Source organism: Hemicordylus capensis, chromosome 1, assembly GCF_027244095.1.
Source record: "Hemicordylus capensis ecotype Gifberg chromosome 1, rHemCap1.1.pri, whole genome shotgun sequence".
NCBI lineage: Eukaryota > Metazoa > Chordata > Lepidosauria > Squamata > Cordylidae > Hemicordylus > Hemicordylus capensis.
In genome coordinates this window covers 106,350,679-106,411,626 of record NC_069657.1, presented here as the reverse complement: position 1 = coordinate 106,411,626, position 60,948 = coordinate 106,350,679, and the positions used below count along the sequence as shown (strand labels likewise).

General features: G+C 41.9%; 1 protein-coding gene across 4 annotated transcripts; it reads left to right on the top strand.

The window, feature by feature from the left end:
• Window positions 1-1,421: 1,421 nt before the first annotated feature.
• On the top strand, window positions 1,422-44,134 carry CCDC34 (coiled-coil domain containing 34). Of its 4 annotated transcripts, XM_053286069.1 has the most exons (8): window positions 1,654-1,916; window positions 2,184-2,419; window positions 13,154-13,283; window positions 14,667-14,783; window positions 31,153-31,311; window positions 34,757-34,898; window positions 40,930-41,020; window positions 43,998-44,134. In XM_053286069.1, exons 2-8 carry the CDS (start codon window positions 2,199-2,201, stop codon window positions 44,059-44,061), a joined length of 924 nt encoding a protein of 307 aa, XP_053142044.1. In that variant the 5' UTR covers window positions 1,654-1,916; window positions 2,184-2,198; the 3' UTR covers window positions 44,062-44,134. The 4 variants fall into 4 exon arrangements, with proteins under 4 accessions (XP_053142042.1, XP_053142044.1, XP_053142041.1 ...); XM_053286067.1 differs by lacking the exons at window positions 1,654-1,916; window positions 43,998-44,134 and adding an exon at window positions 1,422-1,596 and having other exon boundaries at window positions 40,930-41,764; XM_053286066.1 differs by lacking the exon at window positions 43,998-44,134 and having other exon boundaries at window positions 40,930-41,764.
• Window positions 44,135-60,948: the final 16,814 nt, after the last annotated feature.

The following is a 60,948-nucleotide window of genomic DNA, read 5'->3' as shown; positions in this document are numbered from 1 at the left end:
ACAAAAAAGTTGTATAAAGATTTATCTTGCTTGGACCCAGCAAAGTTTAAAACTATTGCAGAGAAGGGCCTTGAAGATGAAGCATTGGAAGGTATTATTAAGCTGTCTCTACAAATCAGCAAAGATCAAGTAATATTGGAATTGTTTTCTTTTGCTTCGAACTTTGATGTATTAAAGCTATTGCTTAATTATGGTGAGAATATGGATTCCAGTTGCAACAAGTGTAAAATTTGTAGCACTTGCCCATCGTGTGTACTAAAAATTCTGGCATCCAACAGACTTCATGACAAGGCATATGATAACCTTTATGAACTTTATAAAGTCATCTGCACACTATCAGTTACTCAAGTCCAACGTGAGAGGACATTTTCAAAGCTAAAGATCATAAAGACAAGGCTAAGAAATTCACTGTCTGAGGAGAACTTGGAATCATACATCTTGCTATCCATTGAAAAGGAATTGTTAGATGGATTGGTTGCAGAAGCAATTATTGACAGATTCGCACAATCATCTAGTGAACTCAAACGATTGCTCTTAATATAGTGGACTGCATGAAATATGCTTTTGAACTACCTGTTAATGTGTAAAATGTTCAGTACAAGCAAACAAGGATATTTAGAAAAATCCACCATTTATTTTTTAAAAATAAAAAAATAAAAATTCAATTATAACAATCTGTACTGTATACTGCCAGTAATATGTACAATATATGTACACTGTAATTACTAAAAAATATACATTTATTTTACAAAAAATTTAATTGTACCTTTTCCCCACTTATTTATTTCTGAAAATTTTATTTATTTATTATAAAAAGTAAATGATAGCCTTATAGTTGTGGGTGGCCCCCCTTTGTCTCCTGGCAACCAATATTTTTAGACCCAGTCTTCCACTGCTTGAGAAGTCCATAATGCTGGGAAAAGTTGAAGGAAAGAGGATGAGCAGCAGCAAGGTGGATGGACTTGATTCTGACAGCAATGAATGCACCACTGAGAGACCTTAAAGGCCAAATTGAAGACAGATCATCCTGGAGAGAATCTATCTATGGGTCGCTAAGAATCGACACCAACTTGATGGCACTCACTCAATCAATCAGATCAAATCAATGCTTCATAAAACATTGTCCTCTAAATAGCCTATGATATCCATTGTTTACATTGGGCAACTAGCACTGAAGCAAATTCGACCGATTTAATTCGGGGGATCAGTTCAGTTGTGTTGCTTACAGATCTTTAGAAAGTGCCATCCCCCCCCCCACCCCCGTTGACCTGTGTGGGGTTGGGAGGCCTGCTGTGGTGCTACATGTACAAAACGAGATGACGGCGCAAAAGCTACGGGAAGCGACTCCTGAAGTCCTGGAAGTCAGATCGTGGTCTTAACTGAAGGGAGAGCTGGCTGTGACTAATTGCTGTCTTTGTGTGGCAGTTTGCACTTTGCACATGCTCGAACTCGTTTCCCCCCACCTTCCACCTCGCCTTACACGATCGGCTTCTTGGGTTGAGCCCTGAGTGTCTTCGCTTCAGCCCTACGGGGCGAGGGTTTTCCACTGCAGAATAAAGAAATGTCTGAAATGACGGAGGCGGCGCCATTGTTGAGGTAATTCAATCAGAGACAACAAGGGACGGCGGGGAGGAGAGGGTTTTAAAAACAAACGGGAAAGGGCTGAGAGAAGCCTAAGCCTACGAAGCCGTGTGGGAGCACGAGGCAGAGAGGAAGCCGGGAGAAGGAGCCTCCTCGCTCGCCCTCTCTGCAGGCAGGGCGGGCAGAGAGCCGCCAAAAGCGGGCCGCGGGAGAGCTAGGCCGGAGGCGTCCCCGTTGCCATGGCGGCAGTTGCGGAGTGATTGGTGGAGTCGGCTGTGCCGCAGGGACGGCTGGGAGGAAGGCAGGCGCTGCGAGTTTCAAAGCAGCGGCCTCAGGTAGAACGGCTTCTCCTTACTTTGAAGCCGTTGCGGGGACAGCCTGGGGTTGAGGCTCAGCGGGGGCGTGGCGGGGGTCGTGCTGGGAAGGGCTTGGGCTTGGCCGGGCCAGCGGAGCGGCTGCGGGAAGCCGAGAGCGAGGTCGTAAGCGGGAGGCGTCTTTTGCCTTGGGGGGGGGGGGTTGGGGGGGCGAGCAGGGCACTACCTGCAAAGAAGGGAGAGGCGGCAAAGGTGGCTGGCTGCTCATTCTCCTGTTCCTCTTCGCAGGTCTCTGTCGCCACCATGCCCACTTCCGTGCCCCCAAGGAGCAGGCGGGTGGCAGCCTATTCCACTCCACCCTCCCCTGCTAGCTCTGACGATGAGGGGGCCGGGAAATCCACTTCTTCCTTGACCTCCCCAAGTTTCCATCAAAGTTTCCCAAGTTTCCACCGCATGGAGCAAGAGGAAGATGCATCATCGTCTAGCAGGGGATCAGGCATCCCTCAAAGGATTAAACACCATAGGTAACGTGCTGCACAGCTCTTCCTTCCTTCTCCAGCTGCTGTTAGTTAAACTAATGCTGTTGAGTTGCCTCTTTGGAGTTATGTAGGACAGAGGGCCTTCTCAAACTTTAGCGTTTCCCTCCACCTTCATGTGCGGCCTGATAGGTGCCAACCTGCCACAGAGGTACCAAAAACAATTCAAGCAACAAGAATTTGTGACAGGGCTAGACAGGAAATAGAGGGTCTATTGACCTGTCTTATGGAGATGGTCAGCAGGAACTGACAAAGGTTGTCCTACTGAACTCGGTAAGTGCTTGGTAGCCAATCCAATGGTCTCCAGGACCCTGCTTGTTTTTACTCAGAAGTAAGCCTCACAGTGTTTAATGGACTTACTTCTAAGTAACCATACATAGACTGCAACTGGTAAGGATTGTAGCTACTTCTTTATTCTGCTGGGAAACCCTAATGAAACAGGGCTTAAGTTAAGACATCCAAGGTTCAGCCCAAGAAGCTGATCTTAGTAGTAAGGGTCAGGTTTGGCATATGTGATATGAGCCCACTAACAGAGAAAAGTGACAACACTTCGCTTTGAATCGGAGGAGAAAGCTGGTACTCATTTTGGCAGCAGGTGGTGGAGCCAAAACACAGCAGCCAGTCCTATCCTTCATCTCCAGCTTGGAACTGGAGAAGATGGGATGGAATCTTCCACACAACTGTGTGGAGCGAATACCTACCCCTTCTTTAGTTCAAGATTAGAGCTTTGTCAGGATTCTTCTTGCCATGCTCACCAGAGAGTAATGAAGCACTCATGACAATTAAGAAAAAAATGACAGATTATGAAACCCTGGGATTTGGGTCTCCCATTTTACCTGCCTTTTCTGTGATGCCTGTTTACTGTCTCAACATGCTAAAGGCAAAGCCCCACCAAGCTTCTGTGAGCTGTGTATGAACTAGAGTAGCATTACCTAATACTTAGACTTGACTTTACCTGAAGCACACTTGACAAAACAGTTGCAGCCACTGATCTACACATGGATTTCTGTACACATGCTTTCTCTATGTAGCAGACACTATGTTTGATCTAATAGTAGCACTAGCACAGATACCCATAGGTATCTTTAAGCCCTTCTTATAAGTTTCCCAGTAACTTATTTATTTATTTATCAAATTTGTACACCGCCCCCAACTTTTGTCTCTGGGCAGTTTACAATAATATACAAGAAGTTAGAACATACATAAAACTTAAAAACAATTTAAACAATTTAAAAAGTCAAAATAGATTAAAACCTAAACATTTTAAAAGCCGAAAAAGCTTGGGTGAAGAAGTGGGTTTTCAAATGCTTTTTGAAAATTGCAAGAGATGGGGAGGATCGTATTTCGATAGGGAGCACATTCCACAATCGTGGGGCACCAACCAAGCTGGCCCATCCCCGTGTGGCCGCCAGCCAAGCTGGCAGCAACTGGAGATGAACCTCTCCCATTGGCCTCGATAGGTGGTGGGACTCATAATCTCATACCTTACAGAGTGCCGCCTTCTGTATGATCCCCATCACACGTTGAGGTCATCTGGAGAGGCCTGTCTCTAGTTACCACCGGTACGTCTGGTGGCAACTCGGCACCGGGCTTTTTCTGTACCTACTCTTGGCCTTTGGAATGTACTCCCCGCAGATATCCGCAGTTTAGGCTTGCTTTCGGCTTTTAAGAGAGCCCTAAAAACTTATTTGTTTGGCCTGGCCTTCCAAGGTTAAAGTATTTTAATTGGTTTTAAACGGTTTTGAATTGTGTTTGAATTGTGTTTATATTGTTTTTATCACTGTGTCTTAAATGGTGTGTATTTTATGTCTTTTTAAATTTGTTGTACACTGCCCAGAACCATTGGATGGGGCAGTTTATAAATGTAATAAGTAATAAATAAATAATGGAGAAGATGTTCTCTTAAATGCCCAGGGCCCAAGCCATTTAGGGCTTTATAGGTTATAACTAACACTTTGTATTTTGCCCAGAAACTTATTGACAGCCAGTGTAGCTCTGTCAGCAAAGGAGTGATGTGGTCTCTCCAAGATGACCCAGAGACCAACCTGGCCGCTGCATTCTGTACTAACTGAAGTTTCCAGACTACATACAAAGGCAGCCCCACATAGAGCACATTGCAGAAGTCAAGTCTGGAGGTTACCAGCAAATGTACCACTGTTTTGAGGTCGCTCATCTCAAGCAACGGATGCAGCTGGCATATCAGCCAAAGCTGATAGAAAGCCCCTCTGGCTACCGCCTCAACCTGAGATACCAGGGAGAGGTGTGGATCCAGAATTATTCCCAGACTGCGAACCTGTTCCTTTGGGGAAGTGTAACCCCATCTAGAACAGGTAGATCAAAGTCATTTCTGGAGTCTTGACCCTGCACAATAAGTACCTCCATGTTATCTGGATTCAGTCTCAGTTTATTCTCCCTCATCCAGCCCATTATTCCTTCCTGGCAAGCGTTTAGAGAGGTTTTGCCATCTCCTTATGTTGACATGGAGAAGTAGATCTGGGTGTCATCAGCATACTGATCACACCCCACACCAAATCCCCTGATGATCTCTCCCAGCGTTTTCATGTAGATGTTAAAGAGCATTGGAGACAGTACGGAAAAAACTTCAGGTTTTTTCCACTTAAAATTTAAAATTTTAAATATTTGTGATATTTTCTAATATGTAGGGTTATGGGTTTTTTGTTGTTTTTTAAAAACACCCTGATAATATTAATTCTCAGCTGAGCATCAGTGATATTTGCGAGCCAGTGTGGTGTAGTGATTAGAGTGCTGGACTAGGACCGGGGAGACCCAAGTTCAAATCCCCATTCAGCCATGATACTAGCTGGGTGACTCTGGGCCAGTCACTTCTCTCTCAGCCTAGCCTACTTCACAGGGTTGTTGTGAAAGAGAAACTTAAGTATGTAGTACACTGCTCTAGGCTCCTTGGAGGAAGAGTGAGATATAAATGTAATAATAATAATAATATTTGTTCATGACTGCATTTGTACAGCTCTATGGTCCAAGTACAATAGTGATACATGTGATTACTTAAAATGTATTTTCAATTTCTCAGGTATTTTTGAAATACTGGTTCAGTAAGCATCATGTCTTCAATGAATAAAATCAATATCTTGCCAGTTAGACCTCAGTTTAGTAGTTTCTCTAACTGGCCATTTATTTCATAAATAAACACTGACTGTAAGAATAAATTCTTAAGATGTGGCTCTTTAAGAAGGGAAATCCCATAAAACTGCTTACAGGGAAACCTTACTATCCGCAAATCCAACATCCACAATTTCATGGATCTGTGGTCAGGTAACTGACACCCGACCTCGGCATATGTGGTGGGGAAGATTTTTAAAGGGTTAGTTTTACGTATCAATGGAGTTGGGGTAGCCGGAAATGACCTCCCGAGGTCATTTCTGACCACCATTTTGACAAAATGAGCCATTTTGTGGCTCATTTTAAAAGAAAATATTTTGTATCTGAATTTTTTTGTGGGGAAATGGAGCAATTGGGATCGGGGGGATGAGGCATTTCTGGACAGCTGGAGCACAGTAGGACACCTTATTGTGCTATTTTTGGCCCTTTGCCTATTTTCTAGCCTCCAGGAACCTAACACACACACACATACCCTTCGCATTGACTTTAATGGCCCATTGTCTGCAGTTCGATTATCTGTGGTTGTAGGATCGAACGGAACCTCCACGGGTAACAGGGTTCACTGTTATGAAAGTTACTAGGGTTCACCTGTACACTGGCTGTTAAAAAAAAAAAAAGTCTAGTAACTTTCATTTACTACTTTATGTTGAAACTCTACCAAGCAAAGCAACTTCATGAGCCCACGGCCTGCTTTGCTATGTCACAAAGCCCCTGGCCAATAAGTCATAACTCAAAAAGACATAACTGAGCTCTGTGTGTGTGTGTGTGTGTGTGTGTGTGTGTGTGTGTGTGTGTGTAGGTTTCCATATAAGATTGAATTTATTTCTTAAATCATTATAGCTGGAACTGAAATTCAGGCTAACATTGCACATGCCAAATTGCACACTTGCAACAGAGGAAGGGTTATTCTCACCAATCCTTCTGTGCCCCCACCCACCAAATATGTCCCTGAGAGCCCTGCAGGCCTCAAGAACATAATTTTGGAAGCCACAGAGGGAAGGAGGGAGTTTGGCAAAAATTGCCCTTCTTCCGTTGTTGATATACAATGTTGTTCAGCATACATGGATGTTGGCCATAGATGGCAATACTGTACTCAGAGTTTTTGTTTTTGTTTTAACTTTTTTCTCTTTCCCCTGGCAAAAATTGTCAGTCATGGTTTAATGAATATGCTACAATCCTGGAGTATATTCTCCTTGTCTTCTGATTGTCTTTTCTGGCAGTGCCTCCCACTATAACTAATTGGTTCAAGCTGGCAGATGGCTTTTTAGGACTAAGTTATATGTTAACAAGTAGTCACATATATTAATATGTAGTCATAGGAATCTTTTCTTGAACATCAGCTTCCAGACATCAGCTTCTGGCACTGTCAGTTTCAGAATAATGTTTTTTGAGGGGGAAGAGACTGTTTGACCCTTTCTCTTCCATCTGTTTTTCTGTTTAACATCTCCCCCTCTCTTGCTGATTTTCATTCCATAAAGGAAGGTACCTGAAAGAAGGAATTTTCAACATAAAGGGTGTTTTGTTGTGTATGACTGCTTTTTGCCAAATGGCTCCAAGGTAGTGTGCAGTATAAAATGCATAAGCAAAAAACAAACACAATGAATATTTATATACTGCTTTTCATCAGAAGTTTCCAAAGCAGTTGATATAGATATAAATTAATCAAAACAGCATTCACTGTTCAACACCTGGACAAAGACAAAATGACAGCAGATCCCTTATGAGCTGAGGGACCAAATCACCTCCCTCGTACCTGAAAGCTTGCCTGGAAAGACGATTCTTCAGGTGCCTGTGAAGTTTAGTGCAATTTAACAAGCTCCATCAGAGGGCATTCCACAATCTGGAGGCAATAGTGGAGGGAACCTTGTCCTACATGCATGACAACTGGGCTTCCTCTGGTATCAGCATGCACAGTAGTCCCCCCCCCCCCCCGCCTCTTGAATTTGTAAGACATTCAAATAGTCCTTCAGATCTCTAGAAACCATTTAGGTCTTTTAAAATTAACAACCAGCACCTTGAATTGGATCCAAAAACAGATTGACAACCAGTGCAGCCTTTTAAGTATAGGGATGGTATGATCAGCCTGGGTAGCCCCTGGTAGCAACCTGGCCACTACACTTTCAATGTACAGCCATATATAAAGCACACTGCATTAATCCAGATACTTTGTGATCAAAGCATGGCTAACAGCCAGATCTGTCTTCTCAAGGAAAGGGCATAGCTGGTTAAGTGTTAAGCATATGACTAAAGGTTTAAGTGACCCCTTTCTCACATAACCTCATTCCACTATTGCTAATTTCAGTGTGGAGGCTGCTTTTTATTTAAAATACAAAAAGTTGGATGGAAGATTGCACATGGTGTTGTGCTTGGACTGTATACTTATAGAAGTATTGAAAGTTCTTTGTCAGCTGCTGCTAAGCAGACAGAGGAGGGTGTGCATGTTCAAAAGGTCTTGAAACATGGCCAGCTAGTAAAAATGCATCTTGACATAGTTGAATTATATTTTAATTGCTTTAGTTATATGATAATAACTTCCTGAAAAGGACTAGAAAATATTCTAAATTCTTAGGCAACAGCATGCAACAGACTTGAATAGAGCTGGCAGGTGTGGGGGTTCATGTTGTTATCACTAGACAACCAAACAACTGTCATTTTCTAGAAAGGAATTGCATATGTAGTTCCTAAGTGATAGGATTCCACTGTAGCCCTTAGTACAATTATATCTATTGGCTTTTACAAGCTACCACCACACTTGATGAACTGATCTGTCTTGTATTCTGCTTTTGATAGAGTAAGCTGGAATGGGTTCAGAGAAGGGCAACAAACATGGTCAGAGGTCTGGAAACCAAGTCCGGTGAGGAATGGTTGAAAGAGCTGGGTATGTTTAATCTGGAGAAAAGAGGACTAAGGGGAGATACAGCTGCCTTCAAATATATGAAGAACTGTCACATAGGAGATGGGGCAGACTTGTTCTCTGTTGCCACTCTGGGCAGGACTAGAACCAATGGGTTGAAATTGCAAAGATGCAGATTTAAGCTAGACATTAGGAGGAGTATCCAAACTGGTAAGAACTGCTCAACAGTGGAATAGTCTGCCTCATGCATCAGTTGCTGGGTTACACCATTTCTTACTGCAGTTGGTGGTCAGATGTCTGGATGCCACCTCAACATTAAAAGCCCACCCCCCTGCAACACACCCACACACACCCAGGGAAAAGGCTAGCCTACAGCCTTCTGAAATGGTACAACCCAGAAGTAGAGTCTGCCTCATGCAATGGTAGGTTTGCCTTCACTGAAGGTTTTCCTACAGTGTCTGGACAGCCATCTGTCAACAGTGCTGTAGCAATTTCCTGCACTGAGCAAGGGGTGAACTAGGAGAACCTCCAAGGTCCTGTCCAACTTGAGAATTCTATGATGGTATGGCTGTTATCTAGATCATTCATTAGGGACATGGACAGTGAGGCTATTACTGACACGTCCACTTAAGAATATAACATAAGAACAACCCTGCTGGATCAGGCACATCTAGTCCAGCATCCTGTTTCACACAGTGGCCCACCAGATGCGAGCCCATAGGCAAGAGGTATGTGCTTACCCTCTCTCCTGCTGTTGCTCCCCTGCAACTGGTATTGAGAGACATCATGCCTCTGCTGGAGATGGCCCACAGCCACCAGATTAGTAGCCACTGATAGACCTGTCCACCATGAATCTGTCTTAGCCCCATTTAAAGCCATTCAAGCTGGTGGCCATCACCACATTGTATGGCAAGGAATTCCATAGATTAATTATGTGCGGTGTGAAAAAGTACTTCCTCTTGTCGGTCCTAAATTTCCCAACCTTCAGTTTCATGGGGTGACCCCTGGTTTTAGTGTTGTGAGTGAGGGAGAAAAATTTCTCTTTCTACCCTCTCCACTCCATGCATAATTTTCTACATATTGATCATATCTCCCCTTAGTTGCCTCTTTTCCAAGGTAAAGAGTCCCAGATCTAGCCTAGCCTCATTGGGAAGGTGCTCCAGGCCCCTGATCATTTTAGTTGCCACCTTCTGCACCTTTTCCCATTCTACAGTATCCTTCCTAAGACATGGTGACCAAAGCTGTGCGCAGTACTCCAGATGTGGCCACACCGTAGATTTGTATAAGAGCATTATAATATTAGCATTTTTATTTTCAGTCACCTTCCTAATTATTCCTAGCATGGAATTAACCTTTTTCACAGCTGCTACGCACTGAGATGACACTTTCAATGAGCTGTCCACCACAACCCCAGGATCTCTCTCCTGGTCAGTCACCGAAAGCTAGATCCCATCAGCATATATGTGAAGTTGGTGTTCTTTGCCTCTTTATATTGATGAATTCCAAAAGTGTAGGCATGTATTAAGTGCAGCAAGTAGTGCATTCATTCAGAACATTTTAAGTTGCCAACTGAATTATCTAAGAACAGATGCTATGTAGTATTTTATAATGTTTCCATTGAAGTTTTCTGAATTGAAGAAGGTATCTTTTTGTACTGACCTTGTGGTCTGTCTAGTTATTGTGAGTTAAGAAGTTGTTTTTAAAAACATTTATATACCACTTTTCAACAAGAAATATTAATACCATTGCCAGTTTCATTGTCTGGGTTTCCATTATCTGGACTGGTAGCAACAGTCTACAAGGATGAGATGGTGCTTGTTCCTTTCTAGTCTTGAGGAATAACTCATAGATGCCCACCCAAGAGACAACTGTTGGATATTCAGCATAACTACTGGCAGATAGTCCATTACAGTTCATGCTGTGTTTATCGTTCTTTTTTAAGTCAGTGGTTCCCAACTTGTTGTCCACAAGAATACTGAAGGTAGTATGTGGGAGAGAAAAAAGATACTGTAATCCCATGTACCCCTTATGTATAATATTCAATGTTATATTATTATTCTCAGTGTCATTCACTATACAGATGTCCATATGTAATATAACATAATACATTATTAGGAATAGCTGCGTTTTAAATACCCCTTGATATATAAGCTTGACTCCCATCAGCCATGGACTATATTAAATATGTTTAAAATGTCCTGCTTACATGGTGGTTCATGAGAGGTTTTGATGTTGCTACAGTGGTCCACATAAAGGATAAGGTAGGGAACCACTGCTTTAAGTCTGTGTGCCCTATAAGGCGTGCATGTGCATTCACACTTTTTTGCTGTCCTCTCAGTTAATTTTAGATCCTGCTCAGGTTGAATTGCAAAGGCTCCACTCTGATTGCATGTGTGCACAGTGCATTGGTGCACACTGCCACCCAGAACAAAACTCATTCTTCACACAGATGGAAAAATTAGAAAGAACGCTGCTCTAAGTGCTATGAAATTACAGCACAGCACTCAAAACTGGATGATGTTTCTTTTGCCCAAGGAAAGTGGACAGGAAACCAAGTAAAAGATGTGACGATTGTGGGAGGCTGGTTTGTAGAAAGCACTTGACCAGCTACCAAACCTAATGATTGCCTTTAGAACAGTTGCATTGTATTCTTTTCAGCTGAAATGCTTGTGTTGAAGTTTGGATCCTCATTGCCACTGGTTTTCAAATGTTCATTTTTCTTAGCTAGCAGCTCACGTTCTTAGTGAGTTGTGAGGGTGCCATGGTTGTGATGGGATGGAGGATCATCACTTGTTGAAGAAGTGAAAGATGTCATTATGGTCTCACAGTCTGGAAAAGCTGCGTGGGGGCAGCTGATTTAACCATTGAATCTGCTCTGGAGTAATGACTGCTGCTTGGGAGTAGGATTTTATGGTATGGAATGAGAGTTAAATACAAGAGATACCAACACAATTATTTTTATTCTAGAAAACATTATTTCACCCTGTCTGCATGGAGAATATGCTGTGAACTAATGAAACCTATGTATTTGTGGTTAGCTGTAATGTATAGGTATGTTGTATGGCATTTAGCCCTTTAGGTCCAGTAGAGAAGGAAAGAGATACCACATCTATCTAGTCAGTGCTTTAGAAGGCTGAGACAGACATGAATATCATTACAGGAGAAGGACACTGCTAACATTAAAGGCAACAATGGGTGGGGAAGAAGCAGAAGCAGCAACAAAGGGAGGGGGGAAAGGCCCCTGAATAATTCTTGTGAAGCTGTCCTACAAGATATGGTGTAGAAAGGTGAAGAAACAGATTTAGTTTACAGAAGACAGAGAAAGGACATGTTGTAACGTAATAATTATAGGCTGCACTTCCAGAAACAAACTTGGAGTGGCTCATGAAAACAGGTTATTAACAATAATAATAAAAAATAATATATCAACATTTTAATCAAAATAATAAAAGCAATGCAATGAAGATCAAATTCATATCACAAAACCAGTAATAATCTTTCAAAAGCAGCAGCAGAATTGAAACCAAGTGTTTAATCCATTCAAACTGTGTCACAACAGCCATATACACAATTTAAAAACTAGCATTTATTTCAACAAAATGTAATAATTTTGGAATATTGTAAAACAACAGCAATTACTAAAAACCATATTAACAAGATATATGCAGAGGTTGTGCAACAGCTGGTATAAGATTTTAGGAGTTACTTTCAGTCGAGCAGAGAGCTGCTGCCTAGTGAAAAGGACCATCTATTTTAGGTGTACACCTCAGGTCCTGTGTACCTGGTCATTCTATGTATGTCTGTTCAGTTAGCAGAGTGAAACACTCTTTCACTCACACAGACTAAACACGGACCACTTGAGTTTCTTTGATATTGGAAGCATTCTTTTCAAATTGGGTGTCATGATGCCAGCAGTTCCGGATTTCTTTTACTGTGATAGAAGAACCCCTATGCCTGATAATTCCTATGCCTGAATTGATAGCCTGAAATCTGTCAATGAGACAGTCATATGATTGTTACAAATAGGACATAAGCAATGGATTTCAGTTATAAGAATGGAATGTTTGGTTGAATGTGAGCAATAAAAAAGTTTGATGAAATAAAATGCCTAGGACAGCTATATAATTTGCTTGTGTTGGAAGGTTTAAATAAAAAGCTGTTGATGGTACTTTTATATGTATAGGGTATCTTGTTTTAGGGCAGATGGTTGAGCTAGATCTGCAATAGTATCTTCAAATTATAACATACTAGAAACATAACTTTGTGACAACAACATGCTTCATAGATTGTTTTTGCATAAACTCTACATACCTGCAGTTAGTTCTGAATGCAATGAAAAGTTCTGGAAACATCTAAAAAGTAGAAAGTGTTTAGAAAAGAATGCGGTTGAACAGACACCAAGAAAAACCAGAAATAAAAATGGCACTTATTGAATTTCGTGTTACATACTTATGCTCTTTTATTATAAAAATTAATATCCTGTGCTCAAAAAAGCTTTATGTATTTGCTAATGTGCATAATTTCTTGGTCTCTTTAAGATGGGAGAGTATTAAATATTAGTATTACTATTAAATGACTGTATTAATTGCGATTGGGCAGTGCAAGTATACTTCATAGCTGTACTGATGTCATAAAGAATACATATAATGCCACTTGTTCTACATAGTTCTGCTTGAAAATCTCCCTGTTAGAATTGCTGCATCTAATTATGCACCTCTTATTTGCAGTGCTGAATGTATCAATGGCACAAACAAGAAAAATCAGTCACCTGTAGCAGATAATCTCTCACCGTGGGAAGAATGGTTCCTTTGCAAAGAGAAAGAGCTACGTGCTCGGTTACAAGCACGAACTTTAGAGGTGAATACGTAAGATTATTTTCTTTTCATTTGACAGCAGACTGTCAGGCACCAATATGCACACTTTCCCTGTTAATTTTGGAAAACATATGGCTTTGTTCTTTATATTTTAATGGCTTTAGACATGCTTTTCCTTTTTATTTGCCTACACAATGGTGATTCATTTGTGTGTGTGTCTCATTTCTGCTAAATGTTATGCTTGGTTGAAATTGTATTGTATACATTTTGCTTATCCAACTCTGGTAATAGTTCAGATTTAAAGTACTGAACATATTTGTATAATTGGTAGGATTTTTTAAATGGGTTCATATTCCTGTATCTAAGCATGAAAACACGATGGGGCGTATGCTTTGCATAGACAAGCCAAGAGACACGGTGAAGCATAAGAAATTGTTGGCCATAAATCATTTAGGTGTATTGCATTGTTTTTGGATTATCGCACCATAACATATGCAGTTAGAGCCCAAACATTATATATTTCTGCTCTGGGTGGGAGAAAGCAGAAACTACTATCCCTGTGTAATGTTAATATTTACCCTTCTTCCTTTGTATTTGGTGTTCATGCGTAAAAATCCTTATTCTACTTCTCTAATAGTTTCAACAAGACTTTCAGTGCTTGAGGAACCCAAATTCAATTTTCTTCTCCTTATTCCTTTCTTATGATTAGTAGTTCCCACCCCTTCTGATTCTTTTGGTCCTCAGACCTTGTTCCTCAAACTGAGCAATTCCTTCATTCTCCTTTGCCACCTAATCCCTATCCCAGAGGTTCCCAATCTTTTTTTGACAAATGTACTCCTTCTTTCATAAAGGTTCAGCTCACATACCCCATTGAGATTTTTAGTGTCTGTGTCTGTGTGCATGCACGCACACAAATATAAGTGTTAGGGAGACAGGCTACAGCAGTCACTGGCTCACACCCACACTAAGTTATTTATAAGCAGTCTTATTGAAATTAATGATACAAGTAAACTTTTCCTATTAATTTCATGGGAGTACTCGGTGCTAATTTTCTGAAGCCTGCCAGTCAGGCTGATGGGAGGGGTATGCTGAGGTTTAGTGTGTAGCCAGCCAATTAGGAACAGGCAGACACATAGCTAAGGACCTGTCGACTTCAAGCTGGTGATCCTCCGGTGTGGAACAAATCTCATGGCTGCAGCTTGCGAAGACAGGAGGGCTCTGAGTACATGTATGTACTCTAAACATAGTTTCATTGTTTAAAATAATTGCTTTTGGTTTTAAATGCTTGCAACAAGCAAAGTGTTTGGATCTAAACTTGCTATGTTATTCAGTTTGTATCCCATCCTCTCTTTAAGCTGAACTTCATGCAAAGTATTCAGGAATAAATATACTGTATTCCCCCCCCCCCCCCACCGCTTTTTAATAGGAGATGAATTTGCAAATGGAGAAACGAAAGGAAAAACAGGAACGTGAAAGGAAAAAACTAATTGCTGAACAGAAGCACAAGGAGTGGGTCCAGAAAAAAAATGAAGAGGTGAAAAGGGTGAAGAATACCTTTATTTTCTCTTGCTTTCTAATTTCACTGTATTTATTTTTTTTAACATGGCCAATTGTTTGGGTTTTTTTAAAGTGGGGTGTTGCATTGTAAAGGGACCTAGAAAATATGTTGCCAAACCTGCATCAGTATATGTCCTTTGCACCATAAGAAACAATCATAAATATTCAAGGACAGTTGTCGTTTTCATAGGATTAATACCTTGAACAATATTTTGCTGAATGTTTATAATGGAAGACCAAGGGCTGGTTCCCATATTACCAAGTTCATTCAGGGCAGTATTCCGAATTATTCGTACTGTAAGTCATTCCTGGGATGATTAAGTGAGTAGTGTGGAGGAACTTGACACAGTTGGCAGCATCCAGACACAGCAGTGTACTTTCGGTGGAAGCACCTCTCATGAAGGAAAGGAGAGTTGAGCTCAACCAAAGACTCCTTGTGTAAGTGCAGCTTTCCTGTTGTTCATGGAAAGTGCTTGGATGCCAGCCAGTGTCTTATTTTGGGGGTTATGGATTGTCTTTGTATTATTGCATACAAATTAAGTTTTCAAGCAATTCCATGAACAGAAGTTGCAGTGAGAGAAATGAGGCCAAAAGCATTCTCAAAACAACTGGAGAAATTGTCATAGCTTCTTATGTATGATGAAATCATATTTCTTAAGACAAGCACAAGGTATAAAAAGTAAATGAGATGTTAATGTACTTCAGTTCCCAAGTCAGGGTTTTTTTTAAAGGCAAATTATTTTCTAACTTAAAGGAGGCCACATTGAATTACCAGTAATTCCTGTTGTTTTTCCATTTTATATTTCTTTGTATGGCAATGGCTACTGAAATAGCTGTTGCCTTGTAAGGGAGGAGAGCTGGTCTTGTGGTAGCAAGCATGACTTGTCCCCTTTGCTAAGCAGGGTCTGCCCTGGTTTGCATTTGAATGGGAGGCATGTGTGTGCACTGTAAGATATTCCCCTCAGGAGATGGGGCTGTTCTGGGAAGAGCATCTGCACAAATGTTCCAAGTTCTCTCCCTGGCATCTCCAAAATAGGGCTGAAAGAAACTCCTGCCTGCAACCTTGGGAAAGCTGCTGCCAGTCTGTGTAGACATTAGTGAGCAAGATGGACCAGTGGTGTGACTTGGTATAAGGCAGCTTCCTATATTCCTAAATAGAAAATTCCTGCGTTCTTTCTATTGTGGTTTCATATGGCATTTCTTTACATGGAAGTGGCGACTGAAATAGAAAATTCCTGATTTATTCTTATCTTTTAAAAAATATAAACAAACATCATTTGTGATTCATTCTTGATGGGTGCCCCAACAACTATGGAATTGTGTTTATCTGGAGACTTTCTGAGCACTCTGAAGTGTGAGAGATGTTAATCAGGGCCAAATTGTTTTGGCGGGGAGTGGTGCAGGCGGATCTCATTGTCTGTGGGGGTTGGGTTCTGAGCCCACTGTGGATAAGGAAACTGTGAATGTTGGGATGTTAATCCAGTGGAAATCTGGGGGTTAGGTTCCCCGTGGGGGCAAGAGGAGAGAAAGAAGAAAAGGAGCGCTGGCCTCCCCCCGCCCCAGGCAAAGGCGACATCTAGCGCTGGCCTATCCCCTGTAGAGTGGGGGCTGCTGGAGGGCCAACCACTGCCGCATGCACTCCTCAGACGCTGGCCTCTTTGCTTGTGCCGCTGCCTGTGCACTCCTTGAGCACTGTCCTCTCTCCTCCCTCACTGCAGTGGGGGTCGAACACGACTTCCGTGTAGACTGGGGCGGGGAGCACCGGAGGCAGGGCAGAGTCTGCAAGAGAGTCCCGCAAGTCTTGTGAGACCTGGGTTTTGGACAGATTCCCGGGTCTCACGAGACTTGCAAAGACTGAGAGGGATAAGGAAGCCCTGGCTGGTCAGTGATGAGGGCCAGTTCTCAGAGAAAGACCTTCCTTGTGCCGGCTCTGCCCTGCCTCTGGTGCTCCCCAGAGTCTGCAGAGATTTTGCATTCGGCCCTCGCTGTGGGGAGAGAGGGCCGCGCACGAAGAACGTGTGGGTGGTGCCACCACCACCACAGGAAAGCACTTGAAGAGCAAGTGGGGCAGCAATTGTTCGACCCCTGCTGTGGTGAGAGAGGAGAGAGGGCAGCGCTTGAGGAGTGCATAGGCAGCGGCGGCACAGGGAAAGAGGCCAGCACGTGGGGTGGAGGTGGTGGCGGACACTTGGCCCTCCTGCAGCCCCCGCTGTACAGGGATGTTGCCTTAGCGCAACCTGGCAGGGAGGAAGGACAGCGTTTGGGAGAAACCCCGGTAGGAGGAGAGGCCAGCACTGGATGTTGCCTTTGCAGGGCAAAGAGGCACCTTTTAAAAGTGGTGATTCTCTTTATTTAGCAGGGGGAGAGTAACTGGCCCTATCCACCCCCAGCACAGGACCTCCAGTCACTTTTGCTGGTGTATATCTTAGGTTTCTTTTTAGATTGTGAGCCCTTTGGGGACAGGGATCCATCTTGTTTGTTTGTTTGTTTGTCTATGTAAACCGCTTTGGAAACTTTTGTTGAAAAGCAGTATATAAATATTTGTTGTTGTTGTTCTTGCTCACCAGGAAAAACTGTGGATACACGAATCCCTTACCCACAGTTACTGAAGCCTGTCCTCTGTTTTAAAACCACAGATATGTGAAACCGCAAGTAATGGAGCCGTGAATAAGAAGGTTCTCCTGTACCTTTTAAGCATGAGCAAAGCAGGTCCTTATCTTTTCCTTTGCTTTTCCGGATGCGGTGCCGCGCTGCTCAGAAGTCTGCGCTTGGTAGCAGCGATTTACCCAGCAGCCTGCGGGCAGCGGTAGATACACATGGCCACCACTGCTGCACCTGGAAAAGCAGCAGGGCAGTGGAGGAGCAGGTAAGGACCTGCTTTGCTCATGCTTAAAGGTACTGCTCCCCACCCCACTGAAATATTTGTGCACATCCCTACCCATAAGTGCTGCTTGCCATCAAAAATATGTACCTGAGGACCATGTAGCCCTCAGGAGCATATTTTAGAGGCCAGGGACCACTTATGGGGACATGGGAAAACAGCAAAAATCGCTTGCTCCTCCCTCTGCACTGCTGTGCAACACTCCGGCTGAGCTCAGAGCAGCCTCTCTGCATTGGGTGCAGTTCCTATACATCCCAATCTAACTGCTCTGAATGTCAAGACTAGGAGGCTATTCACACGACCACATGAAAGCGGAGCCCAGCCCGCTTTCGAGCAGCCATGAGTACTGCCGGGAGCCACGAGGCTCCTAGCTGTTAGCCCTCTTAATCCCCCCCCCAACAAGGTTAGCTGAGCAAGCGCTCCGCTAACCCCATTTTGGCAATCGTAAGTCTGAACTGTGGCACCTCACAAGGAGACTCCCAACTGGGAGGCCCCAACAAGCCTCCCAGCTTCGGGGGTGTCCCCAGAATGCCACGCACACTCGCGCGGGGCATTCTGGAGGATCCCAGCCGCCCTTACCAGCGCTGTGACAGAGCCACCAGTCATGTGGGCAGCTGCCCAGGGTGAACTCCCTGCTCAGAAAGCAGGCTAAGCCCACTGTCCCTGCAGAGCCCAGTTAGGCTCTGCGTATGGATTGTAGAGCCCCTAAGTTTATTTTAGTGGGCAATATCCAAACTAATTAGTCTTGAGTAGTACCACTGAAATTAATGGGTTTAGTTAATTCTCTGATCTTAATCCCATTAATTTCAATGGGGCTTCGTCATGGTCAGCTTAGTTTGGATGTTGCCTAGTGACAGTAATCCATATCAATGAACTATTTAAGAGAATTCTTTCTTTTTAAATCCATTCAGTTACATTTATATTTTGAAAGCAGGTACTGAGCAGTAAATTTGTGCTGGTTGAATTTGATGTGGTTATTCTGCTGGTAGGCACCACACAGGTTAAAAGCATAGTATGGTTTTTGCTTGTTTTGTATTAGTTTGTTTTTATGAATCTATGTGCTAATGCTTCTGTGTGCATGTGCAGAGCTAGAGCAAATTTTGCCCTCACATTCCACCACTTCCTAACCATCGGCAAGACAAAAAAGTGTATTGTGTTTGTACAGTCGAGATGGACCTTTGAGGTCTTCTATCACAACCCCCTGTTCAGTGCAGAAAGAGCATCAATGACATCCCTGTCACTTCCTTGACCTTCCTCTTGTTTCCTTTTTGTTGTTCTTGGCCTTCTTCAGTTCATTCTGAGCCTTAACTATCTTGACACCATCCCTGCAGGTTTGAGGCACTCTTTTGTACTCCTCCTTAATTTATATGTCCCTCCTTCCACTTCCTGTATGTGTCCTTTTTGCTTCTCAGCTATTTAGAGAGTTTTCTGTGCATTCACACTTTCTTGATGTCTCCTATTTTTCCTTCTCATGGAAATAGTGGTCTCATATAAGGCTCCCCCACCCCACCGCCCCAACTTCTTTAACATGTGTTTTCAAACTGCTGTATCTTGGGCATTGTGTGAAAATAGAATGTGCACCTCAGACTGCCACATGCACATCTAGCTAGCCAGGTAGCTGCCATTGTTCTAGTGGGAAAACATAGAGCAGTCAAGTCCTGCTTCTGCCGTGTGCTACAATCTGTGTCCTGATTTAATATCCTTTTAAAATAATGAGGATGCCAGAAATATTCAAGTGACATCTCTCCCCCCACCCCCAGCAAAAACAAACAAACACCAAAAACATGTACCCCTGTACTTACTGAAAAAATTGTGCACAGATAAAGGGGCATGTTTTGCTTGCCTTAAATTAGTAGCAAATGTGAAATCTGCTTCTTTTGGATCAGTGTTCAAACTGTTGTTATCTTGGTCATTTCTCAACAGATCTGCATGAAACTTCGTAATAGGGTTGCAATTGTCACCTATAGTATATTTTCCTGCCAAATTTCATGCAAATCAAATGGATGGTTTAGATTTTAAACCCAATAGGATGTTCTGTTATAAGCCAGGAATACTGTCTTTATTCCTTATCTTAACTATGCTGGTTTTCCCATGACTGTATGATATAGTTCATATCCAGAGATTTTCGTTTTTATGTACACTGTCTCTCTAAACGTCCTTAAGGTGTTTCGGAGTTGTGCATAATCAGTAGGGGCATTCTATGACTTATAGATTACCGTACTGATCTTGCTAGAATAATGTAGAACATAGTATAGTGTCTTGATCCAGGAATGCTTTTCCCATTCAATTTCTCCTAACTAGAAGAGTTAAAGTTATGGTAATCTAACTGATCACTCTAGTAGTCACACCAGATCTGTATCCTTCCTGAATAATATAGAACAAGGAGATGAAATCCCTATATGCCTTTATGGTCTAAATTCTTTCCACTTTAATATAATTATTGTCATTCTTCAGAAGTTGATACTAGTTGATGAGATACATGATGGTACATGTTCAAACAGAAGAGGTTAGTTGAATGAATTAATATTGTTATAACATGGAATCATTTTTGAATAAACACCAAATAAAATCCATTAGCAGGATTATAGAAAAGGGTTGACGACAAAGGTATTTGGTTTATTCGTTGTTTCAGATCACTTTAGAGGGTGGAGTCCATCTTGTAAACATTTTTTGTTGTTTTTTTAAATGGTCTCTTTGTACTTTCCCATTATATGCAGCATTTATCTAAGCCAAGTCACTTGTATGTACAGGTGGACCTCATTATCCACAGGGGTTTCATTCCTACAGATTACAGCGGGTAATGAAACTGCAGATAATGAATCATTGAAATGTATGGGATCGCGCGCTGGGGTGGGGGGCAGTTTAAGTTCCAAGACTTTTTTTTTAAATTGAAAAATGCAAAAATGTGCCAAATAAAGTGCCCTACCATTCTCTGTGGGTCTCCTGGTGTCCAGTAAAGCACCCCAAAAGTCCCAAATGGAGTGGAAATTGCAAATATTTTCCTTCTCTTCCCCTTCCTATTTTTCTGATGAAATGACCTCTGTGGTCATTTCCAGGTTTCTAGGAACTGTTTATTTATTTATTTATTTAAATTTTAATACCGCCCTTCCAAAAGGCTCAGGGCGGTTTACATTAAAACACCATTAAAATCAATTAACAATTAAAACAAAAATTATAAAACTGTTTAAATAATAAACAATTAAAATATCATAAAACACCAATTAAATAGCCAAAACAATTTAAAAAGCTGAGAAAGCTTGGTTGAAGAGATGTGTTTTCAGAATTTTTTAAAAAATTGCCAGAGATGGCAAGATCTTGGAGGTAGAAACAGCAGGCATGGGAACAGATAATTTCTTAGTAAGAATAGCTCAAGTTAATAAGCCCTTAAAACCAGCATCCAAAATTGAACCTAAGTGGTTTGAATGGTAACTGAGAACACAGACTTTGTTCTCATTTGACTTGTCATTGGTCTAGATAGGAAAGTTGAAGGCTTCTCTCTAGAGTAAGGAAGTTTTAAAGGCTGCTAGTCATTGCCCCAGCTTGAAACTCTAGGTTCAGCAATTGACCTAGCAGCGATTCTAAGTTGTGAACTTACGACTCTTCATTAGGGATGTGCACGAAATAGATTTTTCATTCTGTTTCAAGCTCAAAATGAAATGCAGATGGCCAAAACATTTTGTCGAAACAGCGGCCGACCCTGGCTGTTTAAATGGAACAAATCTGAAACATTTAGAGTGTTTCGGCCATAGGGAACAATGAGGAAACTCAAAATACCCCACTGTTCCCCATGGGTAGCTACTAGGGATAGGAAAGTGGGTTGGGTGGTAGGGCATGATGGGTGGTACCTACCACCCAACCCACAAAAGAAATGGGCAAGTGGACAATTTTTAATCTTTTTTTTTAAAACCCATAGGATCCTTTTAGACTTGATGGCACTGAGGCTCTGGAAAGACCACAAGTAGGAGATGAAGGCATGCCCTCTCTCCTGTTGCTCACCTGCAACTGATATCCAATACCATCATGGTCCCTCAGTTTTAGGGGTGTGCAGAAAACTGTAAAACCTAGTTCGAGTAGAACTGGACTCAAACTGGGTCCGGTTCTGTGCACACTAGAGCCGGGCCCGGTCCGGCTCAAGTCTGAACTAGTTCAGACCGGGGGTGGGGGGGGGTTGGGTTAAAAAAAAAATCCCCACCAAAAAATATTTATTTTTCTTTAGTACATTTATATTTTGCCCCATACAAAAAGGTTCCTTGGCAGTTCACAATATGAAACCATTAAATCATTAACATACTTAAAACAATTTAAAATGCAATAAAAACCTCTAAAACCAAAGCTTTAAAACAATAAACTAAAAGTCTGACTAAACAGGTATGTCTTTAGGTCATTCTTAAAAACATTCAGAGAAGGGGAAACACTAATTTCATGAGGAAGCATGTTCCAGAGTTTCAGGGCAACTCTAGAAAAGGCCCGATTTTGAGTTACCACCAACCAAGCCTGTGACAACTGCAGCCAAACCTCCCCATATGATCTTAACAGGCGGTGGGGTTGATGAAGAAGGCGTTCTCCTAAATACCTTGGAACAAAGCCGTTTAGGGCTTTATAGGTAATAACCAGCACTTTGTATTTCGCCTGGAAACCTATTGGCAGCCAGTGTAGTTGTTTTAAAATGGGTGTAATAGGCTGCTGCATTCTGTACTACTTGCAATTTCTGAACTACGTAAAAAAGCATCCCAATGTAGAGCGCTTTGCAGTAAAACATGGACTTACCGCCATTGTGGGGCTTCAGAGGGTGCCGCCGCGAGGGGAATCTGTTAAGGTTTACCCGCCACTGGCCTCCCCCTGGTCTCCAACAGCCCTTTTCGGCCTGTTCTGGGCCTTTGTGCACTGACAGTGGCCATATTGGAGGCTGCCGCACATGCTCACTGGCCATCTGCGTGGCTGGGACACACCTCCAAAATGGCCACCACCAGTGGACAAAGGCTTGGAATGGGCTGAAATCATCCCAAAATGAGCCGATGGAGACCGGGGGGAGGGAAAACCTCAGGAGATCCCCCATGGCCACAGCAGCATCCCTCAAAGCCCTGTGATGCCATTAAGTCTGCCTTATATTAAAAAAGAAGAAGAAGAAGAACTGGCCCCAGCTCGACCTCGACATTGAGCCAAACCAGCCCTGGCTCAAGGGTGAGCTCTCAAGCTGGACCAGTTCGAGTGCAAGCTGGCTCAGTCTTGAGCCGGCTCGCACATCCCTACTCCATGTTGTTTATACAGTCTTGCTCACTATGTGTTGTCATTGTATACTCGTCTGTTTAACAAAATCAGTGTTCTTTGATTCTGCAAAAGCCTGTACTTATTTATCAGAGTAGACCATAGGATCACTTATTTATTTATATCTTGCCTTTTTAATAAGTTCATCAGTCTGCACGCATTGTTTCAGGGGTCTTTTCAGGCATGTTGGGCCGTAATTGTGTTACATGGTCTGGGTCATACTCTTACATTCCCTGCCTCACCCCCCCCCGCCCCCCGATCCATAACACAGCAGGGGCAGGTGGACTTATGATTATCCATCTTTCTTGATTAAAAATAGGAGAAATGGCTATCTAGTGTTTCTACTGTTTACAAGAACCACTTTTTGTAGCAAATAATGTTTGTGCAAAGAAGAAAGACAGTATTGCCCACATTCTATTTAAGTTTTTGATTGGATTAAACCTGTGTGGATATGTTTGGAAACCATATTTGTTGCATTATCTCTGGTAATGAGTTTAAGTGGGGCATAGGGAACCAGACTCTTTCATCGCAAGAGTGACTGGTGTGTTTAGAATTCATTCATATATATGGCAGGACTGAATGTCAATAGTAGTATTAAAGGGTATGTAAGCCCATAAGAGGTTAAAGAATAGATCATATCTCTCATGAAGTCAAGATCAAAGAAGCTTTTCTGAAAGGCAGATTGAAAATACTAATCATTTTTTAAAAAATTACAACAAACATTTGGCTCTCTAGCCCTTTTCATATTGGTTGGAAACTCACTGAGAGCATAAACCATTCATTAATGACCAGAACCAGGCTATTTTTAATTAAAGAAAGAGGTTTTTTCTTTTTACTGCTTATTAAAAATTTGGAACAAATATAATATCCAACATTAGATAAGATATTAATCATAGCAATAAATAGGCACACTTTGAGCCAGAGTCCTAATTCTGAAACAAGTCTGAGCAGCGAGCAGGAGGTTGTTCAGACCTGGCACAATCCTCCTGTTCCAGCCTGAGTTCTGAAATCCCCTTGACTGAGTATAAGGCCTCTTCCAAGAAAGCATGGAGCCAAGTAATCTAGGTAGTTTCTTTCATGAAAGGTGAGTACAACCTTAACATTAATTGGCAAATGCTTATTATTTCATAAAACAGTTTGTTTATTAATTGGAACATAAAAGTTGTAGCATAAAAATAACAACATGAAGCATTGCTGAAACTGAGTGTGGTTTAGAAATGGTCAACAAGGCAGTTATAATTTGCAATTATATTGTTATCTGTTCACAATTTTCTGCTGCTCTCCAGACTTAGTCCAGCTCTAGGTAATCTAAGGCATTGCTACCCAGATGTTAGGTTAAATGAACCCACAGTTTTTCCGTAACAAATTAATCCTGCCACTTTCAGCATAAAACCTCCCACATTGGTGAGCATCTCTGCTGTGCATGTTTTCTATTTTGTCTGTAGCCTGTTCTGTAATGTTATGTTCTTTGAAAGAATATTTGTATTTATTTTGTCATCACTGTTCTGATAGAGATGCTTGGACAATATAAGGCCCTATTGTGGCCTCTCCACGACACTTTGCAGTCATCTGGGGAAATTTAAACACCCTTTGTTTGAGTCTCTTTCTGTAGGAGCACTTACAAAATAATTGTGTGTGGGGTGTGTGTGTTTAAAAAAGAAATGAAATACAGTATTAACTATATACTGAAGTGTGTATGTATGTGTATACACACACTCTTTGAGTCCCACCAAGCTCATCAAAAGTGAGGTGGGAATGGGGAAATACCTTCATCATTCTATCAGCATTGCTGCTTCTTTTCTTGAATTCAAAGTGCCAGTTTTTCCAGATCATTACAGCCAGCCAACTCGTCAGCCAGCCGTGCTATATAGCCTTCTTGTGTCCAATAATGCTCTATATGAATTGCTGGGAAAGTGAAGGATATGTGTGCTGTTGCTACTGTACTCAGCAAGATGCTGTCGCACAGAGTAGAAAAAGGAAAAGAGAGTGTAGTCCAGGGAAGGGGGAGGCCTGTAGTGGTGTCGAGAAGATGACACCATGTGCTATAAGGTACAGATAGGAAAAATGGCCTGTGGATAGGGAAAGCAAGAGAGAGTGGTGACAGAAATGTGCTTGCAAAGAGACATGTGGATAGGAAAACAGAAAAAGCGTGGGGCAGTTGTGAGGCCCGTGATGGTGCAGAATGAGAGAAGAGACAGCATGTACTATGAGCAAGCACTACAGAGTGTAAAGACAAAAAGGCAGTTTCTAGAGAGTAGATTAAAAAGAAAATACTTGTCAACATCCATAGTAATGTAATGCTGGCAGAAGAGTGTTTTCTGTTGTACATGGAGGAAAGGGGCAATGTTTGTAGATCCTTTCTTTCCTCTGCGACCACCCATGCCTCCCAAAAATATATCCCTGAGGCTATCCCAGCTCTCGGAGACATATTTTGGGAAGCACAGGTGATTTAAGAGGAGGTTGCCAAAAATCTACCCCACACCCCCATGGAATTAGACTCCTCATGGAAAAGCCTTCATTGGATTTGACCATCTTAAACAACTTCAACCAGTTTCTAACTTTCAATTTCTGGGCAGGGTATTGGAGCATGTGATGGTATTTTAGCTCAAGGTGATCCTGGATGAAACGGATTACTTGCATCCTTTCCAGTCTGGCTTCTAGACTGGATATGAACATAAGAACATCCCTGCTGGATCAGGCCCAAGGCCCATCTAGTCCAGCATCCTATTTCACACAGTGCCCCACCAGATGCCACTGGAATCCTACAGCAGGAGTTGATGGCATGCCCTCTCTCCTGCTGTTACACCCCTGCAACTGGTACTCAGAGGCATCCTGCCTTTGAGGCTGGAGGTGGCCTATAGCCCTCCGACTAGTAGCCGTTGATAGACCTCTCCATGAAATTATCCAAGCCCCTCTTAAAGCCAACCAGGTTGTTGACTGTCATCACATCTTGTGGCAGAGAATCCCACAAGTTGATTACACAGTGTGTGAAAAAAATACTTCCGTTTGCTGGTCCTAAATTACCCATCGATCAATTTCATGGGATGACCCCTGGTTCTAATGTTATGAGAGAGGGAGAAGAATTTCTCTCTATCCACTTTCTCCACTCCATGCATGATTTTATAGACTTCTATCATGTCTCCACTCAGTCGTCTTTTTTCTAGTTTGGAAAAAATAGCCCCAGGTGTTGTAGCCTTGCCTCATAAAAAAAGGTGCTCTAGGCCCCTGATCATCTTGGTTGCCCTCTTCTGCACCTTTTCCAGTTCGACAATGTCCTTTTTTAGATGTGGTGACCAGAATTGTACACAGTACTCCAGGTGTGGGCACGCCATAGTTTTGTATAAGAGCATTATAATATTAGTTTTATTTTCAACCCCCTTCCTAATGATCCCTAGCATGGAATTGGCCTTTTTGAGTAGACACTTTCAACGAGCTGTCCACCATGACCCCAAGATCCCTCTCTTGATCAGTCACTGACAGCTTAGATCCCATCAGCGTATACTTGAAGTTGAGTTTTTTGTCCCAATGTGCATCACTTTACATTTGCCAACACTGAACCGCATTTTCCATTTTGTCGCCCACTCCGCTAGTTTGGATAGATCCTTTTGGAGCTCCTCACAATCTGTTTTGGATTTCACTACCCGAAAAAGTTTGGTGGTATCTGCAGATTTGGCCACCTCACTGCTTACCCCTACTTCTAGATCATTTATGAATAAATTAAAAAGCAGCGGTCCCAGTACAGATCCCTGGGGGACCCCACTTCTTACTTCCTTCCATTGTGAAAACTCTCCATTTATACCTACCCTCTGTTTCCTGTCCTTCAACCAGTTAGCAGTCCACACATGTACTTGTCCCCTTATCCAATGACTGCTAAGTTTTCTCAGGAGTCTTTGATGAGGAACTTTGTCAGAAGCTTTTTGGAAATCCAGGTATACTATGTCAACTGGATCACCTTGATCCACACACTTGTTGACATTCTCAAAGAACTCCAAAAGGTTGGTGAGGCAAGATTCCCCTTTGCAGAAGCCATGCTGGTTCTCTCGCAGCAGGACCTGTTCTTCTATGTGCGTTACAATTTTATTCTTGAGGATGCTTTCCATCAATTTGCCTGGAACAAACATTAAGCTAACTGGCCTGCAATTTTCGCCCCTGGATCCCTTTTTGAAAATCAGTGTTACATTTGCTACTTTCCAGTCCTCCGGTACAGAGCCTGATTGCAGGGATAAGTTATATATTTTAGCAAGGAGGTCAACAATTTCACCTCTGAGTTCTTTGAGGACTCTTGGATGGATGCCGTCCAGCCCTGGTGATTTGCTAGTTTTCAGTTTTTCCAGAGAGTTTAGAACATCATCTTTTGTCATTGCTGTCTGAGTCAGTTCTTTAGCCTCCATCCCTAAAAGCCAATTTCAGGAACAGGTATATGCTCACTATCCTCTGCCGTGAAGACAGACACAAAGAACTCATTTAGCTTCTCTGCAACCTCCCTATGTTTCTTAATAATCCCTTTCACTCCCTCATTATCGAAAGGTCCAACTGCCTCTTTGGCAGGTTTCCTGCATCTGATGTATTTAAAGAAGTTTTTGATTATTCCCCTTGATGCTTTTAGTTAAATGTTCCTCAGACTCTCTTTTTTCCTCCCTTACTGTCACCTTGCATTTCTTTTGCCAGTTTGTGTTCATTTCTGTTCTCCTTATGAGATGGAACCTGAGATAGAACCTACCTTGGTTGCCCTGGTGGATGACCTATTCCAGGAAATAGATGAGGAATGTGAACCTATTGATTCTCCTAAACCTCTCAGTGCCTTCCAATACCATTGACCATAGTATCCTTCTGGGCCACCTCTACGGGTTGGGGGAAACCATGATACAGTGGCTTCAGTCCTACCTTGGGGGTTGCACCCAGAAGGTGTTGGTGCTAGGGGATGCCTACTCTACCCCTTGGCCATTGGTCTATGGGGTTCCATGGGGTTCTATTCTGTCCCCCATGATCTTCAACATCTACATGAAACCACTGTGAGTGATCAAAAGGATAGTCTGCTGGATTAGGCCCAAGGTCTATCTAGTCCAGCATCCTGTTTCACACAGTGGCCTACCAGTTGCCTCTGGGGAGCTCACAGGCCAGGGGTGAGGGCATGCCCTCTCTCTTGCTGTTGCTCCCCTGCAACTGGTATTCAGGGGCATCAGGTCTTTGAGGCTGGAGGTTGCCTATAGCCACCAGACTAGTATCCATTGATAGGCTTGTCCTCCATGAATTTGTCTAAGCCTCTTTTAAATCCATCCAAACTTGTGACCATCACCACAACTCGTGGCAAAGACTTCCATAATTATGCTGTGTGAAAAAAATACTTCCTCTTGTCGGTCCTAATTTTCCCGACCTTCAGTTTCTTGGGATGACCCCAAGATCTCTTTCTGGTTATGTCACTGACAGCTCAGATCCTATCAGCATATATATTAAGTTGGCGTTTTTTGCCCCTATATGCATCACTTTACACTTGCTTACATTGAATCACATTTGCCATTTTGTCATCCACTCACCCAGTTTGGTGAGATCTTTTTGGAGCTCCTCACAATCTGCTGTGAATTTTACTATTTATTTGATTGATTGCCCTAAATAGTTTAGTGTCACTTTGGCCACTTCGCTGCTTACCATGACTTTTAGATCATTTATGAACAAGTTAAAGAGCACTGGTCCCAGTACAGATCCCTGGACATGGGTTGCAGTATCATCAGTATACTGATTATATACCCAGCTCTTCCTATCATTTAAGTCAGCCAGGGTGGCAGTGGATGTCTTTAATCAGTGTCTGCAGGCTCTTCTAGATTGCATAAGGGCAAAGAAACTGAAACTTAATCCAGATAAGATGAAAGTGCTACAAGTCAGTAAAACAGTTTATCTGAGTGATGAGATAAATCTGGTCCTGGTTGAGGTCATGCTCCCCATGAAAGACCAAGTTTGCAGCTGGGGAGGGTTTCTGTACCTGATGCTATCCTTGGAGTCTCAGGTGGCAGCAGCGTGTAGGAATGACTTTTACTAGCTATGGATGGTATGCCAGCTGCAACTCTACTTGGAGAAGTCAGACCTGACCTCAGTTACTTATGCACTAGTGACATCCAGATTGGATTACTGCAGTGCTTTCTACAAGGATACCATGGCCATTGAAAACTGTTTAGATCCTTCAGCTGGTCCATAATACTGCCACAAGGATTCTCGTGGGCACTAGTCACTTCTCAACTATTGCACCCATCCTGAGGCAGCGTCACTGGTTGCCAGTTGGCTCCTGGACTAGATACAAAGTGCTGGTTTTGAACTTCAAAGCCCTACACAGCTTAAAGCAGGGGTATCTGCTGGACCACATCGCCCATGCGTATCTGCCAGGGTCCTTCACTCATCACCTCAAGCCCTGCTCACAGTCCCACCATTGTCTGAGATTTGGTTGTCAGGGTGAGACAGGACCTTGCCCATTGGAGCCCCTCAGCTCTGGAGTGCCCTTCCAGAAGAGCTTTGCCATGTACCCTCCCTTAGGTTTTTGTGTTGGTGGGGTTTTTTTGTTTTTGTGTTTGTTTTTTCCCTTTTTTAGAGAGACTTTTTAATGTTTGAGTACAGTCTGATGGGTTTTTAATTTTTAATTTGGTCTGGTTGAATTGGTTTTATTCTACACTGTTTTATTTGTTTTGCTATTTTAAATTTTATACTGCTGTTGTGTTACTGTTGTGAGCAGTATTGTACTGGAGAGAAGGAATATAAATATTTTGAATGAATGAATATTATAACACAGGATGATTTTTAACCCAGTTTAAAATTGCCTAGTAAAGCTTCTGAGACCTTAAGGGTAGACTTGGTGCTAAAACTTATAGAGGATGAGGCACTGATGAGGGTCTAAAAATATCCAGGTAATACTTCATGGGAATTCTATGGAAGAATTTTCCACACCTTTCTGAAAAGCAAGATAGCACTGGCAATGAACAATGCAAAATCGCACATGTCTGTTAGCGGGTTTTGGCACTCTTCTCTCAAATTGTCCTGACATGAGCTTATTTCTACTTAAATCCATATCCGGAGGTATTTCAGGTGACCGTTTATCAAGGGTTATCATACCAAGGTGTGTATGTAAGCTGGCCATCTCTATTATTCTGCCATACGCTGAGGAGAATCTTACCCCTCCCATGTTTTTCTAGATTTCTGTTCAGATGTAGAAGCATGGTAAGATTTTCTTCATCCTTTAGAAAGGCATTTCTGATGATGGTTTACTGAGTATATGCACATACATGTAACCATGGTTAAGTCACCACTGGGCAAAATGTCATCCACCAGAAATATGTGGGGTGTTATTGTTTTTAATGGATTTGCTATTTTTAAAACTCTCTAGTCAAAAAATGGTTTTTAATGTCCAGTTCATATGTGTCCATTCTTGAATAATTCATTATTGCTGGAGTCAGTAAGCTTTCATACTGACAATCCTTGAGAATCTTGTCTTGGATGGAAGTTTCTCTGTTCTCCCTATAGGTACAATGGCACCCCAACAAAGCCCTAGTTCTTTATTCTCATTGGAGGCTGGGGCAAGCCCTATTTGTCTTTCACCCAGGACTTAGTTATTCCTAGCTGATTTGATTTGGGAGTGTATAACTTCAAGTCCAAGGAATTCTGGAGGGTTCCTGAAATAATGAGTACACAGTGCTGCTTCTCTGGTTGGGGCTGGAGGCAGCAGTTGGATCATTCTTAGCAATCCTGCTTTGTAAAGTGCTAGAAGCCATGCTATTAGGCAGGGCAAAGCCACTTGCTGCTTGATTTGCAGGATCACCTGTGCCAGAGTTCTGCCCTCCTTATTTTCCCTGTGGCATTTGTATTTGCACTTGTTCAGTTGTCAGCCTCTCACGTTGTGGTGGTTTAAGAACACTGTGACTCTTCTTTCCTGCTTCGATCCCAGATTTATCTGAAGCCACATGGGTTAGTCCTTATTGTTGTTGCTGGAACTTTTGGTACCCTAGCTGTTTAGTTATGATATAAGAACATGTAATGGAGCAGAAGTACTTCAACTTCTCTTCCTGGCGTTGCATTGAGAGTAGCCTCGTGCAGCAACATGTTCTTAGGATACTTTTGATCATACCTGATAGTTTAAGCACTGTTGTGAAATGTTCAGAAACCTTTAAGAAAATTTCAATGTGGCTGTGTTCTCTAAAATGTTTACTATTATCATATCCATTTTCTATAGGAGAGAAGAGAAAGGGAACGCAAACTCAGCAAAGAGATGGCTGAAAAAGCAGCCAAAGAACTTGAGAAAGCACAATTGAAGGAAAAAGCAAGAGAAATGTATGAAGAATGGCTAAAGAAAAAGAAAACCGAAGAGGTCCAGAAGAAGAAGGAAGAGAAGGTATATGTTGTCCTCCTTCTAGGCTGCCAGACTGAGAAACTGACTTGGTCATGAAGTATGCATTGGTTAAAACTGAGGTACTCAACATATTTGTGTTGATCTGTCTTTTCATGCCTGGCCCAAGCCCTGCTAATAGTTTGGTGAGCTGCTGCTGCCTCCATCCATATTCCTGCCAGTTTTCCTCCAGCCATCCTTCCAGCACCACCAGTTACTTGTCTACCACCTTGTCTATAGTTTCAACATCCCTTCAGCCCCAACCAATTGCTCACCTATATGCCCACAGTCCTACCCACCCTTCCCACCACTCTTCCCACTGATTGCTACCCACCCAGTTTCCTTCAATAATGAACTCTAAATTGGAAGTTGCTGCTGCTCCCGCCCTTTCTCATCCTGACTCCCACCATGCCTTTTGAAAAGACGGGGGGCACAGAGCAGCAGGAATTGTCTAAGGATACTTTATGTTGCTCCATTTCCTCCTCCTCTGCCTTTTGTAAAGGGCCAGGGGAGATGAGGGAGAGAAGGTGGCAGAGGTGATGAGGATGGCTGATGCCACCAGGTGCAAGAGGCTCCATGTCAGGGAGCTAGTCAGTGCAGGTGGACAATTCACTGCTGCACCAATCTGCCACTTGACAACTGTTCAGTTGGCCTCATTAGCAGACTGACCTTGTGTCTTTTAGCCAGTGTATTAATCAACTACATTTTCTTTTTCATTCCCTATTACAGTAATGCATCATAATTAAAAGAGTCTTAAAAGTAAGCCAATAGTGCCTTCCCTTTCAATATTGACAATTAATTAACATTTGCCTTCACAGATCAATGAGAGAAAATATTTTGGCATCTTTTGGCAATTTTTAAAATGTATTTCATGTCCCAGTTTAGAACCATTTCTTTTCCATTTTGTAACAGAATAGATATCAGTGTACAAAATATAAGGGGCCTAGCAAGTGTTATGTTCACTGCATGAGTCCATTTGTCCATTATTTATTGTAGACTGATGTTTGTAAAGAGTTGTAGAGAAAATGGACTGATATTATGGTTCATAATAATTTAGATTAAACTATTAGGTAAGGCCCGTTGTTGACCAGGCAGTGTTGTTTTGCATAGATTACACAGCTAGGAAAGTTCAAGAAATGAAATCCAGGAATCCCTCTAATATTGTGGGGGTAGTGTTTGTGGAAACCATGGTGCTGGGGTGCTTGATAAGGATGAGCACGGAACCGGGGGGGGTGCATTTTAAGGGTGGGGGAGTGTGCACTTATCCCTCCCTCTACTTTCCCCTCACCGGCACTCTGTTTTTCAAGGCTCGTTCAGGGTGGCAGCATACCTCCCTGCCGCCCCGTCCCCTCTTTGCCCGGAAGTACAGGGTGTACGTGCGCATGCCAGGTGCATGTGCATGCACATTGCACTCATGTGCGCACATGTTGGACTGATGTGAGCGTGACGTGCACGCACACCTAGTATTTCTGGGTACTTGCAGACAAAGGGGATGGGGTGGCAGGGAGGTATTCTGCCGCCCTGAAGGAGCCTTGAAAAATGGAGCGCTGGTGGGGGGGAAAGTGGAGGGAGGGGTAAGTGCATCCTCCCCTGCCCTTAAAGTGTGTCCCCCTCCACCTTCAAACCTGTTCGGAGACCCTTAAAAGGGACTCTGAATGGGATTGTGCACAACCCTAGTGCTTGACGTAACCCCCAAAATGAGGTTAGGCTCCTTGGCTAAGCAATGCACACTCACAGTGAGAGTGGATGAAACAACCTGCATGGGGAGAATGGCTATTTATACTTCAAACTTCCCTGTGCATCAACTGAGAAATGCAGGGATGTGTAATCCATCTCCTCACTTCCCAAATGATGTGCAGGGAGGTTTAAAGAAATGGCACAAGAGATGAGAGTGGATGGAGCAAGTGGGAAGAATGGCTATTTAAACTGTATACTGATTTGGGGTGCAGGGGAGAAAACCGGGGGGGGGGGAATACCCCCACGATAACTAAGTTGATATATAGAATGGGTCATAAATACTGCTTTTCAAGGGCCATCACTGTGTATTATAATCTTTTATTCATATGCTTGCAAAAGAGAACAGTTTGAATTTTTTTAGGATTTCAGCTTCGTACATTATATATGAATATGACTTATATTTATATACCGCTTTTCAACACAAGTTCCCAAAATAGTTTACATAGATATAAATAAATAATAACTGGCCCTATCCACCCCCAGCACAGTACCTCCAGTGACTGTTGCTGGTGTCTATCTTATGTTTCTTTTTAGATTGTGAGCCCTTTGGGGACAGGGATCCATTTTACTTATTTATTATTTCTCTGTGTAAACCGACCTGAGCCATTTTTGGAATGGCGGTATAGAAATCAAATTAATAATAATAAAATGGACCCCTGTCCCCAAAAGGACACACAATCTAAAAAGGAAACCTAAGAGAGACACCAGCAACAGCCATTGGAGGAATGCTGTGCTGGGGACGGATAGTGCCAGTTGCTCTCTCCCAGCTAAATAAAGAGAATCACCACTTTAAAAGGTGCCTCTTTGCTCAGTTAGCAGGGGGACTTTATTTTATTGAATAATTACCATAGATAGTCAATTTGAATCCGTTAATTTGAATCAGAGATCTTCTGCTTCTCTTGGGCATGATGCCATTTTGGAATTATTGATCTGACTGAGTGTTTAAAATGTGTTCAGAATAATAATGAAAATATGATTATATCCACAATTTTCCTTTTAAAATTTCAGTGGCAAGATTGTGTATACAAAATTTGGTATCTGTAAGTCATCATCAAGTATGACTTTAGTATACTCCAAACAAGCAACCAACTCTTCAAAATAAATAATAGATAAGACTTTGGGTTAATTCAGCCTTAAATTGTCCATTTTATAGAGATAGTATGATGACCCCCAATTTCTGATTATTGGAGGGGTAAAGGTTTTTTGATTGCCCTCCATGGCTAAATAATGAAGGCCATCCTTTTTAAGCTATTACCTCATTTGAGAGTTTTAGGGTGGGGAAAGACCCAAAGGACTAGGCAACTGGGGACTCTTCCCTTTTCAGTGTTTGCTGTGATTGGCAAGAAGGCACTGAATGTTCTGTGAACGTGCTACAGGGATAAATGCTTTTACTTTGGAAAGGGATTATAACTGGAGTTTGTATCCTATCTGGAGTGTAAGCCATTCTCTGGTTTGGAATTAATTTTCCTTCTGTTAGGAAAGTTAGCTAGAATTTTTCTTGTGTCCTTTAGTGTGGTGCTTGTCTTACTTGTTGGCCTTCTTGGGATGACTGTATTCCACTTTTTCTCCACTGTGTGCTATGCCCATGCTTAACTTTGGCTAGGTTAACTTGTGCCCAAATTGATCAGTTACAGGGGCAATGAACAAGCTGTTGGGAGAACCATGGTAGATGTTGTAAAAGATTTTGACTTGCTTGGCTTTCCTCTATTTGTAGGAAAAAGAAAGACAACGGGAAGCTGAATTACAGGAGAAAAAAGAAAAATCTGAGAAGATGTTTAAAGAATGGCTGCAAAATTCTAGAAACAAGCCCCGCCCTGCATCAGCTGGCTATGCCTATGACAATGGGAAGCATACTGGTTTGTATCTGTACTAAACAGACAAACATAGCATTTTCTTAAATCATGTGGCAGTATTGGTTTTCTGATACCTATTTTGTTTTTCAGAGGTTTTATTTAAAATAATATTGTGCTAAATTCCTTATATATCCACAAACGTTGCTATGGACAGACCACAAAAGTTAGATGTTCCCACGTTAAGGAGCATTTATGTTCTTTGTTGTTCCATAACATCCTCATCACTGGATGGCTTATGCTTTTGAAATAATTCATTAATTCATTTTGGTCAGTGAAATATATTGGTACACTATATTGGAACACTATTCTGTTATGAAAGGCTCTTGCATTTATTTATCAGTGTCTAAATCCACCTTTGCATCAAAAGGTTCCTTAAGCTGTTTACATTTTTCTATAAGATACAATAATAGATCCAGCGAAGGAGAAGAAAAAATAGGTCACTAGCACAATACCAACCACACAAATCAATACAAAAACACAAAACAGGTCAAAACTAAACAATGCCACAAAATATCACCTATACCAGAATATACATAAATTGTCCAAAAACTGATTTTGAATATGTATTCAGTCCAAAAAAGGCAGAGCAGAGAGAGTGCCATTTCAGATTTTTACAACTCCCATCTTTCACCTCCTGCATCTTATGCTTGATCTTCAAAGCTGACAAGACAAACATAGCCACCAGCGGACATGCCAACTAACTGTTGAGCTGGCTAAAAGATATTCTGCCTGTACAAGGGGGGAAAGGGTGACTTTTGTGGGACTCTTAAAATATTTTCAAGAGGGGACATACTTTTGGGAGGTACATGTGGCTGCAGAGGGAAGGGAACATCAGCAAAAACCACCTGCCCCTGTTGCAGGCACAGAACATTTTTCATCCAGCACAACATTCATCTGGACGTCAGCTATCATCTTTGGCTTTGGGTGCCTTTTGCCTAATAGGAGAGTATCAAAGGTATAAGCAAATTCAAATTACTCAGGGTTGGTTCTAGAAATTTTTACTGTATTTCATGGTAAAGAGGACAATATGGCAAGCCTTTTGTTACTCTTTATTTGAATGTTTTTACAGTCCCCTTTAAATATTTCATATCTGAACTGTATAGAGCTCACTACAGTAAACTGTTTTCATACCTAATGAGCATTCTCCTGGCTCAATTTTTTCCTATATTGGTCTTTCCAGTCCTAAAAGTGGCTCCTCTGTTAAATCAAACAAAAGCTCATTTTTGTAAGTGGAGAACTAATCTTTAACTAGGTGTAATTCAGACTATAGTCCTGTAGAGACTCAGTATGGAAGCTTAGGTGTCAGATTCCAGTCTCTCTCTCTTAGCTCTTGCCCATTTTTCAAGGAAGCTATTTCTGTTAGAAAAGCAAGCTATTTGTGTTTGTGTCCTTTGCAGAAGGATTTAAAATTAACATAAATGAACCTGTCGTTTAAAGTACATTTCCTCCTTCATTCTTTTCTAAATTATTATTTTCTAAATGTGTTGCAGTTACACAAATGTTAACCTAAAAATTATTTGCTGGGGAACAGTGCTGTTCTTTCTGAACACTAAACAGCACACCAGACAAAAAACCAGTTGCTCTTTTAGATTGTTCTGTTTATAAATGATGATGCATATTTCTTTCCTGCTTTGTTGTTCAGACATCATTATTTGCTGACAGCTGCCATCACTTGTCTAAGTGATTTATTTAAAATATTCTTCCCAGTTTCCTTCACACAATGGAACATATTCCAGACTTTGTTTCGACCACCCCAATGAAATATGTGTTGAAATTTCTTGCCGGACAGAGGATTGCCATGGCAAGGGGAACACATTCCTCCTATCATAATTTAGGTATAGCCCAAAAGGAATGTTTTCCCTTCTGTGAGAAAGAGTGATAAAAATTAAGCAATGATTAAAATAAACGGGCTTTCAGCCTTGCCATTTTGAGAAGCACAGCCAATAAAACTGTTACACTGATGAGATTTCTTTTTTAAAGGCAACTGCTGGGTAATTTCTCTGCAGCTCTGCTTGTGATTTAGTTGTAGATATTGCACAGAATTTGACAATATTTGTACATGATAATGGTCTATAGTTTGTGTTAAACCAGACTATAAATGTTAACTTTATTTTGGTAGCTGCTCATTTTAAAATTCGTAAAATCCACTTTCTTCTTCTAGTAGGTTCACACAAAATCCCTCATAAGTGTCACCTCCAGACTGGGAAGGTCTCCTAAAGTACTGCCAGGCTAGGAAGAAGGCCCCTCCCTATTTGAAGATTCATGCTCAGAAAGCACAGCTAGTATCTAACCGCTTGGTAACGGGTAACTATGTAGGGGACCTTCTCCCCTACAGGCTGGCCTGTAGTTGGAAAAACTCTAAAAACCTGAGAAGCAGCAATTAGTTTTAAAGACAACTTTAAGTTAACTGTTAAATATGGCATGTTTAAACAACAAGCTCCATAGTTGCATTACACATATTGGTTAAAAGCAAACAGCTCAATGTTTGCTGCTTGTTCACTTGTTAATCTTATTTGAAATACTAGTATTTTTTTTTTAACCCTGTGCTTTTATAAGTAAACAATTATGTTAAGAAAACCCAGGATTGAAAAAGTATGTCATATCAGAAGTTTTCCTGTTGGTGAAAGCTACCATTGTCATGTACTGGTTTTTTGAGAGGACGGGGGACCAAGTCCTCCAAACCTGCTAAAACTGTTGAAATGTATGTGACAGGATGAGAAGAATACAAGCAGAGCACATGAACACTTAAGAGTGAATAATTCTTTATATTAGTAAATGTGACCCCTGCACAAAAAGGTCCTTGAAAAAATAGGAACAAGATGACAAATTCACGAGTTACAAGCCATTGGTGGCGTTTGAGTTGATACAGTCCTTGATGATAATCTAACTTTCCTTAAGAGAACTACAAGCCTATAAGAATTTAAGTTTATTCTGCCAAGATGGCATGTAAGTTTAATTTTCTAAGACTGCAAGTGAATTACTGAGTGACTTATCTAGGGTTATTGATATGGGGTGTGTGTAATCTTGACTATGGTCAAAGACCAGTAAAAGAAAATCACAATATACATGTCTCATTGATATGATAGGCTATGAGACATTATACAACAGATCTGAGAGGCTGACACATACATAATGCCCTACATACCATGCAACAAGGAAAAGGTCTGACAGAGTCTCCATTGCAAGTTTTAGAGGGCAAAAGTGTGGTTTAGATAAAATATTTCAAATTTAACCCAGAAGTATTCTAAAATGTGTTTATGGAATATTGAATAGCATTACAATTGAGATTGTAACATCAAATTCATGGCACACATTCATTCAGGTTGTGAGTGAGTCTCACCTACAGAATTGCTTCCTGAACATTAATAGAAAAAGTAATGTGAAAATTACAATATGTATCAAAGCAGCCTGTGAATAAGATTTTAGCAGTAACCTGTATTTTATAGGTGGCCCTCATTACCCGCAGCCCCAACACCTGTGGTTTTGCATATACACAGTCGGGCAATGGAGACCTGACCTTGATATAACGCTTTTTTAAAGGTAGGAATTCGCCTATCCGCAGTTCCTAGGTGGCCAGAAATGAACTCAGAGGTCATTTCCAGCCACCATTTTCCTGAGAGGAGCCATTTGTGGTCCTCTTGTTAAAAAAAAATTTTTTTTTTTATTCCCGCAATTTTTTGTGATTAAATCACTGAAACTGAGGGTTTGGCGGGCATTGCTGAAAGGCTGGAGACCCGCAGAGCATGGTACGGCACTTTAATTATATTATTTCTGCCTTTATCAGTCTTTTAAAGCACTTCTTTAACCTCCAAGAACTTAACCCCCTCAATTCCCATAGCCTCTAGGTCTCCTTATCTGCAGTTGCTTTATCCACGATTGTAGCTGAGAACGGAATCTCCACAGATAACAAGGGCCACTTGTATTTTGTGTGTTCTCATTAATTTTGTTTATTTTATTTATTTATTATATTTGTACTCCACCCCAAACTTCTGTGTCTCAGCAGTTTACAGCAACATAAAACAAATTAAAACAGAAATTAAACATTTCAGACACACATATGTCACTTTGCTTCTAAATCATAAATACTTCTCTGAGGGAGGGCAGGATGCCTCCTTGTCTTAAGGAGGCAATCATTAGACCTCTTCTAAAGAAGCCTGCATTAGATCCCTCAGAGTTGAGCAATTATAGGCCTGTTTCCAACCTCCCATGGCTGGGCAAGGTCTGAGAGGGTGGTGGCCTCTCAGCTCCAGGCGGTCTTGGAGGAAACTGATTATCTAGACCCATTTCAAACTGGTTTTTGGGCGGGCTATGGGGTGGAGACTGCCTTGGTCGGCCTGATGGATGATCTCCAATTGGGAATTGACAGAGGAAGTGTGACTCTGTTGGTCCTTTTGGATCTATTGGTGGCTTTCGATACTATCAACCATAGTATCCTTCTGGAACATCTGAGGGTGTTGGGGGTGGATTCCGGATTCCAGATGGTGTCGATTGGAGATTCTTCAAAATCTGAGCTTAAGTATGGTGTCCCTCAAGGCTCCGTACTCTCTAGTGCTTTTTAACATCTACATGAAAGATCATCAGGGGATTTGGAGCTGGGTGTTACCAGTACGCTGATGACACCCAGATCTACTTCTCCATGTCAACTTCTTCAGAAGATGGCATATCCTCCCTAAATGCCTGCCTGGAAGGAGTAATGGGCTGGATGAGGGAGAATAAACTGAAGCTGAATCCAGATAAGATGGAGGTACTTATTGTGCAGGGTCAGAACTCTAGAGACGATTTTGATCTATCTGTTCTAGATGGGGTCACACTTCCCCAAAAGGAACAGGTTCGCAGTCTGGGAGTAATTCTGGATTCACACCTCTCCCTGGTTTCTCAGGTTGAGGCGGTGGCCAGGGGTGCTTTCTGTCAGCTCCAGCTGATATGCCAGCTGTGCCCGTTTCTCGAGATCAGTGGCCTCAAAACAGTGGTACATCTGTTGGTAACCTCCAGACTTGACTTCTGTAATGAGCTCTATGTGGGGCTGCCTTTGTACGTAGCCCGTAAACTCCAGTTGGTTGCGAATGCGGCAGCCAGGTTGGTCTCTGGGTTATCTTGGACAGACCACGTTACTCTTTTACTGATAGAGCTACACTGGCTGCCAATAGGTTTCCAGACAAAATACGAAGTGCTAATTATAACTTATAAAGCTCTAAATGGCTTAGGCCCTTGGTATTTAAGAGAGCGTCTTCTTCACTACAAGCCCCACCACCCATTGAGGTCATCAGAGGAGATCCGTCTCCAGTTACCGCCAACTCGTTTGGTGGCTACACAGAGACAGGCCTTTACAGTCTCTGCCCCGAGACTGTGGAATGCGCTCCCTGCTGAGACACGATCCTCCCCATCTCTGGCAATTTTCAAAAAACACCTGAAAACCCATCTTTTCGCCCAAGATTTCTCTGCTTCCTAAATTTTTTTAAATTGTTAAATTGTTTTAAGTTTTTGTATAAGTTTTTAACTTGTTTTATGCTATTGTTAACTGCCCAGAGACAAAAGTTTGGAGCAGTTTACAAATCTGATAAAAAAATTAAAAAATAATGTGAAGTGAGATGAATCCTCAGTTCTTCATCCTTTAGGTGAAGAAAGTCACATTGGATCAGAAACAGTCTGGACCACATAATTCCTCTTTTGCTAAATATGCTAAATGTATGTGTGTTTGTGTGTACATTTACATGTGAACACAATCAGCCTTGCATTGGGGAGAGTAAGTCTGGATTCATTTAATATATAAAAGAACTCTTCTGAGTGTAGACAAGTGCTGGAAGAATGATTTGTAGGCATCGTGTTGTTTGGTGGTTTGTTTTTAAGTATACTGTCTTGTGTAAAGTTCCATTTTAAAATCACAAAGTTTTTAAATCTTCAAAATATCACAGCTGCAAGGAACTAATGTTATCAAATAGGTTATCGTTAATCCACCAGTTATTTCCATTCTAAGGAAAAAGTTAGCACAGCTACTTTCTAGTTATTAACCGTTTGTGCTTTCTAAACATTTCAGGATATCCAGATGGAAACACATATCCAGCTCCAGCCTTTTACAATCCCATACCTTGGAAACCAATCCTTTTGCCTCCACCTAAGGAAGAGAAGTATGTTTCAATGAAGAAAAATAAGAGGCCTATATCCAGTCACACACATAGACCTTCTTCAATGCTTTTTCATAAATCCAAGAACAACCTTTATATTGGATCATTGTGCAGAATCCAGAGATAGCATGGGGCATGTTGTTACTTTTTTTGCTTAAATTATTTAGGCTAATAATGTAATTTTAGTTGTATTTTTAAGACAAAATTTTTTAAGCCACTTTGATTTCTTAACTTTAAACAAATGTTTTCAATTTTATCTTGTTAAAATAAGGCAGCTAGGACACAATAAATGACATTTTAATATTTAAGTGTAATTTATGTGTAATGTATTGTAAGCCATATCTTAACAATAAAAAAGTGATTACATTGAGCTTTCCCCTAATACTCAGTATATTTTAAGTACTGTATCTTCAAACTCAACTTCTAGTGCTTTTTGCTTATTGTTGAGATAGCTGTTGCTTTAGTAGGTCATACCAATACCACAGAGATGGTAGGGAAAGCTTTCTTTTCCCTAACAAAAACAAGGAAAGTTGAAAGCCACAATGCTGCCAAGAGGGATGTTTGAATTTAAGCCCATTTGGTCCTCTTAACATCAATGGAACTGATCTGGCTTAAATCCAGTTGTGTTTTCATAACTGATTTGCAGAGCGTAACGTTGGGGAAGTTTCTAATACCACCTCTGTTAAATGCCTCTTTTAATGTACAGTACTGCAAACTGCCAAGAATAAACAATAGTCATTTAATGTAGCACTGTTATAACTTACTAATCTTATTTTCTGCTCCTCGTGGCTCTTCTTGTAATGTTGAATATTAATGATTTCTTTGTGGATGTGAAATGAATACTGGATAGTCATTCTTATTTTTATTCCTGAGCTAGTAGAAGTAATATAATTTCTCTTTAAATGTTGTTTACAGTGAATTCAGCCTTGCACACATGTTAGTAGTTTCTAAGTAGAATTGGGGTTTTGTTTTATGCTGTATGCTTTTAAAACTACCCTTTATTGAACAGAACCTGTTGTCAGCAAGAAGACAGCACCCTACAACAGTAATCCTTTAGGCTTTGTGAATATGCATCAGGACATAAAGATGTTGCTACTATAAATAGATTGCATGCAGTCATATAACTGAGGTTGCACACTTAAACAGGCACTATGGTGCAAACCCCATTGGGCACATTAGAACTTGTTCTGAATAAACATAGTAAACACTGTAAATCTTTTTCTTCTTCTCATCTTCTTTGGGAACTGCTCAGTGGAAGAAAAAGGTTTATGAAGGTATAGGTATTCCAAACTGTAATACTTACCCAGCACTAAGGAGGGGGAAGGAGGAGCAATCACCAAGCTTAAGCACAATTTAAAAACAAGGAGTGGTATCCTAACTGCAAATGGAAAGCAGTTCTGCTTGTGTAGGTGTTATTTTTGTCAGTTTCTGCTCTTCAGTTTGCAACCCCCTATGCTGCATGCCACCCTGCTATAGGAAGCCTCCCAACTGATTGTCAGAAGCAGATTTTCAGAGGTGGGGTAAATGAAAATGGCCTCCCCTTTTTTGCACAGATGGAAGTGTGTTCCATTCACACGACGACTTGGGGTACAACCCAAGGGCTAGTTCCAATGTAAGATTGTTATTCAGCCCATAGTGAGCATTCTGATATACACAGTTTTGCAAGCATCATACACAAACATTTGCCACATTTACACCATATATAAGCTGAGTATTGTTATATAGAAGACTGTTTTCTGTTCAATGCTTTCTCATAGCCAAGGGAACACGTATGAAAGAGATCAAGTCAATTGTTTACATGGGTATATTTTCAGTGATGCCATAGCTGCTATTTTAATTGGCCAAATTACAAAACATTGTATTAGAACTGACTTAGAATTATATCCCAATGTTGGGTTTGACAGAAGTCCATCTTTATAGCCACTCACAGTTTTACCTCTTGTAATTGACACTTAAAAGCTTTAAATTTTCACATTTTTAATATGGTATTACATCAGATTTGAGACATTATAAATGAATTCACAAGGCTATACAATTTTTAACATGTCTCTGGATACTCAGCTATTTGTTTTGTGTGTTCATAAGCTAAAAAATACTTGTTTTGCAACTCTTTAAATAATTCTCAGTAGGATTTATGCCATTTCGCTAAGTAGAGTGTGCCATCAAGTCGATGTCAACTCTGGCAACTTCAGAACCCTGTGGTTGTCTTTTGGTAGAATACAGGAGGGGTTTACTATTGCCATCTCCCATGCAGTGTGAGATGATGCCTTTCGGCATCTTCCTATATCACTGCTGCCCAATAAGGTGTTTCCGATAGTCTGGGAAACACCAGCGGGGATTCGAACCAGCAACCTCTGGCTTGCTAATCAAGTCATTACCCTGCTGTGCCATTAGGTGGCTTGATCCTACAATTTACTATATTTACTGAAGGCTTTTACAAGTCACCTAAAGATGGGGTCCATGCAGAGTAGTCTTGTAAGTGGGACAAAGATGTGTTCATCTCCCATCCATATTCCCAGCATGCCTTGCCTCTTTGAAGGATGCCTGGCATGTGGCAGAATCTAGTACAGGTTGAGTCTTCACAAGAATATGGCCTCTTTTCTTTCAGTGAGTTGATTTTTAAGATCCTTTGGAGGAGATGAAGCAAATGCATGTGTCACATCTGCTTCCCTTGATAATTTATTCAGTGGAATCAAGCACATCAAACTGATATCCTTTCCCACAAGTATCTGAATACTCTACTGAGATGTCATATTCAGATAGGTAAGCTAATGACTATCAGAATGATGGGCATAGAATATTTCCTAGCCGTGCAGCCTTTCATTTGTATCATCAGTTCAGAGAGGAACTTGCAGGTGCTTGGTCATCTCAGGAATAAATTAAAATCCATTTTAGAAACTTCATTTTTATTCTGTGTATTAAGCAGGGACCATTGTGCTGGTTTTTTGGCTCACTGTTTATCTGGTCTTTGTAATTGCAGAGTTTCAATCTCAACCCAAGTTCGTCTGTTTGGGGATAATGAAGACACGCACAGCGGACATTAGCAGGCTGTTAGTCACTAACTCCTCTGCTTTCCATACCATAACTTGCATGAAATAAACAAGGCATAGCACAGCATTACTGTGAGTGAGAGCATTGATGGGATGTAGATGTAGGATGCTTTGTGTAGAGACAAATATGCTTAAAGTATGCTTCTGATACATACACTCATTGAAACACCTTTGGCCAGATCAGATGGTGGTTTGTCCACCAACCATAGCTCATATAATAAGGATGTGCACGTGCCCTGAGTGTGCACATTCTCCCCTCCCAGTGCACTAGTATCCCTTTCCCTAATCATGTGTAAATGCAGTTTGGACAATATGCCCCCTCAAAAAAGGTGGGGGGGGGAGAAAAAGAAAAACACTCTGGGAAAGTGGCAGGGCATGCACACTCGGTATTGTGTGCCAGGCCTAGCAGACAAAGTATTGTCCAAACCAGCTCTTGTGTTCAGTCATAAGCCCTAAATGTGGGGATATAAAGATTATCCCCACATTCACTAAATACATGCCGACTAACCATTCACCAATAAATTCCCTGACCACATCCCCACATTCAATGCATGCCGGTGTAGAAAGCACTGAGCATGGAGATTGTTTCTTCCTCTCACTGAGAACCCTGGCCATCCTAGGTCTCAATCACAGGGCGGAATTCTTCCTGCCTTCAGCTCTTGTCTATTCAGACAGACACTGAATGCACAGTCAGGGATATGTTGAAGGTGTGTGTTGCTGTTGGGCTGGCTGGCACACTCTCCTCCCTATGTTCAGTGAATGTCGGGATAACATATGCCATCAGCCAATTTCCCTGTTACATGTGAGCTGGAAAAGACAAAATTGTCATGCTTTGTGTGCTCTAGCCAGCATATTCTATATAGCTTAATATACTTGGTAAAATATCTATGAACCTCCATGTATGGTAATAGTTTCTATAAAGGTGTATCTGCTGTTTTGCCTAAAATGTAATTGGCAACTCTTTTCAGAATAGAAATTCTGTACAAAGCAGCCAAGAACTCACAAGGATGCTGACAATTTGGCAAGCTCAGTGAGTCTCAGAAAAGGAAGGGAAGCTTGCATTTAAGATCAAGTATTATTTTGGTGTGTGTAGATGCCTTTTCTGGAATAATTTTTAGTTGTATTGCCATGCTGCTTTTAGTATACATAATGGCACAATCACTGATTCATACAAGGGTATTGAGGTACATCACTGACTGAGGCTAGACATGGAATCCAAATATGCATCATACCAAGTCAGCAGACCATTTGTCCATCTAGCTCAGTATTGTCTAAGCTTTCAAGAATCTTTTCCAGCCTCACCTGGAGATACCAGGAATTGAATCTGGGGTCTCCTGCATGCAAAGTATGTGCTCTGTCACTGGGCTAGTGGCTACTCTACATCTAACACCCCAGTTACGTATGCATTTAAATAATATCCTTCTTTTCTGCCATAATTCATAAGGCAATTTGCAATGTATTTGAAATGAAGTCTAAAAATCAATAAAATAAAGCAGATTATAACAGAAGCAGACTCAACAGGCCTTATAAAAGACAGTGCTGGCACCAGAAAAATAAAAGGGGGGGGGTACAGAAGGGGCAAAGTAATTTGAGGTTGAGTGAGTTGTGTGCCACATGTTAGATTTCTGAAACAAAAATGGGCAGCTGGGGGACAACTACTTTTCTGAGGTGGTGCTCCCCCTCCCCTCGAGCCACCCTTGATTAAAGAGCACTAAAAGCCCAAGAAAAGCCAACAGTGGTGAAGTTGAACAAATGGCCATAGGGAAGAAATTCTACACATGAGGTGTTATTGCAAAGGAGTTGTAGCCACTAAAGGTAAAGTTCTGCCATCTAATTGGTGTCAACTCCTGGCAACCACAGAGCCCTGTGGTTTTCTTTGGAGAGGTTTACCACCATTGCCATCTCCTGCACAGTATGAGATGGTGTCTTTCAGCATCTTCCTATATATAGCTGCCCGATAAAGGTGTTTCCCATAGAAAGGGAAACATACCAGTGGGGATTCAAACCAGCAACCCCTTGCAACCTAGGCAAGTTACTTCCCCGCTGCACCATTAGGCAGCCACCTACCACACCTCAAAAGCTAGGAAGCACCTAGAGCTGCACCTCTGACAAAGATCTTGAAAGTTGGACAGATTCATAGTAAACTTTCCTCATGCTGTCTATGGGTGTGCATGGACTATTTGGCATAGTTTGATCAGAAGTTGAACTGAACTGTGGGTATGAGAACCAGTTCAGTTCAACGAAACAGCTCAAACTGGTTCAGAGCAGTTCACGATTGAACCACTCAAACCAGCCCAGTTTGCAGCAGTCTGCTTCACGGTCTAACCGGTTCTGCATGTCCCTAGTGTCACAACGTTCTGAGTTTCTCACCATTACCACCTCCCATAAACCGTCAGAACAGAGCAGCTGAAACTAGGGATGTGCACAAATCAATTTTTTCGATTTGATTTGTACCCAACCCAAATCACACCCAATTTGTTCTGGGTCCGAATCTCCCCACAACACCCCAGATTTGATTTGTACCCAGAAAAGGGGTTCTGTGGGCAAAAGAGTGGGGTAGTGGTGGTAGTGTCCAATGGGTGGAAGCAACCACCCCCATTTCAAAGAAATTGGGCAAAGGGAAATGAGATGGGAAATGAGAGTGTGTTCTAAGTTCATCATTTTGCACCAAAGATGATGAATGAACATTTTAGTTCATTCATAATCTTCTTTGCTGAAAAATGATGAATGAACTTAGAATCCACTCTCATTTCCCACCAAAGATTCTAATCTCAGAACACCTCCAACCTTAAAAACAACAAAACCTAGTGCCCCATGGACTTTTGGTTTTGGAGCTGGTTGGCACCCTATATGCACTGTGCTCTGGGTCACCCTGGTGCCACGCGCCCCCCCCCCAAGTGGAGTTATGGAGCTGCTGAAATTCCCATTATTCCCTATGAGGGAAAGGCTTAAAGTCTTTTAAAAAAATTAAAAATCACCCCTTTCACCAATTCCTTTGAAATCTGGGTGGTAGCAGTCACCTATTGGGGTGCTACCTCCCAACCCACTCTTCTGCCCCCAGAACCCCTTTTCTGCCTCGAAAAATTTCTGCCTTCAAAAAATTGTTAAAAATCACCCCTTTGCCCAATTTCTTTGAAATCTGGGTGGTAGCTTCCTTGTACCCATTGGTCAATACCACCCTCCACAACCTGCTCTGGTGCCCCCCACGTGGAGTTATAACTAAGGCTGCTGAAATCCCCATTATTGCCTATGGGGAAAAGCTTAAATGTGTGTGAGCTTCAAAAAATTGTTAAAAATCACCACTTTGCCCAATTTCTTTGAATTTGGATGGTATCTTCCACCCATTGGGAGCTACCACCCGACCCACTGTGGCCACAAAATGTAGGTCCAAGTCCCCAAATTTTTCAGGTCTGAATCTGGGTGATTTGTTTCGTACCCAAATCTGGGCAATTGAGCATAGGGGCGATTTGTTCTGTCTACAAATCACCCGAATCAGCTAGATTCAGGTACAAATTGTTTTGTGCCCAATTGATTTGCACAGCCCTAGCTGAATTCCAAATTTCATGATGCAAGGTAACTCTACTAGACGTCATGGAGAAGAACTAGTGTGCAACAGTCATTTATGTACTTGGATCTGTAATGAGTATTCAGCTGTATAATCTAAATATCAACCCAAGTCTACCCAAACTGAAGAAACTGAAGATTACAAAATGAGTGGAGGTGAGACAGATCCTGCTTGAATAGCAGGATTATCAAACATATAATAATTTAATTGGAAATGATTTTGCTACTGAATTAATTCAGTTGAATAGACCAAGTAGTGATCTTGTTGAACTGCAGGAGTGAAAAAATCAAAAGGTCCTGTTGATATACTATTCTGAGGAATGTTTCTTTAAATTCATCCCTGACAGATTAGTTCATGTCACCCAGATGATAGTGTGGTGTTCCCAAGTACATTATTGCTCTGTAATAAGAGTTTTGTTGATGCAAGCACACTTATAATTAGAAAAGCTAGTCCAAGTTATCACCACCTGTGTTTCCCCACCCAAGACTTACACAAGAAGGGGGGGGAATTCTGGAGCAGTTACAGTTTTCCTGCTTCAAAAAGCATTTGATTTAATCATAACTTCTCCCCCAAATTTTCTGGGTGGACAGGTATTCTGCCTTATATGTATAATGTATTGCATATAGAAAGAGACAGTTTAAATCCCAGCATAAATCTCCCAAAATGGCAACTTCAAAATGAAAGTTCTTGTACAATCTTATCTATAGCTTCATAAATACAATTTTGTTCTCTCCTGAGTAAGGTTTTAGGCAAGATTGGTCATGAGTGTGCATGTTGGCTTCAGTTCAATCAACATAATGGTTTTGCTGAGCGGAGAAGTATTGTTTGGATGGCTTCCAAAAGGATATAAAGCATGGAGAAAAATATTATGGTTTTAAAGCTTAATTTTAATATTGCACACTGAAGAAAGTTTTGATTTGTGTGGCTTTGGTTAAAAAAGCAAACAAGTAACTAGTGTAGATCAATGCCGTTCAAGTGTAGAAAGCTAGTCCTGAAATATATTTTAAGGAATGTCATGTTTGCATGCAAAAGATTTCTGTCTAAGGGTTTGCATGGTAAGTCGGTCAGCAGTACTTTGGGAAGTATGGAGATATGAAAGAGTATATCTGGATGCATGTGCTACAATAGTTGTTGAAGGTCTTTGCTTAGTTTCCTCCCACTCCCTCGCCCTGTTTGCCCAGTACTACTGCGCTTGAACATCCAAAAGCCACCATTTAGTGAAACCTTTATTAGGACCAACCAAAAAGTCCCAAAGGGTGATACATCCAAGCTAGCCTGCCTACCCTGTGATGTTCATGAGAATAAACACAAGCATGTGGCACTTCCCCTTCCCAGAGCAGATTGGACATTGATTTGCAAGATTTGTTTGTCATTTTCTAAACAAACAAGAAAAAATAGTTTCATTTGAAAGATGCCCTATACAACTTGGCATTGAAACTAGTGTGTCACTATGTCCACACCAGCAAGGTCTTCAACATCAATGTTGGCATCAACTGCTACCCCATTCAGATCGAACAACGTGGCATTGGTGCAGTCAACCGCCACCACAACACCTACTATTGTGCCTCCATCTACAAAGACACCGAATCTGAGAGTGGAGGATTCCACATTGACAAAACTCTTGGTATAGATGGTTCACTCTTTGATGTCAAAGCTAGTTCTATCTACCCCAGTCACTTGGAAAGAGAGAAAAAAAGAGAAGACAGTCCACCAAAAAGTGACCACATGGAGAAGATAAGCAAAATGAACAGACTTTGGAAGTCATCTTAATGGACACCGAGCCACATGACATCGAAGATTGCCTCTTCAATCTCTTTACCTAAAGCATTGACATTGATGGAGAAGAAAAATGACAAAACACCTGCACCATCAAAAGTGTTAACAACATAGACATTGGTGTTGACGTTGAGGATTTTAACTTTGAAAAGTGTTCCAACTACAAGGTCAACGCTATCGCCTATACTGACAGAATCCATGATTTTAACAGTGAATACCTTAACTGAAAGTAGGGATGTGCACGGAGCCACGGAGGCATGGTCCGGCACTGGGGGATGTCTAGCTTTAAGGGTGGGGGGGTAGTACTTACCCCTCCCACCACTTTTCCCCCTCCGGCACTCCACTTCGTAGCAAAGTTTGGGGGGCAGCAGCATTCCTTCCTGCCGCCCCTGCCCCCATCATTGGCCGGAAAAAGGGGAAGTTGTGTCCACGCATGCGCCAATTGCGGTGCGTGCGCACCCGCCGCACGGGTGCACAGCGGTGGCGAGTGTGTGTGCTGCAACAGGCACATGCGTGGACACAACTTCCCCTTTTCCCGGCCAACGATGGGGGCAGGGGCAGCAGAGAGGAACGCTGCCACCCCAAAAACTTTGCTACAAAGTGGAGCGCTGGAGGGGGGAAAGCGGTGGGAAGGGTAAGTACTACCCCCGCCCGCCGGACTGGCCCCATTCCGAACTGGTTCGGAGGCCTCTAACATGGCCTCCGGACTGGTTCCGTGCACATCCCTAACTGAAAGTAAGGATGTTCCCATAATACTGGTAGATCCAGAACATTGCAATGTCCTGGCTATACCAACAATGCCAAGAACTACAATTCATTCAAGAGAGATTTATTCATTAAGAAGGGAAATTGGAAATGATCATGGTCATAAAAATTCCAAAAGACATCACTGATATCACATAATCCCTAAAGGCCACCAATTTATTATGACAGAAACTGAATGTTTAACTGGAAGCCCGAACAATCTGGGAGGGCACATCAATACCATCAAAGCTCAATGAGACAAGCCCTGTCAACATGGTCCACCCATGGAAGAGGGGATTGTGACTATCAGCCTAAGGATCACCATATCGTCTCTTACAGATGGGTATATGGAACATGTTCCCCAGCAAGGGAGGGTTCAATGGAATATTACATTCCATGCAGAACATATGACTAACAAAGACATTTCACCCATTACTCAGGAGAGATGCCAAGAGAAGGGCTTTTTTCACCAACCAATAGATGTCAGACATCATCCTCATGTGGTAAAACACACTGTTACTTCAGCCACCATTACAAGGTGTGCAACTCAAGCCATGGTAGACCCAGAGGCAAATCTAGGGTAGGGCAGCCAGGGCATGTGCCCTGGGCATCACTGGGGGGCACCAGTGACATGCTACACCCCACCCCCTCCCCAATTCACATTTTAATTAAAAAAAAAAAAACAGTAGCCCCTTCTGGGGGCTTCCTAAAGGCTGTGTGTGTGTGGGGGGGGGTGTCTGTAAAGGTTCCCTCTCCCCCCGCCGGCCTCTTAGATCACCACCACAGCCCGTCACAGGCTGATTTTCAGGCTCGTTCGGGCCTACAAAGATCAGTGTGGCAGCCATTTTGGAGGTTGCTGCACATGCTCAAAAGGCCTCTGCGAGGCCTGGCAAGGCCTAGGACTCTCAGGGACCATTTGAGCATGTGTGGCAGCCATCTTTAAAAATTAAAAAATGGCCACTAAAAACAAAATGGCTGCCACGCATGCTCAAATGGCCTGTGCAAGGCCCTAGTCTAGTTTTTCCCCTGTTCTAGAGAGTCAGAAGAATGCAAAGTTGTTGGCCAAACAGATATAAATTGCACAAAAGTGGACAAAACATCCCTTTAAAAGACAATGTTGGTTTAATACCTTGTAGGCTAGCAAAACTGAGGCAGGGGGCGGGCGGAGAGGCAAGGAATAAAATGGAAATATTCACTCGCATTCTGTTTAGTTCTCTATACAGAGCTCTATCTTTATCTGCATATTTGTCAAGCAATCTAATTATAAGGTTTGTGGGATTTCAAACTTGGAAGTGCCTGCTTTTAACTTGTGTGGTGCTTAAAAAAAAACCCTATTGTAAGAATTCACACCCAGAAGTGTTGTATTTGCAATGTATTGTCATCCCTGTGTTATGCAGTCTTATCATATTGAGAAACGGCTTTTCTTTTGAAATAAGCAGTTAACGTGCTGCAAGTTATTCCCTTCAATTTAGTTGAGTTGTACTCGGGTTTTTATTGCCTGTGCATCCCAAGCAGATTTGCTCGAGTTTCCCTGCCTTCTAAAAAAGTTATATTTTAGAATGTCTTTTTTTAAAAAAAATCAATGCAACTCCCTTTTTACTTTGAACATAACTGTTTTTAAAAGACACATTAAATAGTCATGCTGTGATTCTGATTGACTAGTGCATTTGATAAACTAGACATAAAGTTTACTGTCCAGTCTGCCTGTTGCCTGCCTCCGTATTGAACAAGGGAGATGTAACTTATCCAAAGCACCATATTTGTGTGCCTACTTGGTTCATTTATGGCAGAGCTCACTTTTGAAAGGGTTGTAATGCTATGAAGGTGGCTGTAGTCCTCCATCTAATACACACTGTCACAGGCCATATGCTCTTACTACCTTAGTGTCTGTCACAGTGACAGATAGGAAATGGAATATGTGTGCAATAGAATTGGTTTTTTTGTTTTGTTTTTACCTTTAGACCCAGGAAGCACACTGAATCAAGGGCAAAATTGCATCTATGTTTGCTCCTGGAGCAGAGTTAGGGGGAAGCTGGCTGATTGGTTATGAAGTCATGCAATTTGTCTCTTTTTAATTTATTTCATTGGCCATTCCAGAGCCAAACACCTTTCCCTTGGTGCGCCTTCCCCCTTTTCAGCCTGTAGCTACTTTGCAGGGAAGCCAGCTTGCTCTAGTGGGTAATATGTATTTCCTCTGCATGCCAGGCAGAACTTGAGGGGATGGGGCAGGGACAACCTTTTACCAAACCTTTGCAGTGCGTCAGATACAGAAAATTGGTAACAGTAGTGCAAGGTAGATTATTGTTATAAATTTCTTCTCTCTCTCTCTCTCTCTCCCCCCCCCCCCTCTCTCTCACACACACACACTCTTTTTCTGATTCAAATATCACACTGTTTTGCTGTTTTGTGGCTAGCTGCAACTTCCACCTTCTTCCTGATCAGGCTGCTGGATCCAAGCCTATTGTAAGCTGCTGGATAATTTCAGATTGTTTGGGGCCCCTAGGATTTCCCATTGCAACCATCTCCTTTTAAGGCAAAAGCTGGACAGAAAAACCTGTAAGAGGTGTGCTGAGGTGACAGAGCATTTGTTAAAAAGAGCTTTCACTGTTTAGCTCTATGGAGGCATGCCCAGCACATGGATGTGCTGCATTTCCATGGGAAGGTGACTGGCACATATGTGCCACATGTGTGGGTCTATGTGTCAATGCATGTGTGTGTTGCTTCCAACCTGTTTCTCCTGAAAGTGTCTGGAGTTGTGTTTTTGAGTTGATATTATGGTAAAGTTATCAGAAAGATGGGTGTCAGATGTTTGGACAGGTGTGCAATTTCAGTGCTTGCCCTAGGCGCCATTTTTCCTAGATATGCCTCTGGGTAGACCCGATACCAGATGTGAGGGCCACAGACACTTCAGCAATGACGGAACTGGTGACAGCAACTGCTACTCAGATGACAAACCACAGTTTCTACTTCCTCTGATTCTCCACAAGAAAAAAAGAGGAGATAGCAGAAGAAGAGGATAAAGGTAATCAACAAGATAGAGAGGAGGAAGGTGAATCAGAATGCACTGAGATTCCATCTGAACCGCCACCCAATGATGAAGTTCTGAGAAAAAGAAATTACCATTCCTTGAATATGGACATGGCAAATGTTTTGGATTTGGATCTAAAACAAGTAGCAGAGGAGGTACAGGAACCAGTATTCAGGTTGCTGCAGACTGCTAGAACATCACAACCTACAGCCTAACCAATGTTACCGGTGCTGTTGCAAGCCGCTAAACAGGCATGGCAGAAACCATCCAGTATTGCTCCTACATCCAGGATATTAGAGAATATCTATAAGGTGCAGGAGGATAACTGTACATACCTTTTAAAGCATCAGTTCCCAAATTCTTTGGTGGTAGATTACCTCTTCATCCAGATCCAGTAGAAAACACACAGCACCTGTTGATAAAGAGGGCCTGAAATTAGATTCAGTGGGACACAGATTGTACTCAACATCTATGCGTATAACCAATACATGGTATATATGTCAATACCAGCATGCATTGTGGGAACAACTGCAGGAAACTGCTAATACTAACCCGGAAAACTTGGAAACAAAGATGAAGGAATTACAGATAAAATCAGCAGACATCACGAGGCATCAGATTAGTACAGTGAGGCACTTGATGGACTGTGAATGAAAGAACATGGCTGGAGCTATTGCACTGCATCAACATGAATGGCTATGCTCTTCAACTCTGCAGTACGAGATATGTGAAAAAACAGAGCGACCTCCCTTTTTGAACATGAAGGTTTGTTTAATAAGGAGACTGACAAAGGAAACTTAAGAAATTAAAACTGGCAGCTAAGATATTTGCTCTCCTGACAACACAAGGCTATACTTCTAAACAGAAACAATTGTACACTTTATTTATTTATTTATTTATTTATTCGATTTATTTATTTCCAATTCCAACCAATCACGTGGGAGGTACAAACAACAATACAAAAGCCAAGACAAGAGAGTACAGAAAGACAGGTAGGAATCAAAATCAACCCTGCATACCTAGAACAAAGATACTTTTCATCAAAAACAGGGTGAAGGCAATAAACAAAACCTTTCATACCTGAAAAACTCTACTACAGATTGTGATCCAAGTCCCACTAGTACCAAACTGTGACTCAAAGTGGGAACAAATAACAATGAACAAATGGGTACTTTGCATAGTACAGAATGGTTATGCCATACAATTTCATGAGACACCAATTTTTCAGGGTATAAAATATACCCAATCAATTCCAACTCTATTGGAGGAAATATTTGGTCAAATACTGTAAATAAAAATTCATTCATTCTATTGGAGGAAGTCACAACACTGTTGGAAAAGGTTGATAAAGAACATGTTCCCCAAAATCAACAGATAAGGGGATTCTATTCAAGGTATTTTCAAATACAAAAGAAGGATGGGGGTATCTGCCCGAATCCTGGATTTGAGGGCACTGAACCAATTCATACAAACCACAAAGTTCAGAATGATCTCAGTAATAGCCATACTTCCATTACTGATAGGAGATACAGGTGAAACTCGGAAAATTAGAATATCGTGCAAAAGTCCATTAATTTCAGTAATGCAAATTAAAAGGTGAAACTGATATATGAGACAGACGCATTACATGCAAAGCAAGATAAGTCAAGCCTTAATTTGTTATAATTGTGATGATCATGGCGTACAGCTCATGAAAACCCCAAATCCACAATCTCAGAAAATTAGAATATTACATGGAACCAAGAAGACAAGGATTGAAGAATAGAACAATATCGGACCTCTGAAAAGTATACAGTGTACTGTGTTTGATTGGCCAGCAAACTCGCCTGACCTGACCCCATAGAGAATCTATGGGGCATTGCCGAGAGAAGGATGAGAGACATGAGACCAAACAATGCAGAATTGCTGAAGGCCGCTAATGAAGCATCCTGGTCTTCCATAATACCTCATCAGTGCCACAGGCTGATAGCATCCATGCCACGCCGCATTGAGGCAGTAATTGCTGCAAAAGGGGCCCAAACCAAGTACTGAATACATATGCATGCTTATACTTTTCAGAGGTCCGATATTGTTCTATTCTACAATCCTTGTCTTCTTGGTTCCATGTAATATTCTAATTTTCTGAGATTGTGGATTTGGGGTTTTCATGAGCTGTACGCCATGATCATCACAATTATAACAAATTAAGGCTTGACTTATCTTGCTTTGCATGTAATGCGTCTGTCTCATATATCAGTTTCACCTTTTAATTTGCATTACTGAAATTAATGGACTTTTGCACGATATTCTAATTTTCTGAGTTTCACCTGTAGATGGTTTGTGGCCATAGACCTAAAGGATGCATATTTCCATATCAGAATCCATACACATTACACAAAAAATAGATATGGTTCACTGTGGGAGACCAGGTATACCAATACAAAGTGCTACCCTTTGGGATTTCAACAATAACTTTATGGCAGTCATTGTTGCATACCTGAGGGGCAAGGGGATGGAAATATTTCCATACCTGGACAATTGGTTATTGACAGCTTATTACCAAAACAACTTGCAACAAGATCTAGAGGACCTGATGGCATTTTTTGAGCCAATTGGGAATAAAGATCAACCACAAGAAGTCCAAAATACACCCTACGAAATCCATGCTTATCATAGGTTCGATTTTGGATGCAGAGAAACAGAAAGCATTCCTACCAGGAGAAAGGATAGACAAAATAAAACAGCAGGAGGAATTGTCACTACAATGTTCACATAAAACTGCAAGATAAAGACAAATATTACTGGGGCTGATGGCCTCCTGCACTGCAGTCATTATGGGAAACTACAAATGCACCCTCTACAACTATGTTTTTGGGGGATGTTCGGTTTTCAAAATGGGGATCAGACACAACCCTTTACCATACCGCACAAAATAAAAGAATCACTCCTGTGATGAAAAGACAAAGGAAATCTGACCACAGGGGTGCCGTTTCAACCCACATTTCCAGAGGCGATAGTGACTTTTGATGAATCAAAAGCAGGGTGTGGAGCACACTGCCACACACACCAAATAACTGTCAAATAGATGGAAACACAACAATGATTACATATAAATATATTAGAACTCCTGGCTTCCTACCTAGCATTGAAAACCTTCAGACCATGATTGGCGAGACTCCCCGCAGACAATCCTGAAACAGCCCAGGGTGGCTGGATCGGTCACCCGCATGACTGCCGACTCCATCAGGGGGGCTGCGGGGATCGGGGGCTGTGCTGCCCCCGGAACTTCCAGGATGCCCCCACGCAAGTGCACAGGGCATCCTGGAGAGGCCCCCAGGGTCAGGAGGCTTGTTTCAGCCTCCCAGTGGGGGTCTCCTCATGTGCTGCCGCGGCGCAGAGCCGCACCGCTGCAATACACAATCAGAAAGACGGGCTTAGTAGAGCGCTTGCTCTGCTAACCTCAGCTAAGGGGAGGGGGAATTAGGAGGGTTTGCTGCCAGGAGCCACCGGGCTCCCGTGGCAGCAGACAATCAGCAAAAAGCAGGCTAGGCTCCCTTAGCCCGCTTTTTGCTGATCGTGAGAATCTCCTCCGCTATTACAGGGGGAAACTGTCTAGGTTGGAATGGACAACATCACTGCTATAGCATATGTGAACCACCAAGGAGGAACAGTGTCCCGTCCGTTGTGCAATCTTGCCATACAGTTCTGGGGCTGATGAATAAACTACGAGATTTATCCTGTTGCAATACACATCGGTGGGACAGAGAACATAGAAGCAGACACCTTGAGCCACGAGATCACTGGGTCATATATGTACAAATGGAGTATCCATGTGATATATTTGAAATATTCAGCACTTGGGGAACTCTAGAGATAGACCTTTTTGCATCTCCGGAGAACAAGAAATGTGACCAATACTGCACAACAGCAGGCATAGGGAAAGAATCACTGGGAGATGCATTTACGTTCACATGAGACAGATCATTGTATTACATGTATCCACCAATTCCACCCATCACAAGTGTAGTGAACCACATCATGCACCACAAGACTGACTGCATCCTAATAACGCCAAGTTAGAAGAGACAAGTGTGGTATCCAATCCTCCTATATCTATCCAAGGGCAGGATGAGAACATTCCCAGTACAACCAGATCTCCTGCCCATGGAAGGAGGCAAAATCCCACACCCAGAAGCCAACAAGTTGAAACTAACAGGGTGGAGAATAATGGGGAGACAAGAAGCAGAGAACGATTAGAAAAGATTTCTCTTTAATGAAAGAGAGAAGCATTAATGAGAAAATATTATGCTGTGAATGGAACATATTTAAATGCTATGCAAAAGCTAAGTCTTTTTTACCATTTACTGCTAGCAAAAACAAATATTAACTTACCTATCCATGCTGAAGTTGACTGGTTTGTCTGCTTCCTCATTAAGAGTACACTTAGCGGCAATCTCCAGCTGCTATGAAGGAGTAGAGTCAGATTGTCTTTTCACATCCACTGTGCAAAACATTCCTAAAGGGGTTAGACAATGTATACCCATCAGTACGGAAACCAGTGAGTCAATGGAGTCTGTAAGTGGTTCTAATGAGCTTAACAAACTGTCCCTTTGAGCCACTAGCAACGTCATTGCTTAAATATCTGTCCATAAAAATGGCATTCCTGATTGCAGTGACAACAGCAAGGGGAATTAGTGAGCTACGTGTTTTGAGGGCAGATTTACCTTATGTCAGGTTCCACAAAGAGAAAGTGGTTCTTCGTACAGACATGAATTTCATACCAAAGATAAATGCAGATTTCCACATTAACCAAGATATAATCCTTCTGTCCTACTTCTGCAACCCACAGACACTTAGAACAGAAATTACGTATCATGGATGTAAGAAAGGCATTGGTCTTTTACTTAGATAGGACAAAAGTCTTCAGGAGGGACAATGCTTTATTCGTATCCTACAGAGAGGATAAGAAAGGAGAGAAAATAACTAGGCAAAGATTATCAAGATGGATAGTCTAAGCCATAACTGACAAATATAGATGCCAGGAGATGGAACCGCTTATTGACGTTAAGGCACATTCCACAAGTGTGGTGGGTTCCTCAGCAGCTAGTTTGTTGAGCATATCTATAGATGATATTAGACATGCATCTGGTCATCCCTTTTTCAAGCATTATGCAATAAACATAATGTCTACAACTGATGCTTCTTTTGGCAGAGGAGTCTTAAAACAAATCCTGGCCTTAAAAAAAAAAAAAAAAAAGTTTAAGCCACAAACTGTACTCTCCACCTACACAGGGAGTTTACTGTGAATACAGCCAGGATAATGTCAAGGATAAACGGGTTGCTTACCTGCAACTAATTATCCTTGAGTGATCCAGGGATATTCACATGATCCACTTATCCTCCTCACAGGGGTATGAATTAACATTCTATATGTTTTTTACCTCTCACATACCTTATCTAGTTCCATTTAAAAGGAACGCTTAAGATGCAGCTGTCATCCAGGAACTGAAAGAAATGATGCTCCAACTGCCCTTTCCAATGGCACATGAGCATGAAGCTAAGCAAGAGCATCACACAGAGCTTCAGAGTCCTACTGGTTCAGCGCATACCCAGTTGTGTGAATAACCCCATATCACTTGTGGAATTCTCTGCCACAAGATGTGGTGACAGCCAACAACCTGGATGGCTTTAAGAGGGGTTTGGATAACTTCATGGAGGAGCGGTCTATCAACGGCTACTAGTTGGAGGGCTATAGGCCACCTCCAGTCTCAAATGCAGGATGCCTCTGAGTACCAATTGCAGGGGAGTAACAGCAGGAGAGAGGGCATGTCCTCAACTCCTGCCTATAGATTTCCAGTGGCATCTGGTGGGCCATGGTGTGAAACAGGATGCTGGACTAGATGGGCCTTGGGCCTGATCCAGCAGGGGTATTCTTAACGATCATTAGTTACAGGTAAGCAACCTGTTTTTCTCTCTCCAGTTTTTCTCTCCCATCTACACCATTCTGTTCTCTTTACCTCTTCCCACTCTTTAAAAAAATACACACATACACACTATGCTCTTGAAGGAGGATTTAAATAGATTGGCTGACATCATTTATGTGAGATTTTTTATTCAAATGGTTTAAGTCTAGATCAGTGATTCTCAAACTTGGGTCCTCAGGTGTTATTGGACTTCAACTCCCATAATCTCCAGCCTCAGTGGCCTTTGGTTGGGGATTATGGGAGTTGAAGTCCAATAACACCTGAGGACCCAAGTTTGAGAATCACTGGTCTAGATGGTTCATTCGGCGCTTGGCGTTATCTCAGGAGAAGCATCACAATCAGAGATCCAATTCATGTCAGGCAAATCTCCCAATAGTCCCAAGAAATAATGAGAGTCTTACTTGATTATCAAGGGCTTTATTTCAGATCTCACCACAAACCAGAGTAGAAAGTAGCAAAGCAGTGGTATTCAAGGACCAACCAGTGAAGATCTGGACCCCCTTACTATCTAACACAATTATTTTATACCCCTTCTGTGTTCATGGTTGTTCACTCTTTTCTCATTGAATCTCTCACCTGGTCATGAGCATTTTACGCACCAGCCCCCAAAGAATTTCCCAGATTTTGCTATGTTCCACTACGTCAAATCTGCAGTTTTAGTTTTTGGTATCCATGTTGAAATGCTCCTAATGTTTAGCATTAGCCTATGTTACTTCACTACCTGTTTGCCTCACTTATGAAATTTCCCAGTACAAACAGCACTGTTTTATTTAGATCTCTCACAGGGGTGGAGATAGAGCACACGGGTTCACAGAACCCGGGCCGCCCAGCTCCTAGGAGCTGCCTGCCTCAGCTCCCACTCCCCAATACTCATTTCCAGCTGGCTCTTGCTGGCTGGGGGCATCTGTTCCATTTCTCTCCCTCACTAGAGGCAGTGGGGAAATGCAACAGCCACCAAAAACCAACTGGGAATGAGCTCTGGAGGGCTTGCACAGGTATATGACATCACGCACAAAAGTTGTGACTGGCACACACATGGTGCATACCCAGGGGAGACACATGGATGGGAGTGACATGGGCCCTCATTCCCTTCAAACAAAAATCCTCCCCCACTTCTGGTTTAGTCAGATTCCCTACTCTAAGTTGGCTCTACCCAAGCTCTACTCACTGAACCAGTGACATCTTGGATTGTGCAGCTTTAAACAGACTCACGTTCTTCCAGAACTTGTGAAGGACCTCTCACTTGAGGGAATGCCTACCTTCCTGGTTTCTCCACAAGATGTTCCTGCTGGGCTTTTCTTTGGTCTGGCACAACTTTCATGGTTTGAGGCTCCACTGCCTACTTTGTTTTCCGCTGGCCTCCTGGCACTCAAAGTGATTTCAGCTCTCCCTGCTGCTCCTCGGCTTGTTGCTGTTCTTCACAAGGACCGTGTACTCTCTACTCAGGATCCTCCTCAGAACTCTCTCTCTATCTTGCTGTCTATGGTCCTGCTCAACATTTCTTTGTTTCCTTTCACTAACTCATAGCCCATTGTTTGATTGTTTGTTACATTTATAAACCGCCCCATCCAAAGGCTCTGGGCGGTGTACAAGAAGTTTAAAAAGACATAAAAACACACACCATTTAAAATACAATGTTCAAAAACAACAAAAACAATTTTAAAACAATTCAAAACCCTTTAGAACCAATTAGAATATTTTTAAAACAATTAAAAAACCTTGGAAGGCCAGGTCAAACAAGTACATTTTTAGGGCTCTCTTAAAGGCAAACAGCAAGCCTGAACTGCGGATATCTGTTGGGAGTG

Excerpts from the sequence above, each read along its gene's own strand:
- CCDC34 (XM_053286067.1), top strand. The coding sequence starts at position 2,199 with ATGCCCACTTCCGTGCCCCCAAGGAGCAGGCGGGTGGCAGCCTATTCC. Across the intron at positions 14,784-31,152 it reads AAAATGAAGAGGTGAAAAGG|GAGAGAAGAGAAAGGGAACG; the intron begins GTGAAGAATACC and ends CATTTTCTATAG. Across the intron at positions 34,899-40,929 it reads TGACAATGGGAAGCATACTG|GATATCCAGATGGAAACACA; the intron begins GTTTGTATCTGT and ends TAAACATTTCAG.